The sequence below is a fragment of the Telopea speciosissima genome, chromosome 10 (assembly GCF_018873765.1).
Source record: "Telopea speciosissima isolate NSW1024214 ecotype Mountain lineage chromosome 10, Tspe_v1, whole genome shotgun sequence".
NCBI lineage: Eukaryota > Viridiplantae > Streptophyta > Magnoliopsida > Proteales > Proteaceae > Telopea > Telopea speciosissima.
This window is the reverse complement of record NC_057925.1, coordinates 5,949,897-6,021,985: the sequence shown is the minus strand read 5'-3', so window position 1 is coordinate 6,021,985 and position 72,089 is coordinate 5,949,897. Positions and strand designations below refer to the sequence as shown.

Sequence of the window (72,089 nt, the reverse complement as noted above, 5' to 3'; positions counted from 1 at the left end):
TTTATGGTATTCTTCCCCGCTTTTTTCTTTTTCCTTCGTAGTTTTTAAAATTCTGGTGTCTGAGCCCTGTGTTATGGATTGTGACGTGAATTAACCATTCGAGCTACAGTGCACTGGATTTTGTGTGTTTGGTTTTGATAGAGAGGCTCTGGCATTTGGTGAATCATAATCTCACCATTTCTAGAATCCTAGGACTGTATTCTCATGAACGATCTTTTTTTTTCTTCCATGTATGGGGATACCGGATACTGACCATTAAGCATCATAAATGGCATCAGAGTGCACTGTAAATCACATGGATATTGTAGAGGTGCTGAACTGCTGATTAGTTGCTATTGTGTTTTTAGGATTGTCACAGTTCAGCCTGCTAACTGAAATTAAAATACAATTTTTTATTTTCAACTGCTCGGTAGTAACAACTTAACCTAAAGAAGGATTTATGACACTCGAGCAGTTTGGAAAATTAGAAAGAAGGCCTGCACTCAAGTTGTACAGTCTGTAAAATTGAGAAGCACAGTCATATTTGAGGAGCTGGAAAGCTGACTTGGTTTTCTAATGTTTCATTCAAAGTCAAACTACCTGAACTGAAAATAGAAATCTCAATCCTCTAAATGATATCCTATATTTGCTGTGGAATTTCCTTCTAACTATGAATCTTATTCTTGGTTATATCATACGGTGTGAACCTTTCAGTTAGTGCCAAGGTTCTAGTGTTGTTTCTTCAAGGTCTCAAATTTGCTAAAGGATAAACTGGTCCAGTATTGTGGTGGAAGGCATTCCTATCTTGGGATTAACTAGAGAATGGACTGGAACTATTTGAAGGCTGTACCATCTCTCCAAAGAAGTAGAAGTATGATTCTTCTATGAATATCTTGTGATTTGCTTCCCACTGGATGTTTACAATGATTCTTCTATGAATATCTTGTGATTTGCTTCCCACTGGATGTTTACACTTCCTTGTACATTTCTTACAAACCTATTTTCTTTCTATTGTAGCTTTGGGGTATTTAGTGATACATTTTGGATCATAAAAATTATAATCCTTGATCTCTAATTATAAACATCTATGTGCAGTCAAATCTTAGCTTTCTGTGTGGTCCATACGTAATTTGATTCTGGTTTTTGTTATTTAATCTCTTCAAAACTACCAAATTTCTTTGTATGTCATCTCCATTACATACCTATAGTTTGTCTCAGTGAGACAGTGACTCAGTGTAGATGAGATTTTATTTTCAATAGCATTTCAACTCCATTTTGTTCTTTTCTTTTCTTTTCTTTTCTTTGCATCTGTCTGTGTATTGGATTCCTCTGCTCTGTATTGAGATTCATCCATCTTTGAACTAAAGAATAGATTATCTGACATGCTAAGAGCTGTGGGACAGTAACCTATGGTATTGGAAAGAGAGTTCACATTTTAAGGACCTTATAGATAGCTCAAATCTTGGTAGTTTGGGGCCCTGAAGAAAATTTTAGATGTTTTTAAGGCAAATCTTGGGAGAATTCAGATCAAGAATGCTATTGTCGTTTGGAGGAGATTCAACAGATTCAGTAGTTAATGGCAGGATTTAGCATTTGCATATCCAGATGCCAGGTTCTAATGATGAAATAGAAGCCTACAAAGATGTCCAGGATTTATGACTTAAAGGTAAATCCTACTGAGATTTGAGAATGCCCTAATCTGCCTTGGGGACCAGGACCAATTTGGATCCTCTATTACTGAGCTGCCCGGCAGGACCGTGCTGCCAAGACACGGTGAGGCGTGCAATGACTGTCTTATCCCCATTTGGGCAAGGAGCTCGGGCAGGGGTAAGGCGGTCATTGCGCACGTCACTGTGTCTTGGCAGCATGGTCCTGCCGACAAGGACCTAGGATGGGGTTGGGGACAGGAGCCTAGTCACGTTCCTGTTCCTGTTCCTACGTTCCATGTCCACATCATAGTTGGAAAACCTGAAAATTAACTAGGTTTTCTGACTCAACTAGTCGTCTTTCAGGTGACTCGGCCTTGTCAAATGCGGTCAAGGTTTTTTTTTCCTCATATTTTTTAATTTAATAAATATGTATTAATTAATAAAATAAAACAGAAAAATATGAGAAAAACTAGAAGAAAAAAAATAAAATCAATGAATCACATATCAATACATTTTGAGTTTATACCATTGAACAAGAGAAGGGAGATGAAGAGTTGAAGGTTTCTTATTATTTTAGAATATGAATTTACTATTTTACTCAACTCAGTTTCTAAATGAATCAGTTTTATGGGTTTTATTTTATAAAATGACTAAACTCGCCAAATCTATCATGACTCGGGTAAAAATACTGAGATTTATTTGACTCACCCAGTCAAAACCCAGTTTTCCAACTTTGGTCCACATTCCAAATTTTTTTTATAAATCCCCCTAACCCCTTCAATATTTGCTCACAGCTATCCAAGAGAAGAAACATTCGCATAAACCCCAAACCATGGCTTGCTCTTCTCCCATTGCCTCCATGAGAACCCTTTCTTTCTCTCTCTCACTCTCCTCCTTCCTTGCTTTCTTGTTGCTTGCCTTGTTGCTCCCTATTTCATCTGTTTCTACTTCCACTACTTATTCCATAACTTCTAACACCACCTGTGATGTTGCTGCATCTATCAGTGAACAAGCAGAGGCTCTCTTGAAGTGGAAATCCAGCCTCCACAACCAAACTCACTCTCCTTTGGGTATAGGAAAGTTAAATCATCTTATAAAAGTAGATTTGGATATCAACAATCTCAGATACCTAGATCTATCTTATAATCAACTCTATTATGAAATTCCATCAGCGATCAGTTCACTACCAAGTCTTCTAATTATCCTCTCTCTACTTAATGAAAATGATTCTTTAAGTTCATGTTTCAATTCGTAACTTGAAGTCTGCAGAATCAGAAGAAGGTTGACTGGTTCGGACTTCTTACTGTTAAACGATGGCTCTGAGAGACATTGCATGTCATCTCAAGCTGGTCTTGAGGATCCTCGCTCCATCGTTTCGCCATAACTTAATTAATGTTAAAGTGTGCACCTTCTCATGGATCAAGTTATATATGTAAAGGTTTTGCTCTAAGTCACATAGAATGTGATAACACTAATTGTATTTCCAATGCAAACATGCCATATAGGATCTTTTTTCTTTTTTTTTTTTTTGGTTGAATATATAGGATCCTTTTTAACCCATATTAGGGAGGGAGTTAATTTTTTTATTTATCTGACAGCTGATTGGCCAATGACGTATATGGCCTTGGCATTTTCATATTTATAAGGCCATCATTAAAACCTCACAAATCATTAATTGCCAATCCTATCCGATGTCTTCAATTAAAATTTAAAAAAAAATAAAAAATGCAGAGTCATTTTGCAAACTGTACTGCAGGTTCTAGAGCAAATGATTATCCAATCTTGTCCATGTTGTTACAATCCTGCACCAAGAAGTGGCTAATGCAACACCAACACTTCTGCAACTTCACTCATTGATCAAGTTGAGGGCATCAACAAACATGTTAAGTGTTAAAATTTAATTTTCTTTTCGTGGGTGATGAGAACAAATTAAAGGTTTAACTAACCTGCTTGTGCTTGGTGTAATATATTATCAGGAAATTAAAAACCTCCATAATCATAGTCACAGTTTGAAGAAATTGAATTTAAGCTATGGGCTCATGTTCTCTGTGCTGCAGCACAGGCTGAGCCCAGACACATGAGCCTGCCACTCCGCGGGGGGAGGGGGGGTAGGGTGGTCATTGCGCCCACCCCCATGTGTCTGGGCGCAGCCTGCACCCCCGGCCCAGAGAACATTCTCCCAATAAGGGAACGACCAGTAGAACTGTACAAGAGAACAGAGCCTTCCTCATCACAAAAACCCTGTACTGAAACAGTTGCAAAAACAATCCCAAACAGCTTTCACTGCAACAAAGCAAGTGCATATCCTGAACAAGCCACCTCTTAAAAAGAAAAGGATCTGTTTGTTTCAATGTAAAATTTTAATTGAAAATTTTCACTTCACTTACAAAACAAAATTTTATATGTTTAAAAGTTTTGCAATGCTTGTTTTTTCATGGAAACAAACATTGAAAAACTTTTCAACACGTAAATTTTATTTACCAAGTAAAATTTAGTGCGTAAAATTTTACGCCGAAACAAACGGAGTCTTAGAACATTATTGGATCCTCTAACCCAACATTTTTTTCAAACGGGGTCTTGGAACATTGTCGGATGAGGGAAGAAAGGAGAGAAGACCTAGTTCTGAAATCCAACGGCCAACATTTTTAAAAAAAAATGATTGATAGACTAGGAGGGTGGTGGAGAAAACCGATACAAAAAAATTTCAATCCTGAATAGGTGCTGGGTTAGAAAACAGAAAATTCTTGAACTCAAATAAAGATGAAGCTTGAAGCTATTCCAATCGCAATCCTAAAATACCTGACGCCAAGATGGATCTTTATCGTTTCTACCAAAAAAAAAAAAAGATGGATCTTTAGCATCTCCATTTATCTGCCCCTCCATTTCCTCCATTACATCTCATAGGGTGATGGAAATGACCACCCTACCCCCTGCCCGAGTGGGGTCCACTCCTCCCTTATTAGATGTAATGAAGGAAATGGAGAGGCAGATAAATGGAGACGAGGGAATCCACTCCAACAACTGCTTAGCTCAGTTGGTGAGCCGTGGTGCGCTTCATGCCCATGCTCACCAAGAGGTCTTGAGTTCGAGTCTCTTGGCTGGTATCTTATCCCCTCCCTGGTTCGATCCCCCCCCCCCTTCTATGAAACTATATATGTAAAGCTCCCAATTAACCAAAAAAAAAAAAAGAGTTCCGCCCTCTTGCCACTACGACCAAGATTTTAGACCCAATGGTTATATTTCTGCATGTGTCTAGAAATAACCCATTTTCAGTCATGCTTGGGTACCTCTGGGTACCTCAACTCAATCCTTGATGTCTAAAGACTAAAGGGCTGACAAATGTGATACATCTCGATCTCCTGTAAGTGATAACTAAATAGAGTGTGCAATTGAAATAGATTAAGAGTCTTATATTCATTCACAGTGTTGAGATTGGATTTAATATTCAATAGCCTTAATTGTTTCTACTATAGTGGTAGAGTATATATACAATATTACAATATGATCTTCTAGTATCTTGGAGAATAATACAGGTATGGAAATAAGATATTACAAAGGATGTAATCACATGTGATAATACTCTTAAAGGTAAGTCTTGACTCCCAAGGAAATGCCGCATAAGGTAACCCTGGTAATGGTAAGTCTGTGGAAGGCAGATCTTCATATCAATGGATTTGCCACATGTGATAATGCTTAAAATAGCAGGCTCACATATGGCAAGTGGAGAGAATATTGTCCATGAGAAAATATGGAGAGAGAGAGAGGATCTCTCGGTTGATACACCCCCTCAAGATGGGGATTTGATCGGCCGAATCCGCAGCTTGTCACATAGAAACTTGAATCGTACGGTGCTGAGTGCTTTGGTAAAAATATCTACGATCTGATCATTGGTTGAGATGAATTGGACCTGTAGTTCCTGGGCAGCGACCTTGTCTGGAACAAAATGAAAATCGATCTCCACATGCTTTGTGCGAGCATGGAAGACCGGATTTACGGATAAATAGGTGGCCCCAATATTATCGCACCATAGGATCGGAACGACAGGGATAGGAATTCCAAGTTCACCAAATAAGGAGTGTAGCCATGTCAGCTCAGCACATGCATCAGCCACAGCTTTATATTCAGCTTCGGTAGAGGACCTAGCCACGGTCTTTTGCTTCTTCGATGTCCAAGAGATCAAATTAGGACCCATATAGATAGCATAACCCCCTGTTGATTTACGATCGGAGCTATCGCTGGCCCAATCAACATCCGAGAAAGCCTGTATTTGGATGCTCTTTGACTTAGTAAAAAGCAGACCATGATCCCCAGTGCCTTTGAGATAGTGTAGTATACGCTTTACCATAGTCCAGTGGTCCTCGATGGGGGCATGCATATACTGGCAAACCCGATTCATAGAGAAAGAAACGTCCGGGCGTGTCAGGGTGATGTACTGAAGGGCACCAACAATAGAGCGATATAGAGTGGGATCGCCCATAGGAGCACCCCCTGAATCTGATGCTGGAGATGCAGTAGCCATGGGTGTCGAAACCGGTTTACATTCGGTCATGCCAGCAAGCTGTAAGAGATCAGAAATGTACCGGGACTGTGACAATAAGAGCCCATTCGGCTGGGTTACCGTTTCAACACCAAGGAAGAAGCTTAGAGGGCCGAGATCTGTAATAGAGAATTCTGTGGCTAGCCTTGAGAGTAAATTTGTGACATGAGAGTCCTGGTTACCTGTAACCAAATTATCATCAACATACACCAAGATATAAGTAGTAATGGGCCCATGTCGGTAAATAAATAGAGATGTATCTGTTTGGGATGACCGAAAGCCCAATGAGACCAGGAACTCAGAGAGTCTATGGAACCAAGCCCGTGGGGACTGTTTAAGGCCATAGAGTGACTTATGAAGGCGACACACATGGTTTGGAAAATTGACATTTGTGAACCTCTGTGGTTGGGTCATGTAAACCACTTCATCAAGGACGCCAAGTAAGAAGGCGTTTTGGACATCCAACTGTCGAACTGACCACCCATTAGAAACGGCTAGTGATAGGACGGTTTGAATGATGGTGGGCTTGATAACTGGGCTGAATGTTTCATTATAGTCTAGTCCTTGTTGTTGGTGAAAACCTTTTGCCACAAGGCGGGCCTTATAACGCTCAATGGAGCCATCAGCCTTGCGTTTGACCCTATAAACCCATTTGCAGCCAACCAAATTCATGGACGCCTGATAGGGCATAAGTGACCATGTGCCATTTCGTAATAAGGCATTAAATTCATCATCCATTACCTGTCGTCAGTGGGGAAATTTGTTTGCCTGTGAAAAGCAAGTGGGCTCAAATGTGGGATCAACATTGGTTGAGGTGGTGTGGTGGGCATTGGGTTGGGCTATGGTTTTGGGGTCGGCATATAGATCCATTAGAGTTCGGGTTTTTATGGGTGGGATGGAGGAAGAGGGTATATGAGTTGTGGGGTGGTGAGAGGGGGGAGTGATGGGGGTTGTAGGTGAGGGGGGGTTGGTGGGTTTGATGGCTCGGGTAGGGGTGTGTTGGGGACCACGTTGGGGGCTATGCCCCATGGGATGGTGGGTGTGGGGGGGGGGCAAGGTTGGTGTGTTGAGACTTGATGAGAAAAAGGAAAATAATCCTCATTAAAGCGAACATGGCGAGAAATATATATGCGATGAGTGCGAAGATCCATACAACGGTAACCAACATGTGATGGACTATATCCTAGAAAAACACAAGGGGATGATCTAGGGTCCATCTTATGGGCATGGTAAGGTCTAAGCCAAGGAAAACATAGGCATCCAAAGATGCGCAGAAAGGAATAGTCAGGGGCCTGTTTGGTGACCAATTGGTAAGGAGAGAAATTGCCAGTGACAGGAGATGGTATGCGGTTGATTAAGTAGACCGCAGTCTCAAATGCATAGTCCCAATAAACAGGTGGAACAGAAGCATGAGAATGTAATGTAAGTCCAGTCTCAGCAATATGCCGATGACGCCTTTCAATAGAACCCTGTTGCTCATGAGTGTGCGGACAAGACACACGATGTTGGATACCATGAGAGGCAAAGAAAGATTCCAGAGAACGAAATTCACCACCCCAATCAGTCTAAATGGCCTTGATAGAACGAGAAAATTGATTTTCCACCAAGGCATTGAACTTTAGAAAATAAGGGAAGACATCAAATTTCAATTTTAATGGATAAAAAATAATGGTTGCCTTCAGAAGAGGCAGTAGGATGAGGTCCCCATATATCACTAAAAATTAAATCCAAAGGTAAAAAACTACGAGAAACAGTTTGTGATAAAGGTAAACGATGGGCCTTGCCCATTTGACAAGCGGAGTAGAAATGAGAAGACTTAGGATGACGCTGATCCAGGACCATGAGACGAAGAACACGATCATGTGGGTGTCCCAAACGATGGTGCCAACAATCATAGGAGGAGGCAAACGCCAAGTTTGCAGAAGGAGATGGAGCAGTGGGAAAGTTGTATAAGCCAGCTCTACTGGGTCCGGAAAAGAGAATCTCCTTGCTGGCCAGATCCTTCACAAGAAAAAAAGATGCATGAAACTAAAAAAATACTCGATTGTCATGGCGGAATTTCTGAACAGAAATTAAAGAATTAGTGAGGGAAGGGACATGCAGAACATCAGATAATAAAAATGAGCGATTAGAGGAAGGAAGAGAAATTGAACCTATCTTTACAATGGGTAGACCATTACCATTGCCTACTTGTAGCTGATTTATACCTCCGTATGGATCATAAGTAGTGAAAGAATGCAGATCTGGGGTGGCATGGTGGGTGGCACCAGTGTCAGGAATCCAATGAGTGGGTGTTTGGGGTTGTGAGTAGGGCACGGTTGAGGTGGGTGTGTGGGGTGTGGGCTGTTGGGGGTGGTTGGTGTAACAAGCTATGGGCTGGTTTGTGTGAGGTTTATAGGAAGAGGGCGTAGGGGTGGGGAGGAGAGGTGGTTTTTATGGGGGTTAGGATTGGTGGTAAGAGCTTGCTGGCGATAATAGCATGTAGGTGCCTGATGGTTGGTGCGGCCACAAATGGTGCAAGGGCTATGTGCATAGGCGTTGAAACGGCCAAATCCATGTCCACGACCCCGGCCTCTAGATGTGGAACCAGAACCACGGCCAGAAGAGGATCCAGAACCACGACCTTGATGTGTGAGATTAGCAGAGGCCGCGGCAGAAGGATCAATAATAGCTCGTCTTGAATTGATCAATGACTCATGACTCATAAGAAGTCCATGTAACTCAGAGTATGTAAGAGGTGGCTGACGATACATCATAGTTGGGACCATAGATTGGTACTCCTTTTGTAGAGATCTGAAAATATGGCTATTGAAATCCTCTGCAGGAAGTGGTTTGCTTGCAGCCGCTAGTTCCTCGGAGATTTCCTTTGCTCGATGAAGGAATTGAGAGATGGTTTCATCATGCTTGTGCACCAGATTTTGAAGAGCAAAGTTAAGAGCAAGAAGCTGTGGAGTGTTGGGATTGCTGAAGGCTGCGGTCAGAGCATCCCAAATTTCTTTGCTGCTGACGCGCCCAACAGCAAGAGGCAATACATCCTTATCCAGAGAAGTGATAAGAAGACTCATAATCACAGCATCTTGAATGCGCCACTCTGCTGCTTTCTCGAGGTCATCTGGACATGGCTTGTCACCAGTGACATGGTCATAGAGGCGTTGTCCAATCAGGTATGGAACAACCTGCGTCTTCCAATAGATGTAGTTGGTGGAGTTGAGTTTGATTGATAGAAAATGATGAGCACCCGAACCAATGGAGGTGGAGGAAGGCACAATGGTGGTGGAAGAGGGGGCGGTTACACCCACAATGGAGGTTCCTTGATTCTCCATGGAAGAGAAAACTTGGGAGGGGGAGAACAAGGATTAGAAAAAAATATATATATATTTTAGAGAGGTGGCTCGTTTGAGCATTTGGCTCTGAATACCATGTTGAGATTGGATTTAATATTCAATAGCCCTAATTGTCTCTACTATAGTGGTAGAGTATATATACAATATTACAATATGATCTCCTAGTATCTTGGAAAATAATACAGGTATGGAAATAAGATATTATAAAGGATGTGATCACATGTGATAATACTCTTAAAGGTAAGTCTTGACTCCCAAGGAAATGCCGCATAAGGTAACCCTGGTAATGGTAAGTCTATGGAAGGTAGATCTTCATATCAATGGATTTGCCACATGTGATAATGCTTAAAATAGCAGGCTCACATATGGCAAGTGGAGAGAATATTGTCCATGAGAAAATATGGAGAGAGAGAGAGGATCTCTCGGTTGATACACAAGAGCTTGGGAAAGCCAAAAATGTTTTCCCTCAAGTTTATAACAGAAACTACAAGGGGCTGATCTAGTGTGGTTTTTTCCCCCTCCCTCTCGCATACCAAATATCTTAGAAATGCATTAGCAATGGATCGAAGTGTTTTTTTTTTATTAGGTTTTTTTTTTTTTTAATGTTTTAGAGGTTCAAAAAGGAGCAACTCCATGACAAGTGGTTGGGTTCGAGTTCGGTTCCTCTACGTGTACCTGCACGTGCACGTACATGTGAGAGCCAACCACTTATCTTATTTTTGTCATTTAGAAGAGGAGGAAGGTTATTTATGAAAACCAAATAGACATGTGATTGGTTCTGAGGTGTACGTTTTCGTACAATGATCCAGGTTCGTTGGGTTCAGCCCATTAGAATGTATATGTTTTTTTTTTTGACAAAGGGAGGTTGGAGAAGGATGTGTACGTGAGAACATTGAAATGGAAGGAGCAACAGAGTTTTTGTGTGAATTCATGAAATTTTACTGCAAAAATCGACCACGAACAACGGCTCCCCTGAAATGCGGGTGAACCTTCTTCTTCGAAGTTTGGAACAACAAAGAGACAGAAGAGAGACGCTGGAGGAGTGATGGATATATAGGACAGACCTAGGCCTGCTGGGATCAAGATCGTCTCCAGGGAGGTGTGTGCCTAGAGTGCTGCCAAGGGACATCCATCGGCTGAGCGGGGATGTAAACGGATCGGATTTGGCTCGGATAGTGCTATATCCGCATCCGATTAGCTTTCGGACGGATTCAGATAGTGATAAACGGATACGGACACGGATACGAATCGGATATTTTATCTGCTTACATGTAAAAATAGCTTTTTGGATAGCTATAGCCTATCTGTATCCATATTCGTTTAGCTTTGGGACCCGATTCAGATAGTGCTAAACAGATACATATACCGATTTGACGGAGAAAAGTGGAAAAGGAAAAAAAGGGATGGAAACTTATACTTGATTCCCACAAATGTGACAATTTGGTTACATGGGGTGGGAAACTTGTACACAAGCTCATTAAATGTATTTATTCTTGTCTAGTGAGGTGGCACCTCTCTTTTTCCCATCCCATTCATTTTCAACTTTGGTACTATTTATAAAAAAGTTACTTTTGAATCTATCTCTCTCCTCTTCCTATTTTCTTTTTTCCCATGGAATTCCACCCCATGTCTATTTCCTCTCTCTCCCATTAAATTCCAGTATCCCACCCCACTACAAACTGCATATTCCATTATTTCCTTTCCTTTCCTTTTCTTGTCAATCCAACTCACAACATGTGAGACCTGACGTCCTAGCCACCCTCACAAGTTTCCCACCTCTTTTATCCCGTCAAACAAACGGGGAATAGAATTCTCTCAACATGGAATTTGTGACGGTCAATAGTAAAAAATGGTTAAGATCAAATCTATTATTTACCATAAAAGAAGATCCAAATCTTTTTTCTTTTCTTTTAATAATCATTTTGGAGTTTTCCATCGTACGGTTGTGTTAAAGTTGAGGAAAATTAGGGAAAGGCAGCCACATATGTCATTCATCTTATAATGGTTTTCTTCAATTTAATAAATTAAAAAAGGGTAAGTGTTTCCTACGGGGAGCATGGTCCCTGTGTGTGTGGAACAGATGGAAGCAGGCGAGGAAAAATAAACAAGAGTTTCATTTCCCATTTCATGGGGCTGGGCAATCATTTCGTTCCGTATCTGGGTGCAAGCACCATGTTTCCCCTGAATCATTATCCTCTCCAATTTGTTGCTTCCTCCAATTTGTCACATGGGGGCGGAAATGATTAGCTTATACCCTGTCCAAGGTGGGATCCACTGCCCTCTATTAGAGGAATTGGAGGAATTGAAGGTGCCCGCGAATTCGAGGTGATAATTATATTGCTTCCCTCACTAAAGCCTTTTTCCCTTTAAAAAAAACATGAAGTGGGTTAATACAAAAGGGTGCGTCCACTAAACGTGGAAACAAATGGAATTGGTTGTAGTGGCTTATAATCAAATAACTTTCTTTAAATTGATTCCTAACTTTATAATAGGTATCAAAATCATGATTTTTTTTTTTTAAAAGAAAAATCATGACATTTTGCAAATCTAGGCCTTTTAGCTTTTTCATTATGTGTTGTATTGACATCTCTTCTCTTTAATAGATAGTCTTAGAGCCATGAATGTTGAAGTCAAGGTCGTCTTATTTAATTTAGGGATTATTTAAATGACATTTTTATTGGTCTATTTAAAACTTGATACTTTTTTTTATTATCCTTTGACTTATACCTAGAAGTTCTTTAAGTTAGGGATAAAAAAGAGTTTTTGAAAATAATTTAAAAGTGACTGAAAAATTGTCATTGCAGCTTGTACCTTTTTGGAGTTTAGATGTGAAACGACAATATTTAGCCATATTTGAAAAAATATACATTATATTAAAAAGATAAAAACAAAAATAAGATTACAAATTATTTGACACCTTAAAGTGTGTCAATAAAAATATCCATTTAATATTGAAGCTTTCGATGTTTTTGGGTAATTGCGACACCTTTTTAACAATGGAACTTATTTCTATCCCCAAATATCAGTACTATTGACGTAAACATTGACCACAAGAAAATTATTCCCATCCCTACAGAAGCCAAAGTTTTCATCCTTTAGGAGAAACTTCATATAAATTATTAGGAATGTACATTATTTTCTGTCACTAAATAGCCTTTTTCATTGTTACCAAAAAAAAAAAGCCTTTTTCATTCTTGAGGCTCTACATGAAGTTCTTCCATCACATACATAGCATGCTATATATTAGCGTATTGTTACTTTTTTCTGGTTTGTTTTGTTTTGGAGGTAGATGTACGGGATGATTAAAAAAAAAAGAAGGTAAATGGCACCTAGGATACCCAATGTTTTGATCAATTATATCTCAGGTATTCGATGTTTTACATATTACATTTGGGATACTTAAACCAGATTATAATTAACCAAATTACTCGTTTTTTTCTTTTTCTAATTTTACCCTTGTAAATAATTATTTTTAGTTTTTTAAATAAAAACTTGATGGGACCCACATCACTGTCCCTTCTTCTTCTTCCTCTGCAACTCCACTGGCTTCACCCCCTGTTGCAACTCAACCATGGTTCTTCCCAAGATCGACGACCATGTTTGAAGAAACATTGTGTGTGATATCATGTCGTTCTCCATTTGTATCCCTCTCACTTCACTTTCTGCTTAAGCTCGATATCGTTGTTCGGAGAGGGGGCACCGGCTTCTTCTTCACACTCGGTAGTTGATCGCAATCGGTTCACATCAATTCCTTTAAAGAATGGTCATGTATCCCCCCTGTAGATTTCTAAGTTGCGATATGGAAAATAAGAAATAGAACAAGGTTATTAAGTTTTTTTTTAAAACCTACAAATACTTATTTATATGGGTAAAATTGGAGAAAAAAATTTGAGTAATTAGGTTAATTATAACCTGGTTTAGGTATCCCAAACGTAATATGTGAAATATCGGGTACCTAAACTACAATTTGTCAAAACATTAGATACCTTAAAAAAAAAGGCGTATTGAGTGGGTCTCTGTGTGTGTAGCGCACGTGTTGGTGTGCATGTGCATGTGCATATCTCAAAATAAGAAGTTAAGGGAACAAGAGGTATAGTCAAAATGTTTAAGCCCTAAAAGCATAAATATTCTGAGAAATTTGAACAAAACAATACATGAAACCCAATTAGGTTGCAGGGCACTGACTTCAATTGTGTCTGTACCAAGCCAAGATTATTTAAATGATTAAATTTACTATTGTAGTTTGTTCTTCTACACATAAGCGTCACATCTAATTCATTAATTCGTGGGAAGATATTGAACTTGTGTATTTGAAAATGTTTCAATTTCATTTGGGATATCTCTGTAGTAGATAATGATTGATATAGTAAACTTATATCATAATTTCTAGAATAAGTACTGCATCTAAGATGAAATGATAAAACATCGATTCTTCCGTTGAAACCCAATATCAAATATGTTTATCAAAGTGCTTATCCGATCACTAAAGATATCTTTTTTCAACCGAGTAGCAAAGACAAGATCATTTATGTTCCATTAATTTTATTCAAATAGTGAAGATATTCCATTAGTAACGACAAAAGTTACCAACTCTCGACTGGTGGGGGGGCATCAAAAGCTTTTTCACCAGTTCAAGGGTTGAAGATGCCCACCTTGAGCCTTTCCTTCAAAGGTAAGGCTTTAAGAATTATATACTTTTTAAGATTTTGCGCTCTCTTTGTAGTTTGTACTGCTTTTGTGTCATTGCAGAACTTCTAGCAGTGACAATTGCGATGGTTTTCCTGATGCCGCTAGTTATGGCCTACTTGGAGAGAGATTTACACAAGTGTGTGGATCCTCATATTCATGTGTGTGATTGGGATGCATGAGACGAGATGCAAGTGGTGAAGGGATCAGGATCGTCTACGGCCTGCTGTCCGTAGCAATCGTAGCAGCCTCCTAATGAGGCGCAGCGCAATGACCGCCTTATCCCTGTTCGGGTAAGGCTCTCAAGCAAGGGTAAGACAGTCATTGCACTGCGCCTCATTAGGAGGCCGCTACGGGCAGGCAGGCCGTAGACGATCCAAATTTGTGGTGAAGAGTTTATTTGATCCTGAGTTGGGTTCTCTCTCCCAAATCACTAGCACCCTCTCCTTAACAATTAGCTTTTGAGGATGAGTTCTATCCAAGTTCCTATTACTCTATGATATCGAGTAATCATAATTAATGATTCTCGACTAAGAATCGGGATAACCATTGTTGGATGTTGTACTTTGATGGGCCATAGTTCATTCTTAGACTCAGTTGGACTCAATTGTACCCCAATATTCCGATACGGTTTTTGTTTGCACTTTGATGGGCCATAGGCCCATAGTTCATGATAAATAACGTGTTAGGTTCTATATGTTTCAATTGAGTTTTTCAAACTCACCGGCCTTTAAATGGAATTTTGTGGCTGCATCGTCTCCACATGACATTATCATCAATTCATGCATATTGACATATCAGAATCGGAATCGATATCAGTCTCGGTCGATACCTATATCAATACTGATATATATATGGATTGGCCCGATTCGTTCATTGGAAGGTTTTGCCCCCATTTTTTTTTTTTTAAATAATTGATTTTTTTGGACTATTTTTTTCTTACCACATACTGCTACACTGATATGCTACAGGTCATGTATCGGTATTGACTGGTCAAGATATATCAGCTGACCAATACAAATACGGCCGATACAATACCGATGTTTGAAACCATGATCCCATTTTAATAGAATAGAGTGCATAGAATTATAAATAGAAATAAGAAAAAAAATGCAGTTGAACAAAAGTGATGCATTTTAAAAGGGGTCTGGATTTTCTTCAACGACATTGAAGAGGATTTCTCTCTAACTACCTTCACCTTATGCCACGTTTTGAGAAAAAACTCCGTTACCCCTATTATTTATTTTGTTCTTCTTTTTACTTTCTCTTCCTCTTTTATAGGAATCCCTTAAACATGATTTGCACTCAAATAGGTAACTAATTAAGATAGTCCTGATCGAATCTCCAGGAATCAAATCTCAAATATTTCTCTCTCTCTCTCTCTCACTTTGCTCTCCATGCGAAAGGATCCTGCAACTTCCTTCAATCAATCTCCATGCATGATGAAGAAGAACATTAGATAGGTTATCAATAATCTTCAGATTTTATACTAAACAATGAATTTGACCCTATTTTGACACCCTTATTTTTAGGTAAAGCTTTAAGTTACCCACGGTGACCCATTCACCGCGAGGCGAGAGTAGGTGGGAGGGGGTATCGGGAGGGCTTTTTGGGAACACACTAAAACCCAAGTTTAGTTCCTTGGCACGTACATGTGAGAGGCAACCACCTGTCTTATTTTTGCCATTTACTAGGAAATGAGGGGTATTTATGAAAACAAAATAAACATGTGATTGGCTCTGAGATGTACGTTCACCCGCATGTACGTGCAGATGATCCATGTTCCTAATTAAAACCCTATAGGGGTTCATGAGGATGGTGGGTGAAGGGAAACTTAGTCTAAGCTTTAAATAGTTGGGACACGATTATAGTTGGGAAGAGACTATTACACCACAAAAAGAGTTAGTTACCTATTTCACGTTTATTGGATTCCTACAAAAGAGGGAGTGAGGAAAATAATAGTGATAACTGAGTTTTCTATCCTTGAATTTGATAGAAAATGTGGCATAAGGAGAAAGTAGTTGCATAGAAATCTTCTTCAATGTTGTTAGAGAGTATCTAAATTCTTTTAAAAGAGTCGCATTCATGTTTATCATGAACAAAATCTTGTTTCTAAAAAATAAAAAACTCGCATTCAGGCTAGAGCTAGATTGGTAAACTTGTATAGAACCAAGGTTTTAAAGAGTCTTCATGAAGAAGAAGAAGTGCAAGTGAAGAAGATGATGTAGGTCCCATCATACTCATTAAGAGGAAAGAGAGAAAAGACAAAAGACATGCATAGCTTAAGCTTTGTAATCAAGTTTTGCCTCGAATAGAGCTGATTGGAGGATAAGGATCCATGTACCAATCCTTTTTAATTGGGATAAGACTGAATTGTTGTTGTTGTAGAAAGAGAGGTGTGCACTTGGAGAGGTGCATGGAGTAATGCATAAAATATTATATGCACATAAGAGGTGTTTCTCGTATGTGAGTAGTGGTGTGATGGTGTTCTCTTTGGCAAGAGAAGAATGAAAGATATTTATTGTGTTTGAAACCTCAGCATTGAGGTGAGAGTATTGTGCTTTTGTGAATCCACCTTAAAAATGGTTTTTTGCTTGATGTTTGGTAAGCCTATTGTATTGATTAGGGTGACCTTTATTGCCCCCCAGTACTGGGGGCACTGCTGTACGCATCGTGCGGTGCAGCAGCGCCCATGTGCGCACGATGGGGCCCACTATGCACACATGGGCGCTACTGCGCCGCACGATGCGCACAGCAACGGCCCCAGTACTGGGGGCGATAATTTTCTTTGATTAGGGAGACCTTATTTAATTAATTTAAAAAAAAAAAAAAAAAATTATTTGTAACTGCTAGCTTGCACTTAAAATAATCACACACAGAGACAAAGCAAATTTATTGTGGTTCGGCATTCCCAAAGAAGGAACCCTACTCCACGATGAACTCCTCTCTCAACTTGATTCTTTGAGGAGGATTTCTTTATTCTTAAATAGATGACCATACAGCTGCTGAGATGATTCTGTACAATGAACATAGCCTGTAGGACAGCTACAAATTAATCTATCTTGGGTAAGAGCCAGATTCCCAGTAATATTTGGAGAATCAATTACACTGATCTGATCACCCTTTCCATGAATATGGAAATCCGTCTGATTTTCCTTTCCATAAGTTTCTCCAACACTCCCCCTCCAAGTTGGAGCGAAAACATCTTCTGAGGTCAACTTGGATAACATGTCGCGAAACACCCCTCCAGATAAAGCTTTGGTGAACATGTCCGCAAGCTGATTTTTGCTTGAGATATAAGGAGTCTCGATGATTCTGGCTTGAACCTTTTCACGCACAAAATGGCAATCCACCTCTATGTGTTTTGTTCTTTCATGAAAAACAGGATTTGCAGCAATGTGAATTGCTGCTTGATTATCACAAAATAATTTCATAGGCTTATGAGAAGTATTTAGGCCAAGGTCTTGAACAACCAGGCGCAACCAAACAAGCTCGCTAGCAGCAGATGCCATAGCTCTGTATTCAGCTTCAGCACTTGAGCGAGCAACAACGGTTTGCTTTTTGCTTTTCCAAGTAACAAGGTTGCCTCCAACAAAAGTACAGAACCCAGTAGTTGATTTCCTGTCCATAGGGCACCCTGCCCAATATGCATCAGCATACCCAATAATTTCAGTATGACCATTTTCTTTCATCCATATCCCTTTGCCAGGGCACGATTTCAGAGATCGTAGGATGCGATCAATAAGAAGCATATGTCCCTCAGTGGGAAAGTGCATGAATCGGCTTACATAGCTCACAGCATATGTAATATCTGGCCTGGTGATGGTTAAGTAGATTAGCTTTCCAACAAGTCTCTGAAAGCGACTACTATCAGATAAAAGAGAATCTTTGGTTTCAAATTTGCTACTGTAGTCCATAGGGGAGTCGACTGGCTTGGCTCCAAGTTTACCAGTTTCTTTCAGAAGGTCTAAAGCATACTTCCTTTGAGACATAAATAACCCCTTGCTAGATCTGGCAATCTCGATGCCGAGAAAATACCTAAGACGCCCCCAATCTTTAATATCAAAACTCTTACTCAGGTACTGCTTAAGTTTAGTTATTTCTTCAGGGTTGTTGCCAGTGATGACAATGTCATCGACATACACCAGAACCACGACAGTTCCTTTGTTGTTTCTTTTGATAAACAAGGAGGAATCTGATTCTCCTTTTTTAAAACCACCATTTATGAGTGCAGTGCTCAATTTCCCATACCAGGCACGGGGGGATTGCTTAAGGCCGTATATGGCTTTGTTAAGCTTACAGACCAATCCTTCTTGACCCTCAAGAGCATGACCAGGGGGAATATTCATGTATACTTCCTCCTCTAGATCACCTTGCAAAAACGCATTTTTAACGTCCATTTGGAACAGAGGCCAACCATAATTAACAACCACAGACAATAGAACACGGATGGTGTTCATTTTAGCGACAGGAGCGAAGGTTTCATTGTAGTCAATCCTATAGGTTTGGGTATACCCCTTCGCAACCAACCTAGCCTTATGTCTTTCTATTGACCCATCACTTTTGTGTTTGACTTTATATACCCATCGACACCCTACAGGTCGCTTTTCTTTAGGAAGTTGTACAATTTTCCAGGTGAGATTTTTTTCAAGAGCTTTAAGTTCCTCCTCCATGGCAGCAACCCAAATAGGAGAGGACTTAGCTTCAATGAAACTACTAGGTTCCTTGCAAGCATCAATTTTGGCTAGGAAAGTTTTAAATTCAGGTGCTATATTATCATAGCACAAAAATGCCTGTATTGGGTAATTGGAGGCATAAGATGTAGAATAATCTTTCAATCTCACAGATGGCTTTGGCACCCGATCGGATCTTCGAACGGGAACAATGGCAACAGGAGCTTCACTAATGGGAACCGTGGTAGCAGGAGGGGAAGCATTAGGCACCTCTTCTTCTTCTTCGGTGTCCTTGGTTTCCATATTGATAGTCTCAGGTTGCTCTATTGCAACAGGCACAGGAACAAGTTCCATATTGAATTGACTGTAGTCATAATCTTCACTAGTCTCCCCCTGAAGTTGATTCCTGTGAAAAAACATAGTATTTTCATCAAATTGAACATCATGAGAAATGAGTACCCTTCGAGTGGTAGGATCAAAACACTTATATCCCTTTTTTAGAGAAGAATAGCCCAAGAAAATACATTTACGTGCTCTATAACCCAATTTTCCACCATCTTGAAAATGAACATAACAGGTGCTACCAAAAATTCGAAGATGAGAAATATTAACCGGTCGTCCTAGAAGAATAGTCATAGGAGCTTTAAAATTGTGAATCTTGCTAGGAAGCCGATTAATTAAATAACAGCTGGTAAGAACAGCATCAGACCAATAAGATTTAGGTGCATTAGCATGAAATAACAAGGCCCGGGTAACTTCTAGCAAATGGCGGTTTTTCCTTTCAGCCACGCCATTTTGCTGAGGGGTTCCAACACAAGATGTTTGATGAAGGATACCCTGATCCTTTAAAAAGGAACTAAAGGGGCCATTAGTATACTCAGTGCCATTATCAGTGCGAAGCACCTGAATGGGAGTACCATGTTATAGAATTCTTTAAAAACATTGAGAACCTCATTCTTAGAAGTGAGCAAGTATAACCAAGTTACCCGAGTTTTATCCTCAATAAAAGTGACAAAGTATTTAAACCCGTCACGAGAATCAACAAGGGCTTTTCCCCACACATCAGAATGAACAATGCCGAACAACTTATTAGAAGTAGTAGAGCTATATGGAAATGGCAGCCGATTCTGTTTAGAGTAATGACATATATCACAGGCATGAGATTGAAAAGAAATAGACTTATTTAAAGATCGTAAAACACGATCAGATGGGTGTCCTAATCTCCAATGCCAAATCCGTTCCATAGCTTCTTTATTTGGTCTTGCCACAAGTGCAGTTCCTGGAAAATCAAGAATGTATAACCCATTTTGACACCGGCCTTCACCAATCTTCTTCTTTGATATTTTGCCCTGAAAGATCCCTTATTGGATGAAAAAATCACATCACAGTGTAGATCTTTGGTTAGCGTACTCACAGATAAGAGATTAAATGAAAGTGTAGGAACAAACAAGCCATCCGATGAATTTGAGAACAAATCAATTTTACCCGATCCTTGAACAGGAACATGGGTCCCATTTGCTATAGTAATGGGAGAGTGATCCGAATTAGATCTTATATGAGATAAGGCACCCGAATTACCACACATATTATGAGTGGCTCCCGAATCAATTATAAAAAAATCTTTAGATGATGCATTAAGGGCAAGGACATTACCAGTATGTGTCACGCCCCTATTCCGCATAAGGAATATAATATCATATAAAGGGTGACTAGGACGACGCGTGTCATCCTACTAAACCGCCCTGGATCACGACACGTGTCCCAACGCACATCATAACCAATATTAACATAATATAATATTAGAATGCAGAAAAGAGGAATATTACATTCCAAGGATCGGTAGTATTGCGGAAGCGTATAAATCGAATAGTTACAAGATGTTCAAAGGCTAGATGATAAATACATAATTAGTTACATTTCCAATGACCATCTAATAACTATCAAAAACGGTATAATAGTAAGTATTTCAACATAGGCCTTAGCCTCAAAAGTAAATCAAAAAGGGATCGAGTCCCGAATATCCTCACGGCCCGTAGGCACAATCATCGCAAGGACACCCGTCGCCATGTTCCTCAAACACGGCCTCCGATTCCTCCTCACCAATCTCATCGCACCCGAGGGCTGCACTCCAAGTCCCGCGAGATATCCGTCACCGCATCATAATCTAAAAAGTGTGCGCACGAGGGGGTTAGCTCCACCGAGCCGTGAGGGGATGGGGATGCACAAACACGCAATTCACATAGTCCAATGATGCATGCACATGTTAAGTCCATTTTTCCACCTAACAAACAACTAAGTCAATGGCATATGCTCATCGTGACAACTCCGGAGACACTGTGGTCACTTAACTTATCGCCACAATGAAACCTCAATTGTCACGTGGGACCTACGCCGATCGAAGCCTCCAAGACCACTCGGTGGCACCGATAACCAATACTACCATGATCGGCCTCTCCCACCTCCACGAATCCGGTACTCGATTACCCAACACCTAAACCCCGTTGGTAAGGGTCGTAGCATAAGGGTGTGAAATCCTAGCCACAATATACTACATGCCAGTCCTATCGTCCCGAGAGGTAATCCGGGCATCAACTTTTCATCCGGTTTAGTGCCCTTACAAGACGGCACGGCGCATACAGCTCAACATGACATTCAACATAATTTCTTCATAAATGTATATAGTGTTCGGGTCCGGACCGTACTCCACCGCACCGAGACCCATCAAGGTACAACATTACCGATCAACATTATAACAATTGTATATAAGAGTATGCAATATGCGCAAACATGCTTATTAATTATAATGATTACATAATATATAATGCAATAATAATAACAGCCCAAACGACCAAACCCACTCACAACGTATACGCCAAGCACCAAGATTATCGGTTGTCGCCTCGATCAAGCAATAAGCCACAAGATGAATATATTAACCTAAACAAAGAGTGAAATAAGGTTAAACGAGCGAAGGGAAAGGATCCCCAAAAGGTCTCCCATAATCACTTAAGTATATTGTAGTCAGATGTGGTTTCAAAAATCGAAACCGAGTGTAAATCCGACCTTCACAGGGGCCTTCTCGGGAAGGTAATTTCAGGGGTGGTTTCTTGCAGTCTGAAACCACATGTAAACCCTCACACCTTCGGTCCAAAATCGAAGGATTCCCCTCCAAGGACCCCATTTTCAAGTGGTTTTAAAGCACAAGAACTTCTAGGAACTCCATCCTAAGCTCATTAGGGTCCAACCTTAAATCTCTTAAATGGCAATGAGAACCCTTACATTAGAGCTCATAATGGAGTGAAATAACTCTACCATAGCTTGGGCTTTAATGCTCCATCGACTCCCTAGGTTCCAAGAGAGATCTAGGTCAATCTCTCCCATTACCCAACCCCTTTTAAAATCCAAAATAGAAGAAGGAAGAAGCTTCAATAGCTTACCTACCCCCAAGATGAGAGAGCTCCACGATTTATGGCCCAAGAGATGGGGTCTCCACCTTCCTCCAAGCCTCTTCACCTTCCTCTTCCTCTTTCTCTCCTCTTTCTCTCCTCTTTCTCTCCTCCACGATTTAGGGTAGAAGAGAATGATGAAGGAGAAGTAATGTTCTCTCTCTCCCTCATGGACTCATTTATAATAAATGGGTATTTGGGTACCTCTAGACAAATGGGTCATGAGGCCTAATGGGTCAACCCATTAGCCCTATGTGGGTAAGTGGATGGAATAACCCATCATTGGGTCAATAGGTTAAATGGGCCTGCCCACAACCTTAATTAGGGAAAAGCCCATTCTTAGATGGGTTCATAAGAGATGGGTATAAGTCCCCAATGTACTTCCTAAAGGTACGCGGACCCGAACTTAAATTATTCCCTTCTCTCATGAAATAGCTCGAGCGGTTCAAGCCCGGACCCGCACTTCGAGGTTACCAAGGGAAGAATAATTAATAAGTCTTGAGGCTAGAACTTACTTTTCCCCTGTCATGGTTTATTACCCATGACTCAATTTCGCCACGGCAATGCTAAGCGATCACCGAACGAATTATCCAACGAGGTGACGGTCCAGATGCTCTCTCCTCGAACTCCTCGCTTCCCGGGCTGGTACTTGGAGGGTAGTCGACGAAGTCGCCACAACGAACTTTCCCCACCGGCGGTTGAGGAATCTTTCCTCCACAGGTAAACCCGTGCTTGTGGTCAACGATTTTGTAGCTAGGTTTGACCATCATGGAGAACAGTCACCAAGATACATGGCAATGATCTACACGTCACGAGAAGAAATGATATTTAATTATATCCCGGGGTACGGGTATAACAGTATGTGCAATGGCCGAGGATGCAGAACTAGTGGGTGCCATAGCCGATCCATTGTTGGTTTTTAAAAAATTCTGAAATTGCAAGGCCAGCTGTCCAAGAATTTCGGATGACACAACATTAGAAGTGGCAGTAGCTTCACCGGCTCCTTTGGCATCAACATTCTTGTCTTTGGTAGGGCGTAAATGAGGGTTAAGAATCCAGCACCGATCCTTGGTATGACCGTCTCGATCACAGTGACTACAATGGTATCGAGATGCATCTTTCTTACCACCACCACGTCCTCCTTTCTTTCCTTTAGAGACTCCAACATTGGCAGAATTTTCAGGCATATCAGTTCCATTTTTTGAACTGGGATTCATCACACGACGCCGTGTTTCTTCACGTTGAATGATAGAACAAATGGATGCAAAGGATGGCAGGGTACTACTCATCAGAATTTGTCTTCTTAGATCTTCGTATTCAGAACGAAGGCTGGCCAATAACTGAAAAATATGATCTTGTTCCTCTCGCTTAACATACACATCAACAGTAGTAGCAAGAGGGCGATATTGCCGTAATTCATCCCACTTGCGTTTGAGACTACTAAGATGATCAGTGAAAGTCTGGTCAGGGGCTTGCTCCATTTTGGAAATTTCTTGTTGTAACTCAAACACCCGAGAAGCATTCTCGGTATGCCCATACATATCCTTTAGAGAATCCCATAGAATTTTAGATGTTTCAGAGTAGCAGAAAATTTCATAAATGTGAGGATCCATGGAGTTAAAAAGCCAATTCATAACAAGGTTATCATTAACCTCCCATTCAGCAAATTTTGGGTCATTAGAATCTGGTGGTGTGACTCTGCCATTGATATAGCCGAGTTTGGAGCGACCACCAAGGGCTATGGTAACAGCCCGAGCCCAAGGTAAGTAGTTTCTACCATTAAGGCTAATGGATGTAAGCCGATTGTTAGTCTCAGTTGAGACTTTAGAAATCTCAGCCACACTAGGTGATTTAACTGAGTCACCAGATGTTTTTTCAGAAGTATCTCCCATGAGAATAGATTGAAAACAAGAAGATGAAAGAAAAGAAAACTTAGCTGAGATCAAAACGATCACTAGGAACAGCAGATCTTCACTCTTCGAATATCGACATCAAAAGCTCGAAAATACCAGGACGATTTCGCTCTGATACCATGTTAGCTTGCACTTAAAATAATCACACACAGAGACAAAGCAAATTTAACGTGGTTCGGCATTCCCAAAGAAGGAACCCTACTCCACGATGAACTCCTCTCTCAACTTGATTCTTTGAGGAGGATTTCTTTATTCTTAAATAGATGACCATACAGCTGCTGAGATGATTCTGTACAATGAACATAGCCTGTAGGACAGCTACAAATTAATCTATCTTGGGTAAGAGCCAGATTCCCAGTAATATTTGGAGAATCAATTACACTGATCTGATCACCCTTTCCATGAATATGGAAATCCGTCTGATTTTCCTTTCCATAAGTTTCTCCAACAGTAACCTTTTAAAATAAAAAAGTACAATCATGCACACCCTAATATCTAATCAACTTTATCAGGAATATATTCATTGGACCTTTTATCCACTCTTTTATTTTATTATGAGGAAGTGAAAGTATGTGTCATGAACTAATTATTGGAAGAAAACTACAAGCCAAACTCTGCGAGGTCACTCTTTGGACGTATATGTATTTTTTTCAGTAATTTGAATCCATCTAACCAACAAGAAAGGGAAGCAAAGATAGGGAAAGACTTGAAGACCACCAGAGTATCAAAAGCTTGTTTTAGAGTTTTCCTCTTTTAAATAAGGGGATGTTTGTTTTAGAGTTTTCCTCTTTTAAATAAGGGGATGTTTGGATGACACATCCATAGGTCTATTTAGAACTTGATACCTTCTTTTAATTGTTCTTGTCTTATTCTCAAAAGAATTTTAGGAAATGGGTATAAAACGGTTTTTAAAAATAAGTTAAAAATAACATATCATTATGTCATTATCAAAAGGTGTCATTAACATATATATTTGTCGAATAGGCATGTGAAATAATATTATTACCCTAAATGAAAAAAATTGTGTGTCATACCAAAAAGGCAAAAAATTAAAGTTACAAATATTTAACACGGGTGTCAATAAGAAAATCCCTTTAAAGAAATTGTGTAAATTGAAAACCATCAATTTTTTTGACCCAATATTATCTTAACAGAAAAAGTGTTTGAAGGCTACATAGGATTAGTCGATAACTCGACAATAATTAGTCTAAAATGCTCATAAAAGCACCACTTCACTAGGTTCTTTTTCTGATTAGTTGCTCTAAAACTGAAAGAAACCAAAATGGAAGAACAATTTAAATTCCTTGGATATGCAAGCCTAGATAGCAACCAAAGAAACAAATTATGGACTATCAAAGTATCAATCTAGGGAAAATGGTGAAATAAAAAAAAGGCACTGTGGAGCTTCCTTCAAATAGCACATTTAGTCACATTTTTTAAATCTAAGCCGTCTCTAGCAATTACTGTGCATTCTCCCAACTCTGAGTGGAATCAAACGATTTTGATTACAAAAATTTGTCTTATGATTTTTGGAAACGTCACACTCTATTTTTAATGAATAACTATCCATTTATTAATAGAGTTGTAAAATCTCTGAAGCTTAATCTTAGATCAACCACTCAAATCTGCCAAAAAGTATCTATAGTTTCCAATTTGGGATGAAATTGTTCAGATGGAATTTTCAATAAAAGCTTTTATTGAAATAAATGAAGCTATACAAAGAAAGATCATGATTAATGTGCTGTTTCAAATGCTCTCAATGGTTGAGCATATCTAACTCTAGGGTTAGGCTGTCAAGTTTCATTGGTCCATGAAAGACTAGACGAAGTTCCACAAAACGATATCTAGGAAACGTTTTAGATGTTATTTTCCAGATTTTGCCCCTCATTCTAACTTAATTCAAACTAAGTCTTTCTGTACTTATTTAGTAATCTGCTCCATCATTCAACTTATATATTTAAGGTCATGTTGGGAAGGGGTTTTTTCATTTTATTTTGGAAAAAAAAGAGCAAAAGTTCAGGTATATTTTGAGGTTTTCTTTAAAAAATGGGTATTTTCCTTTTCTTTTTCTTTTTTTCATTTGAAATGAAAACCCACCTAGATTTAGCTAATGAACTTGTGAATCATAGTCTTTTGGGCGAGAATCACAGTCTTTTGGGCTTGGTTGCAATTTTAGTCCATTTGTTCAGATTATTTTCTTGCCATAGCCATAGAATTGATCCTAATAAAAGGTATAATATAGGGTTTTAGTCATACATATACATATTTATATAGAATATATGAAAGAGATCATTGTCTAGGTTTCTAGAGCCTGTACATGCGCTGGTCAATGGGAGTGTACATGCAAACATCGCATTGAGTGGGATTTCTGACTTTCCATAGGGAGCAGCACGTTACTTTTGCGTGTTTCTATGCCTAGGTACATGAGCCACGCAAACCACATGACCAGGTAACAAAGTATATTTAACAATCTAGGGACAAAATGTTAGATTGAAACCTTTGATGAAAATGGTTGATATATCCCCAAATTCTTCTCAGTCCGTCAATTAAAAATGGCCACCGAAATGAAATTTATAACTAATTCTTTAGTAGCTCTTAACCTATATAATATCTTTTTGGTAAAAATCTAATCAATAGAATATTATTTTTTTGGGTAGGAACCTAATCTATATAATATCACTCCTCCTAATAGTTGCACCCAATAGCTTCATTGACAATGCCCCTACCACATTATAACTGCACTCCTTCAACTCCTCTTCTATTACGGCCACTTGATCGTCTCAAAATATTTTCCTTTATTTTACCTCATGTAGTTTTAGCATTCATCCATCTCTACATCATCATCTCAACAACATTTATTTTTCTATTAAATTCCTTTACATGCCAAGAATTATGGAATTATAAAGGTGAAGCTTTAAGGTTGCCAAATTTGCAACTAAGGATAGGAGTTTCATCCTTTTAATGCATGGAGGTCATATTCGACTTATTTCTATTAGAGTAAACTTTGATGCAGCTTTCTCAATGTATGAAAATTAAGGTGTGGTACTTAGAGTTGTTATTAGAGATTCTATGGGAGTTTTCGTAACAATGAAAACTCATCATAATATTGCAACAAAGGTTCTTTCAATGGAATTTGAAGCTCTTAGAGATGGTTTATTGCTAGCATGGAGTATTAGGATTCTTTTTAGTTTTTATTTTTAGTGAAAGGGTTTCCTCGGATGCCCATGTGCAGTTTTGCACCAATAGGAGTTGCAAGTTTGAACCATCAATATAGGGTTTTTAATTGAGCAGAAGGAGCGAGAGTGTAGGTGCCACAGTTTTGTGAGGTGGCGTGCAAAAGAATCCACACCACCACAATGTGGGATTCATTCTCCTTTCTTTTCAATACATGCAAGAATAAAGGTTTGAAGAAGGTTTTCTTAGAAAGTTACTTTATGTAGCTGGTTTCTGTTGTAAGTGGACACTAAAGCACACGTATCCTTGGAGTATACATTATTTTCTTGAGAGCATAGAGCCTTGGATTAAATTTTGAGCAAGTAATCTTATATGTCAAAAGAGAAGGAAACATAGATGCACATACTTGAGTAAGCTTTTATTCTTTGATTACGTAAGGCAAAAAAATTTCTTCACCTGCGGTCTATTACGCTCGTGATGATTTGATGTTCTGATTGGACTCTCTTAGAATAGTGAATTCCATGTCCCATCCCATGACCGAAACCCATGGATTAAGTGATTCTCTTCGAATTTTTTTTTTTTCTCCATTCAAAAGAATGGAAGAATTTTTTTTTATTTTTTATAGATCCTACTCTATTCTATTCTATTCTAAGGGGAAGGGAAGGTGTGAACCAAGAGGCTTGAACCCAAGACCTCCGAGTAGCAATGGGCTTTTACGCATCACAAGCTACCAAGTGCACTAGACATTTATTCACAAAATTTTGTACAAAGTCAGAAAAATTTTCTACACCACTTTCCACCTCACAATGTGATCCCCATTGCTCGTGTCCAGGGTTTTTAACATGTTTATATATAGCACATCCCAAAACCCTCATTTATCAAAAAAAAAATCTCAAAACCATAATCTCCACACAATTATAATTTTATCCATTTACATTTAATGGAGTTAAACCTGACTCAAACATATACAAACTCAATAATAAAGGGAAAGGTTGTGCACTACGCCAACTTAAAAATGAAATTGCACACTCCTTCACAAATCATTGTTCATGTGGAGGTGATATATATCATAAATGTCTCTCCCCCTTTTGTCAGATTCCAAAGGGGGTTCCGTCATTCGGCTACTGCACTTGGGCAATATAGGGAACCCTCTCCTCAATAATAATTGAGGCGCTGTTCTCTGTGCCGCAGCGCAGGCTCTGCCCAGGCACATGGGGTTGGGTGCAATGACCACCCTGCCCCCTGAGTGACAGGCCCATGTGCCTGAGCGCAGCCTGCGCTGCGGCACAGAGAACATTCCCCCAAACTTATGTGGAGTGGACTATTACAAAATACAATAAAAAAAAGGTTCAATAAAAAAATACCCATTTTATGTACAATATTATTTGTTTCTTAGCTGTTTTATGGATTGTATAGATTTTTGTAGTTTTCAATAAAAACTCAAACTCAGAAAGAATTCAAGCTAATCACTTTTACGCCTCAAAGCTCACACTCAGAAAGAAAATTCTGAAACATTATTTTCTGGACTTGGATTTTCCGGTGAAACAAACGGAGCCTTTTTAAGCCGAAAAGGAAAAACCATAGACTCGACGAGAACCACGAGCGTCATGCCATCTTCGTCAGTTCCTGCTGTCTCTACTCCCGTCTTCCCTGTTCGCCCCAGCGATATCCTTGCTTCGATCTAGCGTTCTTTCTCCCGTAACGGGAGCAGGTAACTTACCTCTTCTGTTTCTCTCTCTCTCTCTCGTGGATGTGCTCTAGAACCCTAGACCTCCCTTAGGTGGCCACACCGGGGTTTTTAGGCTAAGAATGGCGGTGTTTTTCCTTGACACGGCACCAGGAAGAAAATACCATGTTGCTCAATTTTTTTATTTTGGTTTCCATTTTCAGATCCTTGAAATTGTTCTGTTTTGCAGAGTTTTCATTTTGATTCTCTTTTTCTCCTTTTACGTTGTTGGCAGAGTATTACTCCTGGAACAGTTCTGCTTATCCTCGTTGGGAGCTTTAAGCCTTGGGGTGTTGTTTTCCTGGAGCAACTTCCATATAGGTTGCTTTGCCTCTCATTACTGGTGAGAGTTGTATGTTTTTTTTATTTTTATTTTTATAATGTTCCTTTGATTACTGTTGCTACTGGCTTGTTGTTTGTCGTAATTTATTTCGTTGGCATGAATTTGTGGGTGTTTGAAAGTATTGTTTGCTACTTAATGGCTCCTCTGACTGATAATTTATCCAAAGTTTTTAAATACGCTACTTTGTTTAGATGTTTTATAAATAGACCAGTCTTACTGTGGCGTTAAGATGCCTTCAAAGGTAAGACGTGTTCGTATGAAGTAGTACAAACGTTCTCACTAATTGGTTTTAAGTGTTGTTTCATTTCCATCTTCTGTTAATTTCTTTTCAGCCTTTAGTTAGTCACTAATAGTGGCAAGTCTTATTAAAAGTTTTCAGTTTCAGTCTAAGTCTGGTTTTCATTAGGAGTCATTTCTTTTAAATACAGTGGTGGACATTCTTATTGGGTTTATGGAATTGAAAAGTTGTGTGATACTGTTTCGGTCTTCATCTCTAGGTCACGTCCAAATTGAGATTCTTGCTCAGTACCCTGTGATTACTATTTCTATTGTTGCTTCTGTTCTCCCTCAGCTAGTGGCTTGCATGAGTTTTGTTTGGTGCTACTTTGTTTTTTGAATCAGCTCAGGCTTTTAGTTTGCTGTCCTGTTCAAGTTCTGCATAATTAGCTGGTAAACTAATTCAATAGGTCTGCCTTGAGGTTTAACCTAAATTTTCAGTTCTGAATTTTTAATTCTGGTGTTGCCCAGTAATGCCTTTCCCTTTTATTGGGTGTCCCAAATAGTTTCTCCATCACATGAATTAAGTAGCAGATTCTTTGCAAGCTTATGACGTTTGCCCTTGCATTTATTGTCTTACTTGGTAGCATTATATCATACGTAATCAGACAGTTTTGAAAATGGGCGCCTTTAATGCTTTAACCATCCTACCTTAAATTTTTTATTTTTTCAGGGGACAAACATTGTACGACAAAGAGAGTATATTATTTAATGCTCTAAAATTGAGTTTTTTTTTAAATTTTTTTTAAGGGGGGGGGGGGATGGAGAGACGGATAACTAAGAGGTATACTGAATAAAGAATAGCTGAAGTACAGGAGATGAGGTTTAACTTTAAGAACAACAATTGGCCAAGATCTAAACCCACTGGAGAGCTACATCATAGGATATAAGCCCACTCACAGAGACTGTCTATCTATGCCTCCCCTAGCTAAGTCATCTGCAGTAGAATTACTGTTCTCTTCCTCCAAGAAAAAGAGCAATGTCCTTGACCAGCAAGGGCCTTAGCCATCTGAATAAGGCATGTTGGGCTTGAAGCCAATGAATAAAAAGAGAAGAATATCCCTCCATATGCACATTCATCCAACCATGTGCAAGTGAGAATTAACTCTTGAATAATAGCCTTGAATTCTGCAGTAACTGAATCAGTCAGGCCAGTTGATCTTCAAAAAATTTGAAGCACTAGACTATCATGATTCTTAAATACCTCTAGTACTTTCTGGGTTTGGATTCACAAAGGAGATGCCATCTGTGTTTAGTTTGATGATGTTAGGCAGCAGAGAGACCCAGGAACGCTGGTCATCATCATGGACCACTGTTGAAGAAGATACTAATTTCTAATGTCTCATGAAGAGGTCAATTGAACTACCATGGATGCCTCCAAAGTCGAAGCCCGGCTTTCCCCATTGTGATCACATCTATTATCTTAGTTCAAAATTTTGCCGTAATCTCTGGGAAATTTCACTAGTTTCGACATGCTCGAGACGAAACCCAGAAGCAGCATTTTCACTAATTTTGGTAGAAATTTCACTAATTTCGGTCACAAAAATGCATTGTGTTGAGATATAAGGTTATAGGGGCAAAATAGTCTTTGTTCTGTCTTAGTTCTTATGTTTTATTTCTGTCTCAGTTAGTCGTTTATGTAAGGGCATACTTGTCATGTTGCTATTTTGACATTATAATAAGTATATACAAGGTAGCAGACCTGCGTCAAAAAATTCTAATTCAGTCCGAAGGTTCTCTCCTCTCTTGGAACTTGCGATATCTCTTTTCTCTTCTCTTTTTCTTTCTTCTCTTCTTCTTTCTCTCCATGCTCTGATCTGATTACAAGGTTTTGGTTTACTAACATGGTATCAGAGCTCTTTTAATCAGATTAGAGTACTGCCCAAGTTTCTCTTCTGATCTCTCCTTTTCGATTTTTGCTTTTGGTGTACAGCCACCTATAGTTGTTCTACCTATGGATTAAATCCACTCCTTTTGACAATTAATGGAGTGATTTTCTGTTCTATTTATCTACTGTACATGGCTATTTGGAGTTTTACACCAACCATTATTGAAGATTACTGAAATCAATGTCAGAAACAAAACCCTGACAAATATCGACTTTCATTGGGAAGTTGTTTTCTTGGAGCTTTGCGATTCTGGCCTTCTTTCTCATCAGCTTTATTGCTTCGTGTGGTCTTTGCACTCTGGATTGGCTGCCTTTGTTACCTCATTAAAGATTTTTACCCTCTTTGGAAACCTGAGATCGATTTCTTCTAAAACCCTTGAATCGATTTTTGGGCTGGTGTTTTCTGGTGTGAACTTGCTGCTGGTTGGTGCTACTTCCCTTATTGAAGAGTATATATCTTCCTTCTATCAGTAGCTGGTGTTGGTTGTTGCTACTGGTTTCTTATCATCTACCTACTTCACAATCGGTTGCTGCCCTGGGTGCTTGCTCTTATCGATTTGTGAAGGATACTTACTATGGCTGATTCGAAGACTCCTGACAATGTCAATGTTCAGATTACCTCTATCAAGTTGAAAGAGAATTCTAATTACTTATTGTGGGCTCAAGCTGTCCGGGTTTACATTATAGCTAAGGACAAGCTTAGCTACATTACCTCTCCTCCTCCAGAACCTGATTCCAAGGACTACAACAACTGAAATAAGGAGAATGCTATTATTCTTATTTGGTTATGGAACAACATGGAGCCGGATATTGCTGCTAATGTCATGTCCACACCACGGCAAAGGGAGTGTGGGATGACCTAAAGGAAACATACTCTCAAGAGAAGAGTATGACCTGTATTTTTGAGCTCTATGAGAAGTTATTTCAATTTCAGCAGTCAGACAAATCTCTCCAGGATTATTACAGTGCTTTTAAGGGGATGGTTGAAGAGTTAAATGTTTTTCAACCCCTTACCATTGATATGGAGAAGTTGAAGGCCCAAAGGAATGATTTTTTTGTCTCTAAATTTCTGGCTGGGTTGAATCCTAGTCTCAAGGCTGTTAAGGGGGCATTTACTTGCTGGTGAATCTGTCTCCACCTTGAATGATACCTTCTCTCGACTCGAATGCAATGTTTCTCCTAGTTCCATGCCTAAAACCAACCTCAAGGAGAATTCAGCTTTTACTACTACTACTAGAGGCAGTGGTTCAGGGGGAGGATGTGGTTTTGGTGGTCGAAATTCTGGTGGGCAGCATGTTGATAAAGCAGCCCGGTTATGCTCTTATTGTGGGAAGACAAATCACACTATTGATCATAGTTGTCAAGGCATCCAAGGCGGCGCCTTGGCCGACTTGGGTGCCTTGGTCGCCTAGGCAGACGGCTTGGTCACCTACTTGGTGTTGCCTTGAAATTGGACCCTCTCTAACGCCTTGGGTCACCGAGACGCCGTGACAACTATGCTATTGATACTTGCTGGTCCAAGCATGGGAAGCCTAAATGGGCTCAAAATTTGGCTAATCATGCAGCTCCGGAAGATGGTTCTGATTTTGTTACACCTAGTGATGCTAAGGCTGGTTCGACTGTGGGAGATTCTTCTACCAACCTCCGTGATGAGATGCAACACCTCATGCGTCGTATCAAGAGTCTAGAGTCATCCACTTCCACTGCTGGTGCACCCACTACCGCTGCCACTTTGGCTCATGCAGGTACACATGCTGCTTTTCTTTCCACTTCCACACCCTGGATCATTGATTCAGCGGCTTCCGCTCATATGACTGTTAAGTCATCAATTTTTAGTTCTATTTCATCTGACTCTCATACCCCTCCTATTATTGTGGCCAACGGTTCCTCTACACCTGTTACAGGTCACGGTACTGTTTGTCTTAATTCTAATATTTCCCTTTCTTCTGTTTTACATGTTCCCCAATTTTCCTTAAGCCTTCTTTCTGTTAGTCAACTTACAAAAAATCTGAATTGTTCTGTGACATTTTCCCCTTCTTACTGTGTTTTTCAGGACCTTCACATGAGGAAGACGATTGGTGGAGGGTGTGAAAAAATGGGCTATATTATCTGAGTGGCGCTGCCCCTTCTGCTTCGGCTGCAGCTACTACTGTTGGTGGAGAGTCCCCTTTTCAATGGCATTGTAGGCCATAGTTGTCACGGTATCACGGCGATCCAAGTCGGTGGAGGGGTGTCACGTCGATATATCGACATGTCGCCCGCCATGGCGAGCATGTCGACCATGTTTTATTTTTAATTTTCTCTATTTTTAATGTTTTAATAGATGTATACTCAAGCCATAATTTATTTTTTCTCTATTGTTTCTCAAGTTTTAAGAAGAAAATTCAGAAATCGAAGAAGAAATCGAAGAGGGAAAGAAGAAATCGAAGAGGGAAAGAGAGACAGGAACAAGAAATCGAAGAGGGACGCCATGGCGTAGGTCGCCATGCATGCTTCTCCAGCGCCAGGACGGTCGCCATGGCGACGCCATGACAACTATGTTGTAGGCTAGGCCATTTGTCTTTGTCTAGGTTAAAGATTGTTTTTCCTCAGTTTCTGACTTTAAATAAATTAGAGTGTGAGGGCTGTGAGTTGGGTAAGCATCATCGTGCTACTTATCCCTCTCGTCCTTTGCCCCGTAGTACTTCTTTATTTTCTTTAGTACATTCGGATGTATTGGGTCCTTGTTGGACGAGTAATAGACATGGTTTTATGTATTTTGTCAATTTTATGGATGATTATTCTAGGACGACTTGGCTGTACTTTTTAAAGGATAGATCAGAATTTTTAAATGTGTTTCCAAATTTTTGCAATGAAATAAAGACTCAGTTTAATGCTTTTATAAGTTTTTCGGTCTGATAATGCTTTGGAATTTGTTCAATTGATATATCCTCCTTTTGTGTTGCTAATGGCATAATCCATCAAACCAGTTGCTCTTATACTTCCTCAACAAAATGGGGTAGCGGAGCGGAAAAACAGACACTTACTTGAAGTTGTCAAGGCCCTCATGTTGCATATGCAGGTGCCTAAACATTTTTGGTGTGATGTAGCTCTTATTGCTTGTTTTTTAATTAACCGAATGCCTTTATCTATTCTTGGTGACAAGTCTCATTTTTCTGTTTTGTTTTTGGGTGTTTCGAGTTTTAACATGTCACCTTGTGTTTTTGGGTTTGTTTGTTTTGTTCATAATCACTATCTCCATGGTGATAAATTAGACCCTTGGTCAACCAAGTGTATCTTCTTGGGTTACTCTAGGACCCAGAAGGGATATAGGTGTTATGATCCTCTTACTAGATGACAGTTCGTCAGTGCTGATGTCACCTTCTTTGAAGGAACATCCTATTTTTCGGATCAGCGTACCATGTACAGTGATCCATTAGCTGTGTCACACCCTCCTCCCATTCCCGCCATTGTTCCCTTATCTTCTCCTCCACTACAGGTGTACCGGCGCAAGAGGCACATTGAGCAGCTCCATTCCAATCAGACTGGTCCTTCTGCATCGCTTCCTGCACCTTCCTCAACCTCTGGTGGAGATCCGATCTTACCTACTCTTCCTGATAAACAAGCTGCTCCGGATCGTGATGACTTACCAATTGCCACCCGGAAAGGTAAACGTTCCTGTACTCAAAAGTCTTTAGTTGCCTATTCAATTGAGAAATTTGTCTCCTTGTCCCATCTTTTGCCTTTCCCTCATAGTCTTGCTACGTCCTTGTCTGCTTATATTGTGCCTCGCACTCACACTGAGCTCTTACTATCCTTGCTTGGAAGAGTGCCATGGATGTGGAAATGGATGCCTTACTGACTTGACATACATGGGAGTTGGTTGACTTACCTCCTGGTAAAGATCTGGTCAAGTGTCGATGAGTGTACACTGTTAAGTATCATTCCGATGGATCTGCTTAGAGCCTGTCTTGTTGCTAAGGGGTACACCCAGGCCTATGGTGTTGACTATTTTGAGACTTTCTCTCCTGTGGCTCGATTGAAATTTTGTTCGTCTTATCATTTCTCTTGCTGTGAATTTTGATTGGCCTTTGTACCAGTTGGACATCAAGAATGCCTTTCTTTATGGTGATCTGCTTGAAGAGGTCTATATGGAGCAACCTCCGGGGTATGCTGCTTAGGGGGAGAATAGTAGATGTGTGTGCAGGCTGTACAAGGCTATTTATGGGCTGAAACAGTCCCCTTGAGCATGGTTGAGAAGTTTATCTCCATCGTGACTGATTTTGGTTTTACCCAGTGCTTCTCAGACCATTTTGTGTTTGTTCACCACCAAGGAGAGAAATTGGTTGTTCTGGTGGTTTATGTTGATGATATCATTGTGTCAGGAAATGATGAGAGTGGGATCAAGGAGGTGAAAAGTTACTTATAGCAGCATTTTCAAACTAAAGACTTTGGCCAGCTTCACTACTTTGAGATTGAGGTTATCCAAAGTAAAAAGGGAATCAGCCTGTCCCAAAGGAAATACGTTTTAGATCTCCTGACTGAGACTGGTATGCTTGCTACAAAGCCAGTAGACATTCCGATAGATCCTAATCACAAGTTTGGCTCTGATGATGGTGAGGGTCTTAAGGATGTTCATGCCTACAGAAGTTTGATTGGGAAGTTGTTATATTTGACAGTCACTAGGCCAGACATATCCTACGCTGTTGGGGTCTCAGCCAGTTTATGCAATCCCCGTGTAAATCTCACTGGGATGCAGCTGTTCGGGTTCTTCGGTACTTGAAGGGAGCCCATTGGAAGGGACTGATTTACCGTCCAAATAGACATATGGAGCTTGTTGCCTATTCTGATGCAAATTGGGCATGTTTAGCTAGTGACCGTCGGTCTACTATAGGGTATTGAACCTTTGTTGGAGGAAACTTGGTTACGTGGCGGAGCAAGAAGCAGACCACTATTGCCAGGTCCAGTGTTGAAGCAGAGTATAGAGCCATGGCTCATACTACTATAGAGTTGATGTGGATTAGATCTCTCCTTCTTGAGATGGGGTTTCCTGTTCCAACCCCTATGAAAATGTTTTGTGACAACTAGGCAGCCATCTATATTGCTAGTAATCCGGTCTTTCATGAGAGGACTAAGCATATAGAGGTGGATTGTCACTTTGTTTGCAGCGCCGTCCTGAAGAAGCTTGTTGAGGCTCTGTTTATCCCTTCGTTTGATCAGATTGCTAATGTATTCACTAACTCCTTATTTGCTCCTGGATTTCGGTCGTGTTGTAACAAACTGAGCATGGGTGATATATATGCTCCAGCTTGAGGGGGAGTGTTGAGACATAAGGTTATAGGGGCAAAATAGTCTTTGTTTTGTCTTAGTTCTTATGTTTTATTTCTATCTCAGCTAGTCGTTTATGTAAGGGTATACTTGTCCTTTTGCTATTTTGACATTATAATAAGTATATATAAAGGGAGCAGACCTGCGGCAAAAAATCCTAATTCAGTCCGCAGGCTCTCTCCTCTCTTGGAACTTGCGACATCTCTTTTCTCTTCCTCTTTCTCTCCATGCTCTGATCTGATTACAAGGTTCTGATTTACTAACACATTGTTTCGTCGAAATTTCAGTTGAAAATTTCGGTCATTTATGCGGTTTCCCCCTCAAAATAACCAAGTGAAACTCATGGAAAAAATGCACTGTTTCAGTCAAAATTTTGCTAATATTGGTCTGACCGAAACGAGATTGAAATACGAGTTTTTGAACCTTGTCCATGACATCCTTGGGAGATCTCTTCCATTTCCAAAACATCCTATGATTATTTGTTTTAAAATTAAGTTTTCTATATTACTATTTTGCTTTTTCAAGTCAATCTAATTCTGTTTGAAGTATCCTTGATGGTGTCCAAATTCTGTGGACAGGTAGATCCCTAGGTCCCCGGCTCACATGTCAAGTTTCAGCAAGCAGAGTATGCCAAGTGGCAAAATAGGGATCTAAAAAATTCAGGAAATGGGAGAGTGCAGAGTACTAGTTGGTGTACGGTACAGATGCAGGGACATACATGGGATGCATGCAAATACACCGGAGATAAGGTTGAATTTGAGTCTCAAATTTGACATGTGGCCTATACAGACCGTCCCCTATCTATCTAATGGTCCAAAATGGCCACATCACCCCGCCACGTGGCAGAATTAGGAGTCCCATGGAGGGAAGCCTCTCTGTGCCATATAATTGTTAGGCACCAATTTAACTTAAAAAGAAAACTATTACATAATTAGTCTCCTAATGTTTAACTTTCAACACATCCAACTTGCATGTGTCAAAACATCCACTTATAACATCCAACGGTACATAATTTGATTCAATTTATGTTTGATTCTTAGTTTGTAATTTGAAGGTTTGATAGTGAATTATCAATCAAGTACCTAGTTTGATTTAACGACAAATTTTTCAGTAATAGATGTCTCACTTAGTGACTGCTTTGCTCGGTCATCTTACCCAACATTTTGGAGCATGAAAAGTAAGTTGTCTCAATAGGATCAAAGACCTTGGAATTGTGATTCTCCTTTGATTGTGGATCTCCTTCAATGAGGCAAAGACCCTCCTTGGGTGCTCTTCTCCCTCAATGGTTGTCCTGCACTCCTGCTTTTTTATCCCTTTGCAGATTTGAACAACGTGGTAGACAATGTAAAATTGAAACATCCTTGGCACTTAAAATATTGCAATTGATCTTTACTCAAGATTCGAGGTTTCGGTTATGCCCAAAACTGAGATGTTTTGGTCAGGCCTGAAACTGGGATGTTTTGGTTGAAACTTGGTTTTTATTTTTTGAAACTTCAAACTTGGTTTTCGGGGGCCATATGACCTAATTAGGTCATGAAACTTGTAGGACAGCCTATTTTAGACCCAATAAACATAGTGGAACCCTTGGATTTTTAAAAATCAAACCCAAAATGTTAGTTCGACTTTGGACCCTAGGTTGGTAGTCTAATCTGTATATATACACTGATATGGCCTATTCCACTCAATCTTTAGTATATAGCACATATAATTCATGTAAATCAACTTAAATAAGCAATAGGAATGGGACCTTTTGTATTCGTTAGAGCACAAAACCAGTTTTCCAACAAGTCTAAGACTGCTTAAATCTGATTTATACTAGCATAATTATGTTCCAGTCAAACCCTATTTTGTATGCGTGAATGCTATTAAAGTCGCTCTGAATGAAAATAATTATTTAGATATCAAAACAAGAGATTATTTAGCCACTCTTTTGGTTTTTAGTGATGTTCTATCATAATAAGGTTTATGGAATTTTTAGATTTGAGAAAAAACCTAACATTTGAAAGTTGAAAATCGCCTCTACAATTGAAAATTCAGTTTTTGTTCTTGAACTGGGGGACGGGGGGTTGACTTTTTATCTTGTTGGAATTTGATTTTTTTAACTATTTGTATTGGATTAAAATAGAGGGTCCTTCATAACACATTAAAGGACACAAATCTTTTCCAAAGCCGGTTAATGACTTCCATGCTGTAGCCTGGTCTTCGTCAGGCATTGGCTATGGTACTGATTCTTTAGTTCAAAAAAGAACATGGCTGTGTAAGAAGAGCTGAATCTTTGTCCTAAAATTGATCGTTTCATTCTTCATTTAATGCATTTGTCTACCATCACAAAATTTATGGCTACATTCAGATAATATTTGGTTGTCTTGAATTGAGTTCTTCGAGAACAAGAGTTGTTCTGGATTTTCAGTCACTTGTTTCTTGGTTATGATGGTGTGGCTGCAATAACAGCTGCGTATTTTTGGTCCTGCATTGTGAAACTTAGAAAACACAAAACATTAAGCTTATATAGAAAATGCAAAACATAAAAGGTCATGTAAGCGGATTAGTTAGATATCATGTTATCCTCATTGGTAATGCATCTAGCAAGGTATCTGCTCATTGTTGAACATATTGTTACTAGAAGAGATCCTGGTGGTTGAGATTGCCAGTGTCAATGCAACCTTTGTAGTTTTATTTCCCCATTTTGGATGGTCCATAGCTCCAAGCAACCATCAGAAGCTGTTCCAGCTTTAGGCATGATTGTCAAGGCAACCCAAGGCGGTGGAGGGCTGCCTTAGTGCTTAGGCGACAAGCGCCTGCCTAGGCGGCGTCAAGGCAACCAAGTGTGAGTTTCCCCCTCTTTTCTAACTTCATTTAGTATGCTACAATATATACCTTATATTATCAAAAACCATACATGAATAACATGATACATCAAAATTCAAAATCATAGAAGAACAAGGTATATACTATTCAAATAGAAGAACATGGTATATTGCTAAGCACCTTGCTTCTCAACATAGGTTAAGTTTCAGCAGAAACCGAAAATGCAAATGGAGTGGTTGACAAATATCCTAGTTATCACTTATCACCTGGATGATTAACTCATTAAACAGAGAATAAACCCAATAAGCATCTGGAATTTCCAATTCAGTAATGGCAACACATTCATGGAGGGAGCAGAAAAAGAAAAAGAAAAAACAGAGGAGGAGATTAACAGTGGTAAGAAGGAGTAAACAGTGAGTTATTTTGATTATCAGAAAAAAAGGTGAACACTGAAAAGCAGTGAGCACTGGGCAGCGGTATTAAAAGGAAAAAAAAAAGAGAAAAAAAGGAGAAGCATGAGCTTCGGTAAAAAAAATTACAGAGAAGAAGAAGCAGCAGCCAGCCGAAACATCAGTAAAAAAATTTTCCAGAGAAGAAGAAGCATCGGTAAAAAAAAAAATACAGAGAAGAAGTATCAGGAAAATAGAAACAGAGAAGAACTAAAGAAGAGTCAGCAGCGGACAGCAGTAAAAAAAAACAGAGAAAGAAGAAGATTGAGCAGTGGTGAATAAACTCAGAGAAGAAAAGTTGAAAAAACAGAGAAGGAAAGCAAGAAGAAGAAGACGTGAACAACAACATTATTATACTATATACTTAACTGGCTGCACCCGGAATAACCAGAGGAAGACTTGCCTGAGGAAGGTTGTCGGAGCCGGAATAGAGGGAGAAAGTACTGCTGCCGAAGGTCGAGGGTTCTCGCAAACACGCACACAAGAGTTGAGTATTTGGTTTCGTGGGTTTAGAAAGGGAATTTATAACCTTGATCCCATGCATCTCAGTGCAAAGAGTTATTATACACAAGACCAGACAATGACAAGCAAATAATTAGAATAAAAGCCATTATATAAAAAGGGTGAAGCTGTTTGTAACCAACCCGGTTACAACACATTGTTGTAACCGGACTTATTTACCCAACCCACATTACTTGCCAATTACTTAAGAGAAGGGATTTTTTTGTAATTTCTCCCCTCCTCCTCACTACCTTTCTTCTCCGTCTCCGATGCTCTATCCCCATCCCTCTGCTCTTTTTTTCCTCCACTGATCGACCATCACTTTTGTAGAGAGATTTAAAATTAGGGAAAGGCTTGGATGATTTAATTATCATCCCAAGCACATCTATTTATAATCATAATGAAGTATGGAAAATAATTACATAAGCAATGTGGGACTAATCCACACATACAAGACATAATAAAAGACATAAATAAAAGAGGAAAAAAGTCCAGAATACCCCCACGGTATTCTGGCCCCATATAATCTAACACTCCCCCTCAAGTTGGAGCATAGATATCTTGCATGCCCAACTTGACTAAGATAGGAAGAAAAACTTGCCACTAAGTCCCTTAGTGGACACATCAGCCAGCTGATTAGTAGACTTCACAAAGGGAACACAAATGAGGCCTGCTTCAAGTTTCTCCTTGATGAAATGTCGGTCAACCTCCATGTGCTTAGTACGATCATGGTAGACAGGGTTATGAGCAATGCTAATGGCTTCAGCAACACCAATATCTTGCAATAATCCTTTAAGCCATAGAAGCTCACAAATTCCTTGGGCCATCGCACGAAACTCGGCTTCAGCACTGGACCTTGCCACAACATTCTGCTTTTTGCTACGCCATGTGACAAGGTTCCCACTCACAAAGGAACAATAGCCAGAGATAGATTTTCTGTCAGTAGAACCAGCCTAATCGGCATCAGTATAAGCTTCAACCTTCAGGTGACCATTGGGAGAGAGAAGAATTCCCTTTCCTGGAGCAGACTTCAAATACCGTAGAATACGACGGACTGCATCCATATGTGAGGAATAGGGATCATGCATAAACTGGCTCACCAAATTGACAGCAACGGCTATGTCAGGTCGTGTGTGAGAGAGGTAGATTAGTTTGCACACTAATCGCTGATAACAACCCTTGTCAACAGGTTCACCCTCTTTCTCCTTAAGTCTTGTAGTAGCTTCCATAGGAGTATCTGAAGGATGACAACCTAGCAACCTGCTCTACAATAGATCAAGGATATATTTTCTTTGAGAAAGAAAGATGCCCTTCAAGATCGAGCAACATCTATCCCTAGAAAATATTTTAGAGGGCCAAGATCTTTTACTTCAAACTCACGACCAAGGAAGAGCTTCAAATTCTTGATAGCATTACCATCATTACTAGTGACCACAATATCATCCACATAGACTATGAGAAGAGTTACCTTGTCACCAAATCGTCTGATAAACAAAGTGTGGTCAACATTACTCTGCTTATAAACTGCTGAAATCATAGCCTCGTGAAATCTGCCAAACCTGGCCCTAGGTGACTGTTTCAACCCATAAAGTGCACGCTTCAATTTACAGACCCTGCCCTTGGTCCTGTCATCAGAGAAGCCTGGTGGAATGTCCATATATACCTCCTCCTCAAGCTCCCCATGGAGGAAGGCATTCTTTACATCTAACTGCTGAAGATCCCACCTAAGATTTACAGCACAAGATAATAGCACCCTGACAGTGTTGAGCTTTGCCACCGGTACAAAGGTCTCCTGATAGTCAACTCCATAAGTTTGAGTGAACCCCTTTGCAACCAGACGTGCCTTATATCAATCCACAGAACCATCAGCCTTCTGTTTGACCACAAAGACCCATTTACATCCAACTGGTTTTTTCCCTGGAGGAAGAGCCACAAGATCCCATGTATTATTTTTATGTAGTGCTCTCATTTCTTCCAACATTGCTGCCTTCCACTTTCCATTTGTAGATGCTTCCTGCCAATTCTTAGGAATCGAGACAAAAGAAAGAGAAGATACAAAAGCACGAAAAGAAGGAGAAAGAGAACTATAAGAAACAACACGAGATATGGGATGTAAAATGCAAGTCCTAGTACCTTTGCGATGAGCAATAGGTAGGTCGGAAGAAGAGGGATTACCAGGAGATGGAGGATCTGGATCTGGAGCCGGCAATTGGATGGGTATTGGTGCTAAAGTGGATTGTAGCTGCCCTCTGTTGGTTCTGCCCCTTGTGTAGGTGAGTATGTTGGAGTTGTCAATTCTCTTCTGAAATTCACCAATAGTTCTCTGGACTGGAGTTAGCTCCCCCTGAATAGGAACATTGACAACACAATTTTCTATGGTCTCCCCCTGTAAAGGATTCCCATTAGGTGAGGGAGGAACAGCCAGAGGAGGTTTGGTATTAATTAAAATAGGATGGGCAGCATCCAAAGGAGGCTGGGTAGCAGTCAAAGGAGGCTAGGCAGCAGCCAGAGGAATCTCCAGTGGAGGAATCTCAAAAGAAACATCTTCACTAGAACTCTTCCCTTGAAGAGGTGGTGAAGAATAATAAGAAAGGGTCTCATGGAAAACAACATCCATACTAACCAAGGTACGACGGGAAGGGGGATGGTAACACTTATAACCTTTTTGGGTTGGAGAATAACCCAAGAAAATACAACGGAGCCCCCTAGGTTCAAGTTGGTTTGGAGATCTGGTATCTCTAGCATAACACACACACCCAAATACTTTGGGAGGCACAATAAAGGAGGAATGGCCCAGTAAAATATCAGAGGGGCTACGGGAATTAAGAACCCAAGAAGGTAACCTATTGATGAGATAGGCTGCAGTGAGAACCGCATCCCCCCAATACTGAGATGGGACATTCCTCGCAAACATCAAAGCCCTGGCCATTTCCAACAAGTGGCGGTTTTTTCTTTCTGCCACACCATTCTGGGCAGGGGTATCAACACAACTAGTTTGGTGAATAATGCCATGATCAGCCAAATATTTTTGAAATTGGGATTCAGTATACTCCGTTCCATTATCACTTCTCAATATTTTGAGAGTAGCCTGGAACTGAGTTTGTATCATTTTATGAAAATGCTGAAAACATGAGAAAATCTGATAAAGTGTTCCTAGAATGACATCAATGAAAGAGACAAACCAACGATGACCAGAAATAGATGGCTTACGACTAGGCCCCAAAACATCAGAATGCACCAAATTGAAACAAGAAGAACTCCTTTTATTTGAAATAGGATAAATTGAACGTGGCTGTTTGGCCAGAACACAAGCCTCACAAAAAAAGTCATCCTTAGTATGTAGGGTGACCAAACTAGGAAATAAATGAGCTAAAATTCCTAAAGGGGGGTGAACTAACCGAGAGTGCCACTGGTAGTGTTCAGAAGAGACCAAGGAGTTCTGATGCAGCGGAGAAGGTAATGGTGGTGGAGAGAAGCGACCGTCATCAAGCAGGTATAGTCCACCGTGCAATTTACCCCAATCCAATCGTCTTCCCAGAGTCCAGATCCTGAAACACACAATGAGAAGGGAAAAAAGTGACTTTGCAGTTAAGATCACGAGTAATATTACTAATGGAAAGAAGGTTAGTAGTAAAATTAGGGATGTGCAAAACAGAAGACAAGGGAAGAGAGGAAGTGCAGTTGATGATTCCTTTTCCAGATATGGAAGAAAGGGAACCATCAGCTACTTTGACCTTATCTTTCCTAGAAGTGGGAGAATATCTGTGAAACAGATTAGAGGAACCGGTCATATGATCTGTAGCTCCAGAATCTATGATCCAAGGATGGGAAGCCACAGAAGCACAATGGCCACCAAATGGAATACTTGACCGGGCAAAGTGTGAACTTGAAGGAGCCGAAGAATTGGCAGTAGCTGATGTAGTAGAGGTAGCAGCAGCGGAAAACCTTAGCATACGTAGGAGTGCCTGTAGATCATCTTGGGATAGACCAGTGTCAGTAGCAGGGGCTGCAGTAACAGTCTCAATTTGATGGGCCTTGGTCTTTGTCTTTATCTTTGTCTTGGCAGCCCTTTTAGCTTTGAAATCAGCCGGTTTCCCATGAAGTTTCCAGCACTTCTCTTTGGTGTGATAGGGTTTGTGACAGTGCTCACAAACAACAGTCCCTGTAGAAGAATCACCAAGAGATGCAGTGCCACTAGGTGCAAGAGTGGTAGGGATAGCAGCCTTGAGAGCTGATCTGTCAGTAGTAGGAGGGTGCAACATGGCAGCCCTACGGTTCTCCTCAGAGGACACCAAGGCATAAGATTGTTCAAGTGTGGGAAAAGGTGTATGGCCCAACACTTGAACACAAATCTGATCATACTCCACATTTAAGCCAACCAAGAAATCATAGACCCTGATCTTGTCCACATGCTTCTTATAAGAAGCAATGTCAGCAATTGTAGTAGGGTGAAAGTCAGAGAAGTGGTCCAACTGTTGCCACAGACTGCGTAGAGTAGCATAGTATTTCGAAACGGAAAGTTCTCCCTGAGTGGTGTGAAGGACTTTCTTTCGAAGTTCATATACTTGGGCATCATTGCCAAGCTGCCTGTAGGTTTCCTTGCAAGCAGCCCAAATCTGGGAGGTAGTGTCCAGAAGAAGAAAGTTATGCTGCAAATCTGGAGTCATAGAGCCTATTAGGTAGGACATGAGAACACCATTACTGGCAAGCCACCTTTCCTGAGCAGGGTCTTGGTCACTGGGCATCACACTAGTGCCATTAATATGGCTGGTGAGACCACGGCCAGCAATGGCAAAGGAGGCAGATCTGGACCATAGAAGGTAATTTGAGCCATCAAGTTTAATAGGGTTGGGTGGAAAACTGTGATAGTCTGTCTTGCTGTGGCCATCATGATCCGAAGTAGCTGTAGAGGTGGAAGAATCACCCATAGTGGCAGCAGAGAAGCCCAATAATATCTTCAAGTGAAGAGCTGAAATATGGAGGAAAAAGCCCCTTGTAAGGAGATGACAAAAGTCTCCAAAAATCAGAACCAGCAGCCAATGAAAAACCTAGATCGATATTGTCAAGGTTTTGAACAAAACCCTGAATTGCTGAAATCAATGAAGGATCCAAGAGACCAAAAAACTGCAGTGAATTGGTGAAACTGAAGTCGAGGAGCCCTTAATAATTGAAGAAAACACCTGCAAAAAATCAGATTCAATAGGCAGCAGCAACCCCAAGATCGATAGGCTGTTTTTCAAAAACCCTGTGATGGTGGAATCAATCTCAAGGACGTCTTCAAAAAACTGAACTGTTGAAGCCCAAAGTGCAGTCGAGTGGGTCCTTATAAGTGGAGAAACAGCCTTCAAAAATTCAGAAACAATAGAGGGCCCAAACTCCTAGATCGACAATTCAAAACCCTGTTTTTGTAAAAATCGATCTTAGGAGGTCCTGAAACTGTAATCAAATCTGGGATAAGAACTTGAACCAATAAGAGGAAAATCCTGCTGCAGGTTGTGGTCTTCAAAGGGAGGAGTTGATTCCTTGTAAGAGAAGTAGAAGCAATCCCCAAAAAACTGAAGCTCCAATTTTCGCAGGCTGGAATGGCTGGTTCCTATCGAGTAGAATTATGTAGCATCCATGAGGTAATGGGGGCAGCAACTGGATCGAATGATCACCTCATCAGTGCTGCCCTATGTGAGAATAGAGAACAAGGGAGAAGAGAGAGAGGAGAGGAGAAAATCGAGAGAGAGAGAGAGAGAAGGAAAAAACTGAAATTTGAAGAGGGGTGGTCCCTAATTCGAAATCTGCTTTGATACCATGTAGAGAGATTTAAAATTAGGGAAAGGCTTGGATGATTTAATTATCATCCCAAGCTCATCTATTTATAATCATAATGAAGTATGGAAAATAATTACATAAGCAATGTGGGACTAATCCACACATACAAGACATAATAAAAGACATAAATAAAAGAGGAAAAAAGTCCAGAATACCCCCACGGTATTCTGGCCCCATATAATCTAACAACTTTTGCCTTTCCCACTTCTCTCCCTCTCGTTTTGAAGCGATCTCAACAATTTAGCCTTTGTACTGCTATGCAAACCCATTAATGATCTCTTAAATCATGTGCTATTGGGACATCTTCTTCCTCGTTTCTGAGAGAACAGCTTGCGATAGATGTTAGCAGCTAGAGCCACAGACGAAGTCGTATTCTCAGTGTAAAATATGTGCTTCGCACTCACTTCCATCGTGGGTTTACAACATTTGCCCTCCCCTTCCACCATGGCTACACCAGGAACCCTCTACACATACATTACAGCCACAACTCACAACCAAAGTAACCGATTTCCATGGGCTACAGGCCACCGTGCACTGCCCATTCACACCCATATCTACAATGATTTTTCACCTTTTTTGGTGCTCAGCGTTGTGCTGGCCACGCTCATCCCACCATTGTTGTCAGGAAGAGCTCCAAGTGGTATTTGAGGCCATCGTTGTTGCCGCGCTCATCCCAGGCCCACCATCACCAGGGCAAAGAATCATACAAGCCCCTTAATTGGATCGTCTGATTCGGTTCGAACCCGTTGATGCTACAATGGTGTCATCATCAATGCTGCTGCCGTGGGAGAGACAGAGGGTTGTGGACTGTGATCGACCATCCCTTTTGGTCTTTTTTCACTTCTCTCCCTCTCTCCCACTATTGATGTTTTACACTCTATCTCTAGTAATGCTCAGGCATGATCCACTCTTGCACATTGGAGGAGAGTATCGTGAAAGAAATTCAATGGCAAACAGAGAGCGAGATAAACAGAGTCATGGATTGAAGTGGGAAATGAAATATATGCTCGCTGGACTCATGCCGAAGTACTTCTTAAGATTCATATCCATAATTAAGCTTTTGGCACTTCTTTATCGGCAAACATGGCTTCTCACTGCTATTGGGAAGCAACAATAAGGGGTGAGATGGAGAGGAAGAGCGCAGCGCTCAAGGACATCGGAGCTGGAGTTGAAGATGAGAAACCTGGCGTGATTTGAGGAGGATAGAGAAGATGATAGTAAAATTACATCCTTAGCCCCTTTAAGAAAGTGACACATCAATTTATAAGGGGCAAAAATATATGGTTACAAACAGATGCACCCATATAAAAAAGTAAAAAAAGAAAGCTGACATATAAAAGTCGACCGCCTTGACCACCAGGTGGGCTAAGGTGTCACCTTAGCCGCCTAGGCGACGCCTAGGTGACCAAGGCGGCCCCATTTCTTGACTCCAATAAGGCGCGCTACCGCTTTACCCATGGATTTCCGCTTGGACACCAAGGTGCCGCCTAGGCAATGCCTTGATAACTATGGCTTTAGGTAAGATTTTTGGAAAATGCAAATCCTAACTGTTTGATTCAATGAGCCAACCAGGCCACCAAAACTCTCCCACAGTGAGTTTCAGTAGTGATGTAACGCGAGAAGAAGAGAACATAACAACTATATGATAATTAATGCATTAATCAAATCATTCCCAACCTATTGTTTTTGTAAAATGAAAAAAAGCAAATAAATATTGAAGAACAAGAGCATAATTATCAGTATTGAAGAAAAAGAGTGTACTTATCAGTACTAGTGGTTCATCTAATAATGTGGGCTGGAAATGTTTCTATAAATAGACTGTACATGAACATCAGATGGTTCTAGCAAAGTGGATTACGGACCAAGTTTCCAGTTTGGATAGTCTGAACAGTGATGCAAGATACAATTAGTTACTTTTTGGTTAAGTTTGTGAGCAGGTCTAGCATATGATTCCATACTACCATGTTACCATGTGAAGTTAGGGAGTAGGGACAATAGGGGACCATCCCATACCGTAAGAAGTTTCCTTTTGGAAGATTCATCTGTAGAACCTATTTGTAAGGGCGAGCCTGATCCCTGGTACCATCCCGTGGTAAACACCTTTCCAGCCACCCTTGGTCAATCACCCAATGGAATTTTCTTTTAGTGTAGTGTAGTCCTACCATGCTTTACAAGTACTCGCTTATCTATTCCCACGTGTCTTGATTACCTTCGGCTAGAAAAGTGATCGACCAGGGTCCTATTGATCGATGAAAGAAAGGGTTTATGAGTTTTTTCTATTACTTGACCGTTTTCTCCACTGAATCAAACTTAAACCTACGGAGAAAATATGCACTTGGAATTTCTAATTGGATCTTTTTGTGAGAGCATGCATCCTTGTTTTTTTTTTTTTTGTTGAATAACTTACTTCTCAGTTTATTTAATGATGAACATATCTACATATATTTTCGTTGTTGTTTTGTAGTCATAAATAGAGATAGAGCCATGCAAAAAGATCACAGTGTCAGTGCCCCTGCAACTCCTACCGGCCGGGTTCGGCACCGCAGGCGATCAAATGAGGTTGGTGAATTAAACTTACAAATTGTTATATGGAGTTATTTCTGTAAAACATATCTGTTGCTGTCAAGTGGTTTATTATACCCATGCAAGTTCATGGCAGATGGCTTTGCCATTGCTCGTGTTGTTTTTAAAAATCCCTATTGCTGTTTATTTACATTCCACACTCTGTTTAGAACTATTAATTGAGCTTTTGGGACCAAAATTATTAGATATGTTGCTTGGTTCTGGACGGATCTGCTTTGCCTCGTTTTTGGGGCTTGTATAACTCTCCATTCTTTCTAAATGGGATCTACATTACTAGTATTTAGTATTGCTTCCCTTTTTTTGAATACATTGTTGGATAAGTATCTACGAAGGAAAGAATGGCCATGTTACATGAAGTGGTCCTGTTTCTTGTTGAACTTATTGAAGACCAAAAGGGAGGATTTAAGGAGTAAACTGGTTTTTATTTGGTTCTAGGTTCCTTCAGAGGCTAGCAAAGCAGATAAAAGTCACTTACTTGTTAACGATCGGAACAAATACAGGTCAATGTTGATCCGTGCATATTCATCCATCTGGATGATTGGAGGGTTTGCATTTATTATCTATATGGGTCATCTCTATATTTGGGCTATGGTGGTTGTTATCCAAATCTTTATGGCAAGGGAGCTTTTCAGTCTACTCAGGAGATCTCATGAAGACAGGCAACTTCCAGGGTTCAGGCTTTTAAACTGGTAAGCAAACCGGATTTATCTGTAAAGAGTTATAGATATGCCAAGGTTTCAAAATGGTTAGAAGCCCAGGCTGCTTTATGATAAAATCCAAAATCTAGTTATGAGAACCAATTTACTGATACTTACAGATAACATCCATCATGTGCCATTCTTGTATAATTGCATTTGTTTTCATTTTGTATTACCAGGCATTTTTTCTTCACGGCAATGCTTTTTGTATATGGTCGAATTCTCAGTCAACAGCTCGTCAACACTGTAACTTCAGATAAATTTTTGTATCGATTTGTGAGCGGCCTTATGAAATATCAAATGGTTATTTGTTATTTCTTATATATTGCAGGTTGGTTAATTTCTCCATGATTATTGTTTCATATATGTACTAATAATTCTTGTTATTGTACTTCTTTATATATATATAACACAGGTCGCGTGGCCAGTGTGACTGCTGTGCCTAGACACAGTACCGCCCTGCCCCATGGATAGAACCATCCTGCCCCCATAAAAAAGTGGAAATCTCTTCCAGGTCGATGCTTGTGCACACATTCCCATTGACCAGTGTGCGCGTGCAGGCTGTAGAGACCCAGGCAGCGTTCTCTTGTCGTATGTGTGTATATATATATATATATTATTAAAGTGTTAAGAAATTCCACAATTAAAAAAAAGGCTGGTTTGACAGAAAGGTGGCAGGGGCAGTAGGGACTCTGGTTGTGGGAGACTGGGAAGTCGGATCATAGTGTGGCATGTCCCTATGAAGTTCCATCTCTCTTTCTTTTTGATAACGAGGGGTATCTGCACACATTGGCCCCACTAATCCCCCTGGCAAAAGGATGGCCACCGCGTACTGTCGCATGAAACCTCCGTCAAAGCGGCCAACTGGCTTGAGACGGAGTGATGGCTGGCCCAAGGTGAGGGCAGTGGGATTCGAACTTAGGACGTCCAAGTTTACAGTTCACCCCAGCTCTTTACCACTGAGCCAACACCCCTTGGGTTAGTTCCATCTCTCTTTCACTCCTATCATTTTTCTTCTTTTTGCTGGGTGAATCCCTTTCCTGCAAATGTTGGTATTGAACTCAGTTGGTTGTTTGGAGATTGAGGTCTGGTGGTTGCTTGGAGATAGGGTAATTCATCATATCAGCCATCACGTAGGGTTGTTTGGGCTCCTTTTGGTGTGGATGTAGTTGGGCTGTCCTTTTTGGTCTCTGGGCTTCTGCTTGGGTTGGGATTGGCGTAGCTGTTCAGTGCTCTAGTGTCAGTGACTTGGTTATCCTCTGACTGGTTTCCCTTTTTGGCCCTTTTCCCCCTCCTCTTTTTAATAAGAAAGAATCCTTCTCTCTGGTTGGAGTTTTACTCCACATGAATAACTTTCAAATATTTTTCATTTTAATACAATATTTTTGTTGCAATGAAAAAGAGTATATTATGGTTTATATTGTTTTTTATCCTTCCAGATTCCTTATGCCATAATGTATTGCAGCTGAAGTTAGGGTATTGATTTTTTAATCTATATTGGGTTCAGGATTTATGTGGTTCATTCTTACATTGAAGAAGAAGATGTACAAGTATCAATTTGGGCAGTATGCATGGACACACATGATTCTAATTGTGGTGTTTACTCAGTCTTCCTTCACTGTAGCGAATATTTTTGAAGGAATCTTCTGGTAAAATAGCTTACTAAAACTATTTCTTATGACGTAGTTGTTATGAACTCAAAATTCAATTTTTAAGCTTACTCTCCCGTCACTAATTGCATGTTCCATTTTTTGAATTATTATAATGAGTACACTCCTCCCCCCGAAACCGAGATATGGGCGAAACTTGGTACTTTCTCCTAGCCAACTCGGTACTGTGGTTTCAAGACCCAGAAATGGTTTTTAGGTCTGATTTTTTTTTTTTTTTTTTTTGGGTATACAGCCTATTTTTGACATTCTAAACACAATGGATGAACTATTTTCACAAAAAAAAAAAAAAGAAACACTCAAAATGGTACTTGTGGTTATTGACCCAAGTTTACTAGTGTACGTTGAAGGATACACTTAATCCGGTATTATAAATATTTAGTTCACATAAAGTTAAAGTACAAGAACACTGAATAATACATGTTATCCAAATAAAACATTAAGGTGCTCAACACTCGTTCAATTCCATGCGGAGTTTCTTGGTGGGTCCAATCCACGAGCTTTGTACCACTGAATATGTCGGAGCCGTTCCTCTGAATGTACCACATTTGTATCCCATGACATGCTTTGGGCCCAATTGTTCTGATAGTACTGCCCATCTATAAGCCCCATCATCAACTTGTATAAGATATCCCAACCTAGGGAATTGTTGCTAACATATATAAATTTCAACAAATTCTACCATGTATTCAACATTGTTGTAAAAAAATGTGATTTTTGGTTAGAAAACACTATTACCTTTGAGAAGAGAGGTTCAAAAACTGGATTAAGAGAGTTGATGTAGCTTGTAGATGCACCGAACGAAGAAACAGTGCGCAGAAATCCACACTTTTGAGCCAAACTCCCACTCCCTGTGTCGAAACCACCGAGACAGTATGTGTTTCGATCGAAACTTGTAACTTTAATGCCGGTTTGGGTTGGTTCAACTGGATTCGACTAGTTTCGATTGAAACCAGTCAAAACCAACTTAAACCCTGTACCTTTTAAACTCCCTGCTTAACTCGTCTCAGTTTCTTGCGAAATTGAGATATCTCAGTGGTTTCGGTTGGTTTCGACCAAGATCTCTTTCCATGGATGTGGACCTCTCGAGTAGCCTCTCAGAGGGGCACTGCGCTTGTGCACCGCTTTGGGCATCTTGTGTGGTATGCTCAAATTGAGTCTCTCGTGTGAATTGGATGGGCTCATCGGTCCTCTTGCGATGTTCCTATTCCTCTCCCCCTTCCTCCTAGATATCACCCCAATTGCAGGTGGATGAGTGGATCACCCCCATCATCATCTGATGCAGACAGTGTCGGTGTGAGTGGATATAGACCAGTTGACTTCTTCTTCCTTATCTCCCAAGCCAGGTTTGAAATGAAAATGCCATGGTTTCTGTGAGTGAACCTTGACATTACATGACATAAATGCATCGACATTAGCACCCATCTGTATAGCAATCTTGGAGTTAGGCCTACTCCTAGGCTCATCTAATACAGGGGTATCTCACTCTTTCACCCACTCGTAGAGGGGATCTTACTCTTCTGAATCCTCCTAAAGATGTTGGTGAGCTCAATCGAATGGTTGTCATTCTCCATGCCTATACATATGTGATCCATCTTTAGTCTTATGTTGTGTGCACATAGACCAACTTATGAAGCTGTTCGTGATCCAATTGGTTCTGTCTTTTGGACTGGATGCAGAATATGTTTGAGAGCATGGTTCAAAACTTCGGCAAAATTTTGACAAAAGTACTGAAATATTTCAGTTTCACATGAAATCTAAATGAAAAGAATATTTAAATTTATAGGCAACATTTAAAATTATTTCATCGAAATATTTTGGTTTCAGTGGAGGTCGAAATGGGTGTGAAATCCTAAATTTTGAATCTCGTCTATGAGCGCACCTTTAATGCTATCTTCCTCAAGTTAGGTGCCTCAGCCCTATATAGAACAAACACGATTCATCTGCATTAGGATTATTCTTGTTAAGTGCTAGTACTTGGTACATACTTCTGTTAGACTAAACAACTAAGATGATGGACCTACCAGGAGCAGTAGTGATGCAGATCGATTGGTGGATCTGCTGGTGTTGGGGTTGCTTAATAGATAGAAGGGAACATATTCAGATCTCAGGAGAATCTGACAGCAAGGTGCTGCAGGGAACAGGGGAGAAAAGGAGATTGCAATGATAAGGGAATAATGCAGACTCGGTTTAAAATTGGGCCAGGATTTAGTACTGGGTTGGGATGAGCATTGATTTTTGGGTTTATTTACTGTAAAAAGGCCCAAAAGTGGGAGATTAAGGGGTTATCCGAAATTATTATCTTATTTTAGTGGGTCCCTGTTGCCTGTTGGTGATAGTTGGATAGGGATTTGTTTTTTATTCCTAAGTTGTTAGTCTTTGAATTAGTTTTAGGAATTTTTAGAGTCCTTAACTGACTAGTTAGGGAAGTCTTAGTTGTTGGTTTAGTCTAGGAGATTTTCTTTTATTTATTTCCTTATAGATATGTAACCAAACCCTTGTTAGTATTTGCATTATTTTTAGGAAATTTTAGAGTCCTTAGCTGTCTAGTTAGGGAAGTCTTAGTAGTTGGTTTAATCTAGGGGATTTTCTTTTATTTATTTCCTTATAGATATGTAACCAACCCCCCCCCCCCCACACACACACAGTTCAAGGTGTTGCCTAGGCATCCAGGCGGAGTTTTGGGGCCTAGGCGTCCAGGTGCATTTTTGGGGCCTAGGTGACTGCCGCCTTAGTGGTATTGAATGCCTTAGTGTTATCGACCTAAGTTATGCCCTTATTTATGCCAAAATAAATGTTTTTTATTTAAGATATTATTCATAAATAAGCAAATGCCCACCAATTTGAATCCAATAAAAATAATTAGGAAATCAAATTCCAAAAGGATAAAAAGTCAATCCCTTTGTTCAAGAACAAAAACTGGATTTTTGGCGGTAGGTGAAAATTTCAACTTTCTAATGCTGGAGTTTTTCTCAAGTCTAAAAATTCCATAAATCTTAATATGGTAAAACATTGCTAAAAACCAAAAGTGTGGTAAAATATTCAATTGTTTTGATATATTAAAAAAATGTTTTCATTCAGAGCGATTTTGACAGCATTTGTGCACATAAAAGAAGGTTTGACCGAAACATAACTCCATCAATATAAATCAGATTTAAACAATCTTGGATTTATTGGAAAGCTGGTTTTGTGCTCTATCTAATACAATAAGTCTCATGTAAAAATAAAATCATTTGACTAGTCAAACTTCTCAGAGAACAAAAACATTTCTCTAAATCGAGAGTAGTTTAATTACTTATAGGTAAGATCATATTTTCTAAGAACAGTACATACCAAATGTGAGACTAGGTATACCAGGACAATGACCAATTCCAAGAACAGTATAAACCAAATGTATGTTTTGATTGTTTTAAACTTCCAATAGCTTGGTTCTTCGGTTCTGCCGTTTTCTAGTTCTATGTTGATTTTTGATGACTTGATGTGGCTTAATCATAGTTGCCACAACATCTAGGCAACCCAAGGGGTTGGAGAGGGTCCAAAAGCAAGATGACTGGATGCCTAGGCGATTCCTTGACAACTATGTGCTTAATATTGATTTTTGATGACTTGATGTGGCTTAATGTTGATTTTTGATGACTTAATGTGGCTTAATGTTGATTTTTGATGAGATAAGGTACTTATTTTTACTAAATAATGTAGAAAAAAGGGGAAATAAAAAATAACACTTGGGCTCCTTGGTCGCCTAGGTAATGCCTAGGTGGGTGCCTTGTTGCCTAAGCGCTTAGGCACCCCTACACCGCCTTGGGTCGCCTTGCCCCCTTGACAACTGTGATATATAGAATAGAACATTTATTTTTGGGATAAGGCTTTGTGTGAGCCTTCCCTCCTCCTTTCTCTTGATCTCTTATCTCCTTTTTCCATGATCTCTCCTCTTTTCACCTTTCCCCCACAGGTCTCCTCTCTCCCCCATCTTTGTGATATCCTTTTTCTCCCCTTTTCCCTGCAGCACCTTGTTGGCAGTTCTCAGATCTGAATGTGTGTCAAACTGGACAGGGATGATAGAACCCCAAAGCTTTCTCCTCAGCTAAACAGTTTCTCCCAACTGGGAAGAACCAGTAAAGTAGTAATATTTAACAAAAAGAGAAAGGGACTTGGGAGGTGGAACAAAATTAGAGACATAAAAGAAGGAAGAAAGGAGAGTCTGAGAAGGGAAGTAAAATAAGTCTGACCTGAGAAAGAACGTCAGTCTGGACCAAACAAAGAGGAAGAAGGAGAAGAACCCAGTCACGTAACCTCAACACTGCTAGGGAACTCAAATAATTTCTTTCAATACATTCAATCAATTATGAATATTTTGCTGGATTACATGCATATTTAAAGACTTGTGAACAAAAACTAACCTAATCAGACTTATACAACTGAAGTAGAGTTTGAATCAAAATCAAATCTGCAACTCTAACTTATGAATGCTAAGATAAAATAATAATAATATAAGAATTATTAACAACTACTAATTGACTAAAATAACCCCAACAAATAAACAAAACCCCTATGCTCCCCTATTGAATTAAGTGTGTGTAACTGCATCACATTACTATTTTCATGTAAGTGCACTTCCATTGGATCTTATGTTCTTCATCTGTTGTATTCAATCCTTTTGTTATTCTTTATCTTACACTTGACGAATATATTTATGTAGACCATATTTGTCTTATTATTTTTTTTTTCCTGATAAATTGTAGATAACCCATGCAGGTTTCTTCTGCCAGCATCGCTTATTGTAATCAATGATATTGCTGCCTACTTTTTTGGTTTTTTCTTTGGTCGAACACCTTTAATCAAGTTGTCTCCAAAGAAAACTTGGGAGGGTTTCATTGGAGCATCTGGTGCAACTATCATCTCTGCGTTTGTGGTGAGTTCATGTATTCCTTTCCCAATGGCTAAAAAGAATGCTTCTGAGAATTCTTTGATTGATAACTGGTCTTGGGGAAGTATTTCTTAATAATCTTTTGTTTTGTCCTCGTCATCATTTTATTACTAGCTATTCTTGGGGAGTTATGTATGATTCCCTTTTGTTTTAAGCTAAATCAATGTCACGTTCAAATTGTTTCCAAGGAATATGTCTAAGTATGAGAGGCACAGTCCTATACTTCGTGACTCGATGGCCTTTGTTTGATGAGCTATTGGCAATCGAACTGCTATGGTCTTTGGGGTTCCTAAGCTAGACCATTCTCTCAGTGTCTGTCCGTATATTGAAATATGTTTTCTAATTGTCCTCTTGGTTCCCTTCAAATGTTTTAAACTTGTTCCTTTTTATTTATTTATTAATGGTACATGCTTTGGGTGTGCTTAAATTTTACCTCTTGAAATCTTGTAAATGCTTAGGAGGTTTTCAGAGTCTTGATATCTAGGTGTCAATAAAATTTGATGTATGCTAACAATAACATGATATCATTGCTTCTTGTCTTATGTAGCTAGCAAATATCATGGGGCGTTTCCAATGGCTAACATGTCCGAGGAAGGTAACTTCTGAATATATAGTGCCTTTCTGTTTTTTCATACACCCCTTGAAAATTTTGGATGCTGTTTATTATTTTGATTTCATGGAAAAACTTATGCAGGATCTATCAACGGGTTGGCTTCACTGTGATCCTGGTCCACTGTTTAAGCCCGAATATTTTTCCTTGCCAGACGGGGTGAGTGAACAGTACTTAATTGTCCCTGGTTATTTTCTACTTTATAACATTTTGAGTGTTTAGTAGAAAGCTGAAAGATATAATTAAGTTCTTGTAAGACTAATTTCTTTTCATGATATCGGTCATTTACAATATTAGTAAGCCTCGTTACATAATATAGTGTTTTTTGCATTGGTGCTGTCATTTCCATCAGTACTTGAGTATTGTTCTGTAAAGTTGTTACTGTATGCTGTTTGTGTATAAGGATTCCCCCTTTTTCTCCATAGAACATATTTCATACTGTCTGTGGTAGTCTCCAGAAGTATGGTTTGTTCCAGGGTGGTGGGTAATCGAACTGTGTCCGACAGTTGTCAGGACCTGAGTAGTTATGGGATTATTTAGGGGAAGTGGGATATAGGCAGGTGCTAGAGTTTGGTGGTGGTCATGATGTGGATTGGAGATGCGCTGTGCTGGCTGAGACTAAGACTATACAAATATGTTTTTGATTTGTTGAACATGGTTGCCTTATGTGGGAATCAAGGTCCATATGAACCACCATATTGCCAGAAGAGATTAAGGCCAGATTTGGTATGATTTCAATTTCAATTTTGGATTGATTTCATGAAATAGTCAATAAATAGATTTTTGGTCAAGAAATTGAAGTTGTTTTGGTTGCATCAATCTGAAATATTTCAAGAATAAGAAATCCATTTGGTAGTTCAATTTCTGAGACTATATTTTCCCATCTTTCTTTGGGAGAGGGTGGTGATGGCAGAGGTGGGGATGGGGTGGGGCCAAGAAGGGGCGGTGGTGGCAGGGAGGTGGTGGTGACGGGGTGGTGATGGTGAGACCATCAAGAGAAGAAGGGTGGTGTTTTATTTTTAAAAATTACTATTTTGCCTATCAAATTAACCATGTGCTCATTAATGAGCAAGAGTGAAATCAGTTTTAATTTTAAAATTGAAACAGCTTCTCAGCTATTTCAGAATTAGTATTACATTTGATTTCTATTTCACTGAAATAAGGTGCAAAAATCAAACCAAACAATTTCCGGAAATCAGCCCATGAAATTGAAATAGAAATCATCCCAAATCAGGCCTAAGGAATGGGGAAATTCATGGGGTATAGAGTCATAACTGGTAATTTCAATGATTTGAGGGAAATTTATTTGTTCAAGAGACTCAGTGGTTTTTAAAACTTGAATAATTGTAAAGGTCCAGTTGTGGAATCCTTTATTGGACAGAACAAGAAGGATGTGTAATTGAAGTTAGCGGTGAAAATATTTGGGATTGCTCCATATTTATGGTGTCTTGAAATTTTCTAGGCCGCTGGAGAGGCCTCTATTGGATATGTAAAAATATATGACTAGAACCTTAGGGGGGACATATTGGATCATATTAGGGTTCCAGTTTCATGCTGTTTTCCTATCTGAGTTTCCTGAGTAATGGGGATGAGTTTCATTGGGGATTGGTTGAGATTCCAATTGCATTGGAAGGAGAAAAGCCTTCTAAAGAAGTTTAGTGGAGTTGCAGGTTGTTGTGGAAACAAGGGAAAGCTGAGAAGGGAGCTGCTAAATCATGATCTAGGTGTGGAGCTGCCAAATCATGATCTTGATGCCGTTCAGATGGATTTGAATATGAACCAATTATTGTTTTTATAACAAATACATAGACTCGTCTTGCAAGTAGAATCTTAAGCCAGATAAGTTCACACACCTTGTGCCATTGCTCAATACTCTGCTTCTGCACTGGATTTGGATACCACTGATTGCTTTTTTGCTTCATCAAGTAACCAGATTTCAGCCAAGGAATGTACAATAACCCGAGGTAGAGCACCGATCATCAATGGAGCCAGCCCACTCTACATCTGTAAAATACCCTTTCCTGGTGCTGATTTCAAGGACCTCAGTATTCGGTATACGACCTAAAGGTGTTTAGTTTGTGGATCATGCAAGAAACGGCTTACAACACCAACTGTAACTAAGTTGATGATTAGCTTCAATGGGCGAGTCTGCAGGTTTACAGCCAAGCATCCCTGTCTCACTTAGAAGATCTAGGACATACTTCCTTTTGGAAATGAAAATACCCCTGTTTGAACGGGCTACTTCAATCCCTAGAAAATATCTGAGAGGTCCTAAATCATTGTCTCATACTCTGTAGACAACTGGGTTTTTTAGCAAGGAGGTTTCTGCATCATCACTCCTTGTTATCACAATATCATTTACATAGACAATAAGGTCAGTAACATTTCAATCCTTGTGTTGGACAAATAATGTGTGATCAGCCCGACTCTATTTATAACCTCCCATACCAAGCTCGGGGCGATTGCTTGAGACCATAGAGGGACTTCCGTAATCTACAACCCTCGCTACTTGTAGATAATGATTCTAAGCCTAGAGAGATATCCATATATACCTCTTCTTCAAGATCTCTATTAAGGAAAGCATTCTTCACATCAAGCTGTTGGAGATTCCATCCAAGATTTGCAGCACAGGATAACAATGCCCGTATAGAGTTCATTTTTGCAATAGGAACAAATGTGTCCTGAATTTCAACCCCATAGATCTGGGTGAAGCCTTTGGCAACCCGTCTTGCCTTATACCTCTCAGTTCCATTGGCTTTTTGTTTTATAATGAACACCCATTTACAGCCTACTGACCTACTACCTTCAGGACGAGGGACAAGCTCCCAAGTTCCATTTTTCTTCAAGGATTGCATTTCCTCTACCATGGAATTTTTCCACTTAGGATATTTCGAATTTATTTTATTTAGGAAAGATATGTAATCCTATATTTTGAGGTAGCTATTAGACTTATAGGGAAATTCCCAATTTGAGTTCTATTTTAGGTAGTCTAAGTTTTAGAAAGTAATTAGGAGTCTTTATTTGTAGGAGTCTTTTATTTTTCTTTATATATGATGTAATTCCCCATCGTTGGAGACAGATTTGAAGAATGAATTGAATTTATGGTTTGAGTAGCCTAAGGGTTGTGTGCGTCTACACTCTTCTCCCCCCCCCCTTCTTATGCGATTTCTTCTCTCTTTACCCCCTGCAACTCTGATTTCTCCCTAGTTCCCCTCTTCTTCTAAACTGGCTGGCCTTCAACCAGATTTACGTTATGGGTTGTTGCAGGCATGTTTTGCAATTACCAACAGTTCAAACCTTGGGAATTAATGTCCAATGCTAGAGTGGAAGCGGAATTTACATGATTGATTGTTAAGAATTAAACAGACGATTGCTCTGATGGTTGAAGATGGTAAGCTTTGAGGTTTCCTGGAAGAAACAGGAGGAAGATACTGTGCTGGTGATGTCTGAGATGATTGAATTGCAATAAGAATATGGTCCTCCCTTTCTCAACCTTAGACATTGAACATACAAAAGCCACTGGATTAGAACCCAAGTTAAAAAACAAAAGACAACTTTAAACTACCTCGTTTCCAGGTTACAATATTTCTGAAGAATGAAAGGCCATGGTTTTGATACCCTCAAATCCAATCTCACGAATGGGGGCATTACACTAGCCTGAGCAGAACAGCCGTTGTGCTACCACCATGGTTTAAAGTATCGATCGATACGATACGATACAGACCGATACATACCGATACGTTTCTTTTTTTTTAAAAAAAAATGGACTGCCTCGAATTGTATCGAAATGTATCGGCCGATACGGGCCGATACGATATGACCGATACGTATCGATACCATCGATACTCGATACATTACCGATACATACCGATACGTACTAATACATACCGATACCATCGATACATTTCATAAAAAGGCCATTTTCACTTACAGACTCTATACAACTCCAAGAAATGAAGGAAAACTCTCAACCAAGAGTCTAAAATCTTGCATTTGATCTTGGTTTTCCACATTTTTAGACTAAAAAACGAATCAAGGAGTGCTACAACATCATCCTTTGCATCATCCAATACTCTTCATGGCTATAGACGATTACAACATGTAAGAAACCTCTTCTTTTATAACAATTTCAATTTATTGCACTTGTTTGGTTATACATTATTCACCATTTTAGTGTTTATGCATGGCACTTGTTATATATTGCTTATCTATATTGTTTTTTGCTCCAAAAGTGTATTTCCATGTGTATATTGACCATTTATATGCGTATCTATATTGTTCGATACGTATCTCCGATATGATACGATACGCCTCTTAAAATCACCCGACTGATATGATACCCGATACCGATACTGTAAACCTTGATACCACCTTCCCGAGCATAGTACTTTCAAGTGCTAGCAATGCAAGAAATAGTGTTATTAAAGGTATTGTGGTGGCTGTTTGATGCATTCTCCTTTTCTGGGGATCCCCCTTGTACCCATGTTTCTTCCCCTTTTTTTTCAATAAGGGAAAATTGCGATTTCACAGCCCAACCAAATAAACTGATTTGGTCAGCCCAAGTATTTCTGCCACTTGGCAAGATGATATGGCACATTCCTGAAGTTTCTATTTTGGTTGTAAGCTACTTGGTAGCAAACACTTTCTATTTTGGACTCAATCCTTGAGTCTATATAATGTAATGGCCCATAGAGGCCTCCACACGATTTAATGAAAAGAAAAAAGAGTTGTTTTACAACCATGTTGCTGTGAGAGAGTTGCTCTGGGAGCGAGTGTGATGATAGGCCATTAGTGAGAGACCAAAATACGGTGAAAGGCCATGGGTGAGAGACACATCCCTATTCCCCCTTCTTCTATCTATCCATCTTCTACCTTCTATTTTCTTTTATTTTTCATTCAATCTCTGTGTGATTTTATACTTTAAGTTTTGAGTACATTCTTTCGATCCTACTGTAGAAGTGTAGAGTGGTTCTTAGTTGCATTTCTTCTACATAAAAAGGGGAATGTCTGGATTGGCCATGTGTCAAATTCATGACTCAATTCTCATTCAAATACCCTCCCAAATATGTCCATGCACCCTCCCATAGTCCATCCCAAGACCTGGATTTTTAAGCTTTCTTTTGACACTTCACCAACTTCAATTGGGCCGAAACTTGACAGGTGGGCAAGGGGACCTTGGGTTCTACCTGTCCATAAAATTTGGGCCCTATCCAACATGCCATGTGGCTAATTTTTGAACCAACAAGATAAGCTTAAAGACAAAAGACCTGATCTGAACTGAACTATTAATAGAACTACCATAACCAAATTACAAAATATACCCTTGCTGTCCAAAATATAAGAATCTTGTGGTCCAAAGGCCTAAATATAAGAAATTAAGTTTGAAAATTAAAGTAAAATACAATTGGATCTCCTAAGTTGTCTGTTATGCATAATCATATGCATTAAAAATGTAGTGTCATATCAACACATGATCCTTTAGGAGTTATTGTCTACTGAATTAAACCATGAGCAGAAAATCTGTGGTCTAATAAAAAATTACTCTTTGCAGTTTCCAAGGAAAGAGGTCTCAATATTGCCAGTACAATGGCATGCTCTAGCTCTTGGTCTATTTGCATCTATCATAGCGCCTTTTGGAGGCTTTTTTGCAAGTGGTTTTAAGAGAGCTTTTAAAATCAAGGTATGTCCTCAATTGATCGTTCAGCTGAATTTGACTGGCACTCTTGGTGCATGTTGAGTTTTGTAATTTTTGACAACCCTTTCCCCCCCCCCCCCTAAAAAAAATTTATATTGCAGGATTTCGGTGACAGCATTCCGGGACATGGTGGAATTACTGACAGAATGGATTGCCAGGTGCGCTGCTGAAAATTTGAAATGATAATCTTATGTCATATGTCTTCACTTGGACTCTTGTTTAGTTTTGTGAAGGTTATCTGGTATCATACGCATTGTTTACACGACCTGATTCCTGATCAGATTGCCCCTTTTAATTGTCCCCTTTGATTCTTTGATCTTTAGTCTTTTGGCTCAACTGCTGATGAATTGACTGACAGAGAAAATCAATTTGTTATTTAAGAAAGAGTAGAATTGCAGGTATTCATGTTATTGACGTGGAGATGGATCAGTTTTTGGATATTCTGGCTCTGGGTTGTGCAAAGTAGTGGGCATTTAAATATTTGGGTCTCCAGCTTTGGGAAAACCCAATTTCTGAATCCTTGTTGGAGTTTGTAATTGCACAGGATCAGAGAAGGTTGGGGAAAGAATTCAATCTCAGCTGGGGTAGATTGAATCTGATAAAATCAATCTAGAATTTCATTGCTTCTCCACCGAGGATTTCACACTTTCGAAGGATGGTCTGCTCCCGACAAAGTACCCCACTCATTCTTCCATTTTCTCACTTCAGCCTCTACCACCGGTGCCAGGCAGCAGGCCAAAGGCTTGTCCCCTACGACGATAGGGGGACAAAGTGAAGGGTTATGCCCTCCTCTTGCTTCGTAGCAGATGGGCTAAACAAAGAGCTCCAAGCAGCCCCTCCCTATGCAATGCATCAGCCAGACCAGGCTTCCCAGAACCTCCCCTGGAGCCACCCCAGCGCTAGACTTCAGGTTCCCATCCCCACTCCCTTTGAGATACAAGACTGAGACTGCAATAGCTTTCCCACCATGATTCATTCTTACTCTTACCCTTTTGGCCTACAATATTCCTAGCAGGAGAGGAAAGCCATTCCCACAAAGAGACAGCCCTGCCAACACCAAGGAATTGTCAGCCATGGCAGACAGCCAAACCGATCACGAAGCTGAATTTTCCATTTTACTATTGCTCAAAAAGGCCTTCACCTTCGATTTCACTCGTAGTAGTAAGCCTGCCACCGACTCTTGCTCTGAAGACAATGACTCTCTCGCAGCGACCCTTCCCACTATCCCACACCGATCTCCCCCACACCCCCACTGTCCAAGACTCCCTCTCATTGATATCTTTCCCCAACCCCCCTGTGATCTAGCTATCGCACAGCAATATCTTTCCCAAATCTCTTGAGATTTTCCAAGACCTCTTGCTGAGATTAACGCAGGAGCAGAGAACGAAGGCACCGACTTCCTCTCCTGCGTAGGGAAAAAAAAAAATTTGTTCGACCCCAACAGTCACTCTGTAGTTGCAAAAGAACTTGGGTTTTCTCCATCAATCCCCCAACGGCCATTTTTTAGTTGCAGCAACCCCTCTCCTCCACCAAAGATCCAGGTATGCTCTCCCCGACCCTCGTCCCTCTCTTTTCAAGCCCCATCTCCCCAACCCCCGACTCTCTCCTTTTCGAACATTCTCACCCCTGCCCTAAACCCTCTCCCAAGCTCTATTTCCCCATCACCCGACCTCCTAGTTCACAACCCCCACCCCATTGACTCCCTCATACTGCAAGTGCGTCGACCCTCTTAAACGGAAAATAAAAAACCCAGCATCGTGCTACTCATCCTCAGCATTGTGCCCATCCCCCCCCCCCCCCCAACATCAATCTCACAAACTCTTGCGTCCCAGCCCCAAACCTTCTCTCCAACACTGCCACCCCAAGCCCTATCTCCTGTATCAATAAGGTTATTTGATCCCCTACCCAACCCGACCTCCTTCTATCCCCAACCTTCCATGCTTCCTCTTCCCAGCCCCAACGCCCCCGCCCCAGCCACCACTCCTCACATCTACCATTTCGGCCTAAGACCTGCGGCTTGCAAGTCTCTACAATCCGCAGGGGTAGTTGCGGTCGTCCCTGGTACACCTCAGCAGTAAGACTATACAGGCAACTTGGCCGACTCCACCTTGCCTCTCTGATAAAATCCTCCTCAACTGGTTTGGTAGGAACCCTGGTAATTACTTGTCTTGTTGGTAGTTGTTACTGGTTTCTATAGGTTGTTTCCTCCCTCCTTCCTTACCCTCTGCTTGTGCTACTGGTTTTTTGGTTTTTTGTTGCTAGTTGCCATTGGTGCACGCTGAGCCCTTTGATACCTTAATCTGCTGTTTGGTGTTTAACTGCTTATACATTTATATTTGAGAAACCTTGAGATTTCTTTTTGCTTTTGTATTGTATTATCTGCTTATTAACTACTTCTTAACTACTTATCTATACAATACTGTTTGGTGTTAAACTGCCTCTTTACTTTGCCTATAAGTTTGGACAAGCTGTACCAGTGGTCACAAAGTACATATGTTAGACCTTGCATGAGGTTACACTTTTATCTGTATATTGTCATGTGTTGTGAAATATCTGTTTCTGATTTACCTAGTGACTTTGCACCAGGTTATGTGCCCATTTTCAAGCGTTGAGATTACCTATTTAATGCATTAAGCGCTCCTTCTTTTAACTATCTTACATTTTCATATATATATATATATTTATTTATTTATTTATATTTATATTTATCTTCTTGGTGTGTCAGGTAGGCAGCCGACACCATTTCATTATCTTCAGCCAATCACCTTTTGCATGGATCCTTCTTTATGAGTAAATATTATAGTTTCATGGCCTATCTAACTTCTTCTATGGTGTTCCCTATAAGCGACATGTTGCATCGTCGCCTAGATGCGGTGACAAGTAGGCAAGGGCTCACGCATAGTGCACAAGTGCGTGTTAAGAATCTAGTCCAAAAGCATAGGATTAGACTAGTTTCTTGGAATGTTGGAACATTAATGGGTAAGAGTCTAGAGTTGATAGATGTTATGAGGAGAAGAAGGATTAAATTTGTCTGTATTCAAGAGACGAGATAGAAGGGTAAAAAAACTAAGGTGTTGGATGACTTTAAGATTTGGTATACGGGAGACCAAAGTAATAGAGGCGGAGTAGGTATAGTAGTGGACAATGATCTAAAGGATGATGTGGTGGATGTTAAAAGAGTTGGAGATAGGATTATATTGATCAAGCTTGTGTTGGAGAAAGAGATTGTCAATATAGTTAGTGCCTATGCACCACAAGTAGGGAGAGAACGTAGAGGCTTTGGGATCACATGGATGGATTAGTGCAAGGCTTTAGTCAGGGAGAAGATTATTATGAGGGGTGATTTGAATTGGTATGTTGGGAGAGAACGTAGAGGCTTTGAAGGTGTTCATGGAGGCTATAGCTTTGGAGAAAGGAATGAGGAGGCAGTATCAGTTTTAGACATCGCAGTAGCTTATGGTCTTTCCATTGTAAACACCTTCAAATAGGGAGAGTATTTAGTTACCCACAAAAGTGGGCATCATGCTAGCCAAATAGATTTCTTCCTAACAAGAAGTTCCTACAGATTGTTCTGTAAGGACTGTAAGGTCATTCTTAGGAGAGCCTGACCACTCAACATAGAATTTTGGTCTTCGACATGTGCCTCATACGGATAAAGTGGTCAAACAAGGAAAATGGGACCTTGAGGGAGACTCTAATATGATGTGGGTCGAGATGACGGTCTATATAAAGAAAATTGCTAAAGAGGTTCTTGGGGAGACATGGTGGTAGGATGATGAGGTCCAAGCAGCCATTAAGACTATGAAAACATGTTTTAAGTCATGACAAAGGTCTAAAGAGGTAGAAGATCTAAAAAGATTCAAACTCGCCAAAAACGAAGCTAAGAAGAATGTGGGGAAAGCAAGGGCAAGAAAATATCAGGATCTCTATAATAAATTGAACTCAAAGGATGGGGAAAGAGCTATGTATAAGATAACTTAAATGAGAGAAAGGAAGTATAGAGATTTTGACCATGTTAAATGTATTAAAAGTGAGGATGGTAGAGTACTAACTCGAGATGAGGACATTAAGGAGAGGTAGAAAGAGTACTTCCACGGGCTTCTTAATGAAGAATGCACGAGTAATAGGGCGGCAAAAGGCGCCATTACTCATCCATCCATTTCGCGTAGATATATACGCAAAATTAGAATGTCTAAAGTAAAAGAAGCTAAAAGAAAGATGATAGTAGGCAAAGCACCAGGCCCAAACGAGGTCCCTATTGAGGTGTGGAAAAACGTAGGAGTTTTTGGCTTATCTTGACTGACCAAGCTGTTGTTAGATTATGACTACAAAGAAAATGCTAGATGAATGGAGGAGAAGCATTGTGGTTCCAATTTATTAAAACAAAGGTGATATTCAGTGTTGCAATCATAGGTATCAAGGCGGCAAGGCGACCATGGCGTTGGAGAGGATCTAAAATCAAGGTGATACCAACAAGGCGCCCACCTAGGCCACCAAGGAGCCTGGACGCCTAGGCAAAGCCTTGATAACGCAACTTGCAATAACTATAGAGGTGACGCCTTGATAACGCAACTTGCAATAACTATAGAGGTGATGCCTTGATAACGCAATTTGCAATAACTATAGAGGCAACGCCTTGACTACGCAACTTGCAATAACTATAGAGGCGACGCCTTGATAATGCAACTTGCAATAACTATAGAGGCAGAAAATTAATGAGTCATACAATGAAGCTATGGGAGCGGGTTATTGAAACCCGCTTGAGAAGGGAAACTACTATTTCAGAAATCCAATTTGGTTTTATGCCAGGAAGATCCACGATGGAGGCTATTTTCTTACTTGGGAGACTCATGGAAAGATATAGAGAGGGCAAGAACGATCTGCATATGGTCTTTATAGACCTAGAAAAAGCCTACGACAGAATCCTATAAAGAATTTGGAATATTCTGGAGAAGAGAAGGGTGTGATGTAAATATGTGGACTTAATTAAAGATATGTATACTGATGTGGTGACTAGGATCAGAACTTAGGGGGGCCAAGGCAGTGAATTCCCAATTTCAATTGTGTTACACCAAGGATCAAAAGTGCTTATTTGTTTGTGCATATCATGGATGATTTAACCAGAGGCATACAAGATGAGGTTCCTTGGTGTATGATGTTGCGGATGATATTGTTTTGGTTGATGAGACAATAGTAGTGATTAATGCCAAAATGGAACTGTGGAGATCAACCTTGGAATCAAAAGGTCTAAAGATAAGTAGAACTAAGACCGAATATATGGTGTGTAACTTTAGCACCATTGGGACAGATAATGAGGGTGTGAATATTGGTGAGAAGTAGATCCCGCAAAGTGATTACTTCAGATATCTGGGATTAATCGTAAATAAGGATGGCGACATAGAAGATGACGTTGCCCAGATAATTAAAATAAGGTGGATGAAGTGGAGAGGTGTGTCAGGAGTTTTGTGCGATCGACGTATTTCTTTAAAGCTTAAAGGAGACCATCATTCGACCAGCTATGATGTAGGGAGTGGAGTGTTGAGCTGTTAAGAAGTGTCATATAAACAAACTATGCGTAGCGGAGATGAGGATATTAAGATGGATGAGTGGGAAAACTAGGAAGGATAAAGTATGGAATGACAATATTAGAGATGGGTTGGGAGTACCTCCAATCCATGATGAACTTCGAGAGAGTCGTTTGAGGTGGCATGGCCATGTTCAACGGAGGCCTCCGGATGCCCCAGTACGAAGGAGTGACTTGATTCAGATTTGAGGGAACCAAACGAGCCAGAGGCAGACCTAAAATAATCATAGGAGAAGTGGTGAGGAAAGACATGCTTACCTTAAGCCTCGTACCATGTATGACTTACAAAAATAACTGATTGGAGAGCAAAGATCCGTGTGGCTGACCCTATTTAGTTGGACTATGATGTTGTGTTGTTATGGTAATGCACCCAAAACATGATGTATGGTATACTATGGTACGGAATGTTGGGCAGTAGATACCAAGACTAGGAAGAATAATCTAAGGATTGATCAGACTAGAGCTAACTTGGATAAGAAAGTACCTAACTTGGATATGTTGGTATCCATTGAATGGGGGCTAAACGGTAATCTGAACTATTTTGTCTTCTCTGTACTGGGCTAGGTTCAAGTGAACGCTATGGCTCTGCCGCTGATTCCTAGTAATGTCATTTAATTTATTGGCTGGTTTAGCAGTTCTTTGAATGCATGGTTTGGATTGCTGTGCATTTGTATCGATAATTATATTTTGAAATAATTTACATGTGGAATTTTATGATGATGTGCCTAGTAATGGTGTGTTTGTGTAGATGGTGATGGCTGTGTTCGCATACATATATCATCAGTCATTTATTGTGCGTGAAAGCTATTCAGTGGAGATGATCTTGGATCAGGTGAAGTGCTCACTCTCAATATCTCTTGTATGTTTGAGTCGTGTTTGCATGGACGTGTGTGCGTGTGTGCTGTTACTTGCTTTATACCTCATTTCAGGTTTGAATTGAGACAAGTCTGATTGGGTTGGTTTTGTTGTTACCATGTAGATATTGAGGAACCTTAGTTTCGAAGAGCAACTGGCTTTGTATATGAAGCTTGGGCAGATTTTTCATGGTAGAGAAATCTGATGGCACTGCAGTGGAATATTCTAAATGTGGCTTTAATTTGCCACACTTTTTCTCTGGCATGGTCTGTACATAGTGTTCTGCTTTTCGGTGGAACTGCATTTGAAACTCAGCGGAAAAAAAATACCTTCCTACAAAGCAAAGGCTTACGCATAATGTTTCCAAATATTGTATTCATGCAGGGTTTTCAGTGTAGAGATTTTGTAGTACTGTAATGCCTTTTCTGTCCCATTTTTCTGTTCACTCGTAGCATTCTGTACAGGAAAGAATCAAATGAATATTCCTGGTTATCTCATAAACACCCGAATGAAATCCAGCATCACCAGATGATTTTTAGTAACCTACAACCTGAACGACTGTGATGGGACAATATACTTACAATTTGTCACGCTCCCATCTGGTTTGTATGTGAAGCTATGTACTGTTATAAGAGCAAACTTACAGCATTACTGAAAGAGCTACATTTTAGGTAATGGATGAAAAGTGATAAAATATTTGCATGGTGATGCTTCAACTAAAATCCTATTTGGATGCAAAGTGAGGTACTATAATCCAAAAGATGTTGAGTGAGCTCTGTGGCTACCTAAGGGAAAAATCTTGTGTCGCTCTAACCCAGAGGTGGTAATTGTTCTGTTTTGATGTTGGGATGAGCTACAAAATAAGTTACTTTTTAACTTGTTCTCACAATTTGATTGAGACAATGTTTGGTATGCATTACAAATTGATTTTGCATTCTCAGATGATGAAAATAATTGTTTTTATTGTCGAAGAAGGTGAAATCAACCAAGAATACATACCAAACACATCCTAAGTTTTTTTTTCTGGGAAAGTTTGTGGATGTGAACCCGTGAACAAAATTGGTGGGTGGGTGTCAGCTATTCTACAACATGGAACGGCTAAGAAATGGACTAAATAAGCTACGTATCAAATGTCAGTATTTACAAGTTTCATCTACTTCTTTGTGTATCCATGGGCTCTTTTAGGTACATGTACCCTCTTGGTTTTCCTGGGTTTTTCATGCTTTGTTGCGTTACGTGGTCAGCTTCAATCTTAAACTTGACATGTGAGCGGGGGACCTTGGGGTCTACTAAACCATATGTATGCACTAATTGTTCTTGCTATGGGCTACCTTTCATTATATCTACTCTCATCTTTTCTTTTCCCCCTTTTAAACAAGTTATGAGATGGTTAAATTTGGTTAATTGGTAACCGTAAGGCCACCCTTAGAACTGCACTGGCTCAAACTTTGTACTAATTGGGATTAAGATTTAATAGATGGCAACTTTGGTGTCTTTTAGAACACAGCCAGACAATGTGAAGCTACTCCATTTTTTCTGCTTCTTTTCTTTATTTTGAATTGTAATATTTGATGATGATTCAATACTTTGGTGTCAAATGGTCAAACAGGGGTTATCACAGTCCATTAACGATCTGTTTCCTTTCCACGCAATAGACCGGTTTAATTGGACAGGCCAGATGTCTCACCTTCTCATGGTTCATAATCTGATCAAACCAATGTTGTGGTTGACCTGGTTCAGACTAAAGTTAGCATTGGGGCTGTAAACGGATCGGATTCGGCTCGGATAGTGCTATATGCGCATCTACATCCGATTAGGTATCGGACAGATTCAGATAGTGCTAAACGGATACGGACATGGATACGGATCGAATATTTTATTTGTTTACATGTAAACATAGTTTTTCGGATAGCTATAGCCTATCCATATCTGCATCCGTTTAGCTTTCGGACGGATTCGGATAGTGCTAAACGGATACGGACACAGATACGGAAACGGATTTCGGCTATTCATTTACACCCCTAGTTAGCATCTATTTTTGGAATCCCAAACGTATCTAGGTGGGTGACTAACTCTCATTCGAGGACAGATTAGAGCTTTTATATATTTGGAAGTAATTAGTCTCACAAGAAGGTTGACATATTCTCATTGGTTCTCTTTTAGGGGGATAAAGATAGTTCTGGATTAATTCCTTTCCAAACAACTATGCTCTTTTTTAGTTGAGGACTGTGAAGAGAGATTCCTATTCCCTCCATGGTGGCCTAACAATTTGATGTTGCATATTTATTTTGCCAAATAGGTGGTTTAAAAGTTGGGGAGAGGGTTTCCCACACTATCAGAGTGAAGTTTCCGCCAAATGAGTTAACCTTTTTTAGGAATCTGACAATAGGGGGAGGGGCATTTATGACATATCACCCCCTTACATGGACATTGATATGTGAGGAGGTGTGCAAATTTTTGAGCTGGCGTTGTGCACTACTTTTACCCCAAAAGTTGATATATAAATATTGGGAAGTAGTTTTCTGTCCGGGAGTGTGGCCTACGCCAGCACTCCCACGTGTCTATCTCTCTCCTCAAAACAAGGGGGCAAAAGTGTCTTTTCATATGGAGGCATAGGCCACACTCCCGAACAAAGAACTTTCATCTATAAACATTTTTTTGGAAAAAACATCTCCACGATGGGGTACAAATTTCATCTTATGTCTTCTCACATAATGAGCATTGGGACCCACAATGACACTCTCTTCTTCTCTGACCTATGTGAGCTCAATGTAAATGACACCTTTCTTCACACCACCATTGTTGTGGCGTGTAGATTCCAATCCCCCTCCCCGCAAGATTTGGGATTCTTCATGCACTCTCAGAGAGCTATGAAAAGCTAATTGTTGAGTCCGATAATCAGACCATAATCTCCATTCTGCAAAAGAGATCGGTGGACACCAACGGAAATC

At 40.0% G+C, this 72,089-nt stretch overlaps 1 protein-coding gene across 1 annotated transcript; it reads left to right on the top strand.

The window, feature by feature from the left end:
* Positions 1-29,357: 29,357 nt before the first annotated feature.
* Positions 29,358-69,635, top strand: LOC122643089 (phosphatidate cytidylyltransferase 1-like). The gene is made up of 12 exons (XM_043836724.1): positions 29,358-29,470; positions 48,984-49,078; positions 49,538-49,791; positions 49,980-50,131; positions 51,308-51,449; positions 56,223-56,379; positions 56,942-56,989; positions 57,089-57,163; positions 62,556-62,684; positions 62,801-62,857; positions 69,032-69,115; positions 69,263-69,635. The coding sequence occupies exons 2-12, from the start codon at positions 49,004-49,006 to the stop codon at positions 69,341-69,343; spliced, it is 1,254 nt and encodes a 417-aa protein (XP_043692659.1). The 5' UTR covers positions 29,358-29,470; positions 48,984-49,003; the 3' UTR covers positions 69,344-69,635.
* Positions 69,636-72,089: the final 2,454 nt, after the last annotated feature.

Bases quoted from the DNA above. Each gene is read 5' to 3' on its own strand.
- LOC122643089 (XM_043836724.1), top strand. From the start codon at position 49,004: ATGCAAAAAGATCACAGTGTCAGTGCCCCTGCAACTCCTACCGGCCGG. The intron at 50,132-51,307 runs GTTGGTTAATTT...TATTGGGTTCAG, and splicing joins TTATTTCTTATATATTGCAG to GATTTATGTGGTTCATTCTT. The intron at 57,164-62,555 runs GTGAGTGAACAG...TACTCTTTGCAG, and splicing joins ATTTTTCCTTGCCAGACGGG to TTTCCAAGGAAAGAGGTCTC.